The sequence below is a fragment of the Glycine soja genome, chromosome 13, assembly GCF_004193775.1.
Source record: "Glycine soja cultivar W05 chromosome 13, ASM419377v2, whole genome shotgun sequence".
Taxonomy (NCBI): domain Eukaryota; kingdom Viridiplantae; phylum Streptophyta; class Magnoliopsida; order Fabales; family Fabaceae; genus Glycine; species Glycine soja.
In genome coordinates this window covers 20,635,549-20,707,637 of record NC_041014.1, presented here as the reverse complement: position 1 = coordinate 20,707,637, position 72,089 = coordinate 20,635,549, and the positions used below count along the sequence as shown (strand labels likewise).

At 33.3% G+C, this 72,089-nt stretch overlaps 4 protein-coding genes and 2 pseudogenes across 12 annotated transcripts; all 6 read right to left on the bottom strand.

The window, feature by feature from the left end:
* Positions 1–7,608: 7,608 nt before the first annotated feature.
* Positions 7,609–16,160, bottom strand: LOC114380914 (annotated as a pseudogene).
* Positions 16,161–25,045: 8,885 nt separating this feature from the next.
* On the bottom strand, positions 25,046–28,399 carry LOC114382011 (probable alpha,alpha-trehalose-phosphate synthase [UDP-forming] 11). Its single transcript, XM_028341245.1, has 3 exons — positions 26,035–28,399; positions 25,664–25,937; positions 25,046–25,507 (listed from the first exon to the last, which is right to left on the bottom strand). Exons 1-3 carry the CDS (start codon positions 28,020–28,022, stop codon positions 25,202–25,204), a joined length of 2,568 nt encoding a protein of 855 aa, XP_028197046.1. The 5' UTR covers positions 28,023–28,399; the 3' UTR covers positions 25,046–25,201.
* A 12,195-nt stretch (positions 28,400–40,594) lies between these two features.
* Positions 40,595–52,009, bottom strand: LOC114382812. 9 transcript variants are annotated; one of them, XM_028342439.1, is made up of 6 exons: positions 50,970–52,009; positions 49,609–49,681; positions 48,534–48,651; positions 47,361–48,327; positions 46,633–46,898; positions 46,100–46,531 (listed from the first exon to the last, which is right to left on the bottom strand). In XM_028342439.1, the coding sequence occupies exons 1-2, from the start codon at positions 51,878–51,880 to the stop codon at positions 49,669–49,671; spliced, it is 924 nt and encodes a 307-aa protein (XP_028198240.1). In that variant the 5' UTR covers positions 51,881–52,009; the 3' UTR covers positions 46,100–46,531; positions 46,633–46,898; positions 47,361–48,327; positions 48,534–48,651; positions 49,609–49,668. The 9 variants fall into 9 exon arrangements, 8 of the variants coding, with proteins under 8 accessions (XP_028198247.1, XP_028198240.1, XP_028198242.1 ...); XM_028342441.1 differs by having other exon boundaries at positions 46,633–46,911; positions 48,226–48,327; XM_028342440.1 differs by having other exon boundaries at positions 46,633–46,880; positions 48,226–48,327.
* A 2,085-nt stretch (positions 52,010–54,094) lies between these two features.
* On the bottom strand, positions 54,095–57,219 carry LOC114382811 (annotated as a pseudogene).
* Positions 57,220–57,461: 242 nt separating this feature from the next.
* Positions 57,462–58,435, bottom strand: LOC114382814 (RING-H2 finger protein ATL56-like). Its single transcript, XM_028342447.1, has one exon. It carries the CDS (start codon positions 58,310–58,312, stop codon positions 57,704–57,706), a length of 609 nt encoding a protein of 202 aa, XP_028198248.1. The 5' UTR covers positions 58,313–58,435; the 3' UTR covers positions 57,462–57,703.
* Positions 58,436–68,447: 10,012 nt separating this feature from the next.
* LOC114380960 (RING-H2 finger protein ATL13-like) lies at positions 68,448–70,813 on the bottom strand. The gene has a single exon (XM_028340106.1). It carries the CDS (start codon positions 70,328–70,330, stop codon positions 68,768–68,770), a length of 1,563 nt encoding a protein of 520 aa, XP_028195907.1. The 5' UTR covers positions 70,331–70,813; the 3' UTR covers positions 68,448–68,767.
* Positions 70,814–72,089: the final 1,276 nt, after the last annotated feature.

The window sequence follows — 72,089 nt, the reverse complement described above, 5'->3', positions numbered from 1 at the left end:
AAAATTAATTTAGCCAATAATATATATGTATAAAAAATGATATAATATTATAATATTTTTTGTTTTGTTAAAACTTAATATGGATGACAGCATATTTTTTTTAGGAATTATGTTTAACGTTTGGGACCACACGCACTATTATTATTGGCATAAATATCATTATAAGTCAGGAAGAAAATCATTTTGCGATCACAATCACACTAATACACAATTAAATGGATGTATTATTCTATTTAAATAATGTTACTTAATCTTATGGAAAGAATAAAATTAAGTATAACTTAACCATATATTATTGTTTACTACCTTCTTTTCATATCTTTTAATTTAATGTATTACTTTTTTAAATTTTTCCCAAAATATTTGATATTTTAAAATTTCAAAGTTTAATTAATGAATTTTCTCACATATATCTGTATTTAATATCCATTGGTACAAGCTAAGTATGAAACATCAAAGTATTAAATAAAATCATTTTAGTTCAAATATAATAATTTTTAGTTCCATTTTATATTTCTTTATCTGTATCCAATAACCTTAAACATCAAAAGATATGAAAGAGGTAGTAATTAAGAGGAACAAAATTTCTAACAATATATAGGTTTATAGTATTTAAAAATTTAAAAAGAAAAAAAAACCTTGTTGATTTATATAAAAAAAGGTATATAATAAGTCAAAGGTCCAAAAGTGATTTATTTAATTTTAGGGTAATACACGCTTCATTGAATTGGCGTATTATTAGATAATTTATTGTTAACAGATTGACAAGTGTATAAATTTTATCACAAATAGTAAAGATTAAAACGAAAAATTGAGTGTCGAGTTCATATGAACTTTGTTTGTACTTGTGTTGGTAAATACTCAATTTATAAGCAAGAGAAGAGGGAATATAATAGAAATAAGGAGAAGGAAATAAATTGAATTTAAAAAGGCAAAATAAAACAAACAAGAAATTAAACCAGATGAGTGCAAAAGATGACTTCAGAATAAAATTATGTTAGGACTTAATATGCCTAACTACCCTTGATGCAATATTAATATTTTTCTCTATTAACCGTTTTTCCAATTTCCACTCACATATACTAATATGTTCAACCCTGATCCCTCATGACAAAGAGCCTAATTTATGTATTTTGTCTCCCAAATCCCTTTACAAATATTAGTATTAAGTATGAAGATGTATGCAGAGGCACAACAAAATCACTCTATCCCTAATAATGCAATATTGAGATGTTTTTTTCCAGTTCTTTAAACATTATCATTTCTTACTGTATAACCTTTAAAAAAGATACATGGATGGTCAAACCACACAATAGAGATGAAGGGCAGAAAAGAGACAGTAGAAATTGAAATTGCATTAATAGACAAGAGTAGTTACCTTACAAGGGCATTGACTTCTAGGCTCCAAGAGAGGGGATTTAACCTCTCATAGTCAAGAGAGACTTTACACTTCAGAGGCTACTAGAAGAAAGGGCTGGATGACTAATACAAAGAAAGGGGGGAATGACAAAGAAAGAGAATTTCCCCTAAGGGATAGACTCAGGCTTTAAATAGTTCTAAGACTCGGTGTGTATTTCCCTTCTGCTTCCTTCTCCTTATATAGGCTTCAAGTAGCTTAATTTTCACGCTGACTTCATGCTTAAAGCGAGTTCTTGCACTAAGTGTGCCTTTGGACTTTGTTGTGGGCTTTTCCGCGCGCTAAGCTTGAGCTGCGCGCTAAGCGGGCTGTCAACTTCTTTCATTTTTTCTTCAAAGCTTTTTCTTCCAATTTTTGCATCAATTTTCCATCAAAGTACTTAAATTCTTTTTCTCTTAACTTCTGTTAATAAAAAATATCAAAGATGTTAATTTTTTCATTATTTCATTAAAAAAAATAATAAAGTGAAGAAATTACACTCATTTATTAACTAAAATTGATCATCAAATTAACTCATGTTTTATAGTTATCACTTATTCTTTTATGATCTTTGGGTTAATTGTAAGTTCCGTAGTAGTGTACACACAAAGTTCTAATTCATTTTTATTTTTTATAATTTGACTCGTGTAAAACTTTACATGTTAGAATACATCCTGAAATATTGAAGTGATTGTTTAATTAATTGAATAACGTGTCTAAATTATTATAAATCTTTTCTTATTTATGTCCTATTTCTAATGATAAAAAAATAGCTTGCGGCCTTGTTAATAAATTTTGTTTTGCCAAAAATAAAAATCTGGGATAGGAGAACTCTCTAAGATTAATTGAGTATAAATGTAATATAGGTCTCCTAGCCCTTTTTACTCCTAACGGCGATATAATTTATCCATGAGAATCGTATTATGACTTTAAAAATGAAAGAGAAAGATCTAATCCCTCAAAAATATCACTAATATGACCGATGCATAATACATTTGCAAAATTGTGTAATTATATATTGCGATATATATAATGTCTAGAATCATACATCACATCTGAATTAATTCTTATATTAATATTTCTCTTTTGCCCCTAGACTATTGATTGGCATATCATTGCTCTTAATTAACTTTTTATATATCCTTGTTTAAAAGCAAGCAAATTACAGCAATACACGTTCTTTGATATGGTATGAATATAGATCCATCCAATTGCTTGATTGGTGGGGAATTAGTTCTATTTATGTGAAGCTTAATGCATTATCGTTCTTCTAAACAGAGTGCTGTGCCTTTCTTGTGTATGAAGGAAAATAGTCAAAACTACAGCCTAAATTGGAAGAGCTGAGTGGACCGGACGGGGTGGTGTTTTCTTTCAAGCAAGGGAGTTGAAAGAAAAAACCAATACGGGTCTCAACAGCTCATCTTAGGCTCTCATTGCAAATATGAAGACAAGAAAATGCTATGCTCTTGTAGGAAATTAAAACAGCTCTAATGATTATATCTAATAATTCGTACATCAAAAGGTTTGGACGGTTGATCTTCTATCAGAAAGTGTGTCACGTTAGGATAACTTCAAATCAAACATATTACTTATAGTGTGTTCGGTAAGACGTTTACAGCACTCAAACGTGGATCAAGTAGAAACTATAAAGAGTAACCTCTACATCTTTTACTTCTTTTTTATGCCAAAAAGTGCTTAATTGTGTATTGACAACATCAGCTCAAACACGTACTTATTCGATCGAGAATTTAGTGGTACTATTTTTTATGTGAAAATTCCTGATTAATTAGGTAATGAATAATATTAAAATGGCATTTTTAATGAGCATGGTTGAGACATTGTAGTATCATACTTCTTATTAAATATTTTGAATATATATTTAATTTGTAAATTGGTTAATTCTTACTCTAACACTTTAAGGATATATCGATAGTCGTCGTTCTCGTTACAGTAAGTTTTGGTTAAAAAAAACAAGATCGACGGAAAAAAGTTACTATAATTGTTATACAGTTTCTTGTTGATCCTGAACATGAAGTTTTAAAAGCAATAATGGTGCTAAACATGAAGTGCAGTGTTGGTGAAAAAATTGAAGTTTAAAACCTTTTTTGCTCCTGGGTGTGATTATTGATTGATTTGACTCGTCATCTACCTTTATTCTTTTGTCTTTCTTCTTGTTGAGGTTTTAGGAATCCGAATACTTCTCCCTGCTTCCCTCATCTCATTTCTCTTTACTTATTTAAACTTTTTAAAAAGTTGGTTGGCCCAAAAGGCCGGTGCATAACTTTATTTTGAATGAATTTTTCATGCCCTGAATGAATGAATGGTCCTTGAAAGAAAGATGAAAAAGGCTTACTAGAAGGATTTATGACAAACAAGACGAGTGAGCCATGCTGACCAAGACCTCAGGGTAACACATATGAACCCTTTTTGCTTCACCTAATTTGTCCCTCGTGAATGCATTGTTTGTGACTTTGTGGGGCTAATATGGTAATTTAAAAGCAAAGAAATAAGAAAGTGATTAGCTGTGAAATATTATTGTCAACATGAAGCTCTTTCACGAGATATTTTATGAGTGATGGTATAGTTTCTTAGCTTATGAAACATTCAAGTGTGTGCTCTCTCACACACGCTTCGTGTCTGTTGGAGGTCCCCAGCATAAATGAGTTTTGTCAAAAGTTACGTTGAAATCTGTGTTGAGATCATTGAATCATCGATCGACCATTTGAGGAGTCAATCAGTTTAAATTTTCCAATTAAAGCAGCTATGCTTCACAGAGATTTACCAAGAATTCTAATTTATGGCCTAGCTTTTCCTAGATTCTAATTAATAACGAAAAGGATTATGGCGTAAATTCTACATTTATATAGATCATTTCAAGGTATTATTTTCTACTAGGATTATTTTGAAAATTAAGTTAAAAGATAGTAGTACTACATTATACATCCTAATTTTTAAAGTACTTTTAGATTACATAAATACGATAAAAAATTAGTAAGACTTGTAGTAACAACTTATATGTTTTAATAAAGTTGTTTAGGTTTGAATCCTCATTCGTCATTACACATGTAATAAATTGTGTTAAGAAGGAAATATCTTATATGTATTCACAGTTTTCGACAAAGATTAATCATTACTTTCAATGAAAATTATCCGTACCAATATCATGATCTATATATATATATATATATATATATATAAATGTAATCTCATTCAAATTATCTAAACCTCTTATCTCTAAATCGACCTTAATAAGTTTAAGACTTATAACTTTTATTTATCAAAAAATATTAATTATTGATTTTTTTAGTTTTTGTTAGTAAGGGATGGAGCATGTAACTTTTTTTTCATTTTTTAAACCACTCAATCAACCTTATATCTCCTCAAGTTATAACCTAGTTCACATTAAATAAACTAAGGTGTTGTTTTAAAAAATATAAAACAAAAAACTCTAACTTTTAGGATAAAAGGAAGATTTTATAAACTTGGTAAGGTGATTTTTTTATTATTAAATATACCCATAATATGCCATTGTTGTTGTAAATTTGTTGATTTATTTGAAGGTCTTGTTTTTTATTAGCTCTTTAGATAGATTTTTAAATTTAAAAATTATCATGCAAATATATCAAGAATATAATTTGAATGTACTTTAGTATAAATTTTTTTATATTATTGTCCAATATTAAATTATACTATGCATAGTAAGATTGTTAATTTATGTAATAGTGAATTATTTTAAAAATCATATATGAAATATTTTTAATTGATTAATAATGTAAAAATCCTTACATTAATTAATCGTGTTTAAAAATTTACCTTATATATATATCATATTTAAACCTTATATTTAGAAAAAAAGGAACATAATATTCATTAAGAGAAGATTTATCCTAGTAAAAAATTGCTAGTAACACACTCTTTGTTGAAATTTACGTATTAGAAAACACAATTTTTTTATGGTTTTCACTTTATATTTAATTACTTGTTTTGGAATGGGTTGGTGAGTTTTTATCTTGATTTTATCATTTTTGTAGTTTTTAATAAAATTTAAACTAATATATGATAAAGTATGTTTAAAAAAACAGTGCTGTCAACTCTCCTCTTTCCCTTATTTAACTCATCTTTATCCTATAATTAAGGAGCCCTGTTGAATTTAAGTTGCAATTTGGAAAAAGGTGTGGACAAGACGAACTCTCCACATAACTCATCAATTAAAGTCGTCAATGACTAAGAAAAATGTTAATAGGCTACGAGACTGAGCCATTAAAGATAATCAGTCAAACAAGTATTGGATAGACATGAAAAGTATTTTTCACTTTTCAATAACCCCAGCCTACTCTGTTCAATAGAAAAGAATAGTACCAACGGGGGCTTTAAAGGATTTTTATGAAATTTACTTGGACTCATCTCCCATCATATAAATACTTAAGAAATATATAATGTCTGGACTTATGAAAATGATATATGATGTTTTTGTAATTTTTTTACAATTTCTTAAAACTTTTTTAAAAAATTGCATCGACGCTTATGATGTAAATGTTCATATTAAATAAATGCTTAATTATTTTTTATTTCTTTTGAAAACTAATTATTTTTTATTTCTAAAATTCTAAGTGTAACTCACATGTACTTTTACATATATATTTTTATGTCAGCATTTATTTCAATTAATATTTTTTATTTTAAAAGTATGTACATTGATTATTTTATTTTTTATTAGCATAAATAGTGCTAGTATATTCAAGAATGATCGATCATAATGAATATAGATTGTAACTTATTTTTTTATATAGGTTTTTATCGGTACCTTCGTTTATAAATATTTTTATTTGAGATATAAACTGACATTAAATATAAATACTCCTCAATAAAAATTCAAACTTTAATTCATTATATAGTAGAAACTAATATCTTTTATTAGATCTAATCTCTGTTAATATTGTAAGTTCTAACCTTAATTTTACTTAAAATGTTAAAAGATTAGGAATTTAAACTTTATAATTTGAAAAGACTTTATCTTATTACTATTTTTTATAAGAGAAATTAGTCTTGCAGGTGATGCTTTTAGTTTCTGACCGTTATTCCAGAAAAATAGTTGCGAGATGTAAGTTTCTATATAAAAAAAGCGTCAAGTTGTTACAATAATAAATAATAAATGCATGTATTTTTTTTATAAATATAACAAGTAATAAAATGAATGGAAGATGAGGGTAAATAGAGATGGGTCAGTCCGATTTATTTAAGATCCGACCCATAAAACTTATATTTTAAGTCGACTGTTTAGATTTCTTTCGTGAAATAAATGAATTTTTTGTAGATTTATATCCTGTCCAACAAGCCTGCAAATAAACGGATTAGTCCATGGTTCAATAATAATTTTTAAAAAATATATTTTTAGTTGTTTGGTACAATCTCAAGTAAGAGAGAGGCGTGACACGGTGGGAGGCACGACATGCAAGAGTAAGGTGTGACGCATAGAGAGGGGCAACGGATGCGAGTCAAGGAGGAGAAAGTGACTTCCTCGCGCAATGTTTGACCTCCCGCAATGCGAGTCACGGATGCGAGTCAGCCGGGGTAGGAAGGTTGCACGCAAGCCAGAGAAGAGAAAGTGATGTCGTGGGCCTTGCGGTGAAGTGAGGGTCAGGGAAGGAGACGCCAGCTAGAGTGAGAGCTGGGAAAGAGAAGGCATGCGACAGAGTGAGGATTTAAAAGCAGAGGCTCTTAAATTTGAAGTTTTAACTCTCAACTCAAATATTCAATTTATATAATTTTTATTTTAAAATTAATTGTCTTGTGCGAGCTACCCATGAGCCTGTTGATAAAATATGTTAAATCTATCAACTTAACTCATCAAACTCAAATATTGCTTATAATTATATGAATTTGTAAAAAAAAAAAAAGAAATTCCACCCAATCTGCGACTTAATGAATCGGTCCGTTGACCTGAACCGATATACCCATCCCAAAGTGTAAATACTTTTAAAAGGTAGGATTTCGGAAGAAACTCCTTATATGTGGACAAATTATTGGAAAGTATCAGAGCATACAACACAAGACAAGACAAAAGAATGCAGAAAAAGATGGAGCGCCCTTAGTATTAGTTAAGCATATGCTTTTAACCTGCTTCAATTATGCTAAGCTTTTGTAATCTTCTATAAAGTAGAAGATCAAAGTCCATATATACTAAAACCTCGAATGCACCAACCAACCCATATATATCCAATTAAGCATGATAAAGCCCCTCTCACACTCCTCCAATGATGTGCACCTCTCTATCTTTTCATTCTTTACCTAAACCCCTAAAAAGGCAAAGGATTGTCTTGGAAGGAATACCGAATGAATCAACTTTTTTCTGTTACCTTTTAAAAGCAGATGCTGACATCTGAAGCTTTGCTTATTAGTATTTTATTTTGGAAGATAAAAAGTTAGCAAGTCAGGGTTGTCAAATATTCCTCTCTCCTCATTAATCAACCCATATGATCTGAATCCCGTTCTGTTTCTATCTATTTATGCATGCTGTAGTACTATATAATATAAATATATAATATAGGTGATAGAATAATTGCTCGGGTAAGATAGATATTTAAATTGACATAAATAAATAAATACTAGTATAATGTAAGATAGGAGTTAAGAGCTATGGATGATGGAACAAGTAGCCGACGCAGCAAAAACATGACTTTTTCTATTGCTCATCCTTTGGTAGATATGCAGGCTTTTAGAGCACCATGCTTACCTGTTCCCTGGTCACTATGCTTAGAATAGCATTTTAATCAACTTTTTCATTTGCCTTTTCCTCATAGTTGATGAATGGGTGGGGTCCTATTCGAAGTGAGTCACTTGAGCACCATCACGTTTGCAATTAGATTATGGCAGCACCCTTTTCTCTCATCTCATCTTAATTAAAACTTTCATAATTGACCATCCAAGGACTATAAAAGTAAACAAACAAATTTGAGTTGGTGGGTATCTAATGCTTATTATTTGCATATGCATGAGCCCATTATATCTTAATCAGCGCTTTAATTATCTTCTGGTAGAAAATCATGCAACCAACCACCAATAGGCTAGCATGTGAATGACATGGGGGCACCATGGTAAAGTACCGTCATCCTCTAGGTTGCTTCTATTTGACATAATATATAGGAGAGCATATCCAAGATGAGATGAAATGAAATGAAACCGCTACCTATATTTTATCATCCTAAAAAGGTGCAAGGATAATGTGTGCACCTAATTGAATATAAAGTACATCTATTTTATAAAAGAGGAAATATCCACCATATCTTATTCAATTTTGACATTAATGTCGGATTTGAAACAGGGGACAAGAGGAGCTGGAACGAACTTCCTTGCATCAGAGCTTCCAGATCTTTTCTCAAATTGATATTCGAGATGGATGTGAATTAAATTTGGAAAAGTCACAACAACCACCTCCTCCAACATACTTTATTCTTAATTTTATATACTACACATGTTTCCTAAAACCATATAATTATCTCCTTTTTAACTTTAAATTTTATTATTGAAAATTATATTTATTATATATACATTATGATATTACTTACAACACACATGCAACAAAAAAAAATAAACTTCTGCATCACACTCTAAATTGATTTAAAAAACAATCATAATGGTTAAATCTTAACGAAAAGATAATTAAATAAATAAGTTAACACGTCTGATGGCATAATTAACAAGTTTGTGTAATATAACATTCAATCATGAAAAGCCAAGTTTAACTTCTAAAACAGAATACTTTTTCAACTATATATACTTTAGAAATTGCAATGTAATTAATTAAAAACTAGAGTGTATTTAAATGAAAGAAATTAGAATCCCTTTAACATATTGTTCAACACATATCATTACAGGTTCGATACAAAATTCATGTATACATTTAGAAAATATATATATATATATATATCTCAGGAATGGCCACTTTACCATCAGATATTAATATTTAACCTATTGAAAGAATACTTTATGGGGAAAATAAGGTGCAATTATTAAATATATATATATATATATATATATATATATATAAAATCAGGACAAGACGTGCCCATAACCACACTGGGATAGTCACAATCTAATACTTTAAATCTTGCATAATGATGCTTTGTCAGTGTCCATGGGTCTGGAACAAGCTGGCAATTTTGATCTCATTATGTCCACTGGTAATCTACAAAGATTTTGTTACCAGTTAAATTAATATTTGGTCCAAGACTAGTATTGTTAATGTGTTCCATTTATGGTTTTCATGACTTGTATTATTAGTATGATGTTCTAATCAACTGAATTAATAGATTAATTATATTATAAAATAATTAATGTCGTTATATATAACAATAAATTTTTTAATATATATTTAATGTATATGTAAATTTAGATAATAAATTTTGATCTAATAATTAATTTGTTTACATATATAAATTGTAAATAAAAATCATAGGTTTCATAAAAATTTATATATGTAAACAAATTAATTATTAGATCACAATTGATTATCAAAAAATTTATTATTTAAATTTACATGTGCATTAAATATACATTAGAAATTTTATTGTTATATATAACAACATTAATTATTTTATAACATAATTGGTCTATTAATTTAGTTGGTTAGAGTGTTGTACTAATAATGTGAAAATCATAGATTCGATTCTTATTAGCCAATCTGCATGAGACTTATAGATTGGCAATCCGTATTGGACTTATAGATTCGTCAATCCGTATTAGCTTTACTGAAGGGTGAAAATGAAATTTTGCTATTTTACTGAATGTACCAGCAATTGTGTTGGGTACGCGTAGCAACAGCTTCCATTTATAGATACTTGAGCCCATCTGTGTGCTTCACCGAGCCTATTGTGTTTCCTTTCCCATGCCTACTAAGGGAGTTGCTACGTGCACCCAGCATTATTGCTGGGGCACCCAGCAAACAGTGAAGTGGCGAAACTGCCCTTCAGCAATTATTCTTCCGGAAGAAGGTTCTTCCGGAAAGTTTCCGGAAATAATTTTTCCGGAAAGTTTCCGGAAGAACCTTCTTCCGGAAGAATAATTTGTGTCTTCCGGAAATACTCACAGACAATTTCCGGAAGAACGTCATCCGGAATGTTTCCGGAAGAAGCTTCTTCCGGAAGAATTCCAGTGTCTTCCGGAAGAAGCTTCTTCCGGAAGTTAGTTTTTTTTTTTTAATACGTATGTAATGACGATTTTGCCCTTGTGTAAATTTCTTTAAATTAACTTCTTCAGGCTGTGTTTTACTGCGCTTTCTTTCTTTCTTCTTCAGGTCGTGTTTTACTGCGCTTTCTTTCTTTCTTCTTCCGTTTGCTTTGTTTCTTCTTCCGTTTGCTTTGTTTCTTCTTCCGTTTGCTGTTGTTTCGGTGGTGGTCCCTTCAGCAGTCTGTTGGTGGTCCTGTGAAGTGAAGTATTTGAAGATTTGGTGGTCCCGTGTTCCGTATTTGAAGTTTTATTAGTGGCTGTTGTTCCTATTTTGTCGGAGGTACGCGTTTATTTCGTTTTCCCGTTAGCTTTTAGAGAAGAAAAACAGTAAAAAATGTATCCGGAAGAAATTTTAGGCACAGAAGGAGGAAGGTCCGGAATGACCACTTCCGGAAGACCTTCTTCCGGAATGTTAAATTATTACTAATTTATTAATTTCTGTTTTATAATTTTTTTAATTTCTGTTTTATATATATTTCTGTTAGTTAATAATGAATTATTGGTTTAATTAGGTATAATGATATATATTGTGGATTATAATTTTTTTTGTTTTATAATGGTATATATATTTCTGTTTTATAATTTTTTTTTATTTCTGGTTTATATATGTTGTGGATTATTGATTTAATTAGGTATAATGGTATAATATTAAATGATTTAGGTAACTTAAATGTATAATGGTACAAAAATGTTTTATTAGTTGTTTATTATAGTGATAAGTTTAGTTTAAGTAAATAATGTAGTTATAAATTTAGAATATAGTGATAATTTTAATATAGTCGTGTATGATGCATATGTCCTATTAATATGTTTGTTATTTAAGGTGTAGTAAATTTTTGGATGTGGTTATATGATAATTTGAATGTACTTGTGTATGATGCATATGTCCTTAAGATGGACGAAGATCAATGGAGGTATGACTTTGCGATGTCACAAGAAGTTCATATGGATTATGATTATGATAATCAAGAAGAATGTGGAGTGAATGAACGACATGTCGATTGTTCAAATGCTTTTAATACATCTCAGGTAATCATAGATAATTTGAGTCATTGGTTGAATTGATGGTTTGTACGAAAATTAATGTGTTAGGGTTGCGTTGTAGGTATTCGCTACTCGAGATGATGTTTTGCAATGGGCTCGAACAGTTGCCCATGAAAATGGATTTGTTGCAGTGATTATGAGATCTGACACAGAGACCGGTAGCAGAGGAAGAAGTTCATTTGTGTTAATTGGGTGTGAAAGGAGTGGTACGTACAAGTGTAGAAATAAAGAATTCGTTAGAAAAGACACCGGGAGTAGGAAATGTGGTTGTCCCTTCAGGCTTCGTGGGAAACCAGTGCGTGGAGGGGAAGGTTGGATGGTGAAGTTGATCTGTGGGATTCATAATCATGAATTGGCGAAGTCCTTAGTTGGACATCCATACGCCGGGCGATTGACTAAGGAAGAAAAGAAAATTATTGCTGATATGACAAAGTCGATGGTGAAACCGAAAAACATCTTGCTAACGTTGAAGGAACACAATGCCGACAGTTACACCACGATAAAGCAAATTTACAATGCAAGAAGTGCATATCGTTCTTCAATAAGAGGAGCTGATACCGAAATGCAGCATCTGATGAAGCTTCTCGAACGTGATCAATACATTCATTGGCATAGATTGAAGGATGAAGTTGTGGTGCGTGATCTGTTTTGGTGTCACCCAGATGCAGTAAAGTTATGCAATGCATGTCATCTAGTGTTTTTTATAGACAGTACCTACAAAACAAACAGGTACAGACTCCCACTACTTGACTTTGTTGGAGTGACACCAACGGCGATGACATTCTCTGCTGGGTTTGCATATCTGGAGGCTGAGCGTGTTAATAATATTGTATGGGCTTTGGAACGATTTCGAGGCCTATTTTTAAGACACGATCGCCTCCCTCTTGTTATTGTCACTGACAGAGACCTAGCACTGATGAATGCAGTGAAAACTGTATTTGATGCTTTTCATTCTGTTCAAAGCAGCAACTCTCCAGTGAAACGAAGTGCATCATGTTCTCAACCGCGTCAGCCAACAAGGATCATCCCGATGTTGGATCAATTTGCGTCATTCTTTCAAGGTTTCATTCGTGACGTTGTGGATGTGAAAGCGGACGGTAACTGTGGATATCGGTCCATTGGCGCTTTATTAGGTATGGGGGAAGATTCGTGGCCGTTAGTGCGTAATGAATTGCTTAAAGAACTTGGCAGGTGGTCGCATGAGTACATGAACCTCTTCGGTGGCACAGAGAGATTTGAACAATTAAAGTTGTCCCTACTTGTTGATGGATTTTCAAAGGTATGTTTTTAGGTTAATTTTTTTTAATAACAATGTTTAAATTACTTACATGTGTATGTTTGGTTCATTCAGGTTAGTGTGGACAAGTGGATGGATATAACAGACATGGGATATGTGATTGCTTCACGGTATAACGTAATCCTTGTATCGTTGTCCCAACAACAAAGCATGACATTTTTCCCTCTTAGAAGTCAACCACCACCTGACTCTTCTGGCCACCGCATCATATGTGTCGGTCACGTGTTTGGAAATCATTTTGTTCAGGTACATTGAATATAGTTAGTGTAACAATTATGCAATGACTTCGCTTGTTCGTTTGGCACGGTCAGCGCATGATATAATGTTTGTTCATGTACAACAGGTTTATTTGAAAGACCATTGTCCGTTGCCGCCCCCAGCGCTGTTGTGGTCAACCAATTGTTATTCTCAGGCAAAGCAATGGGCAATTCCATATATTAGTAGAATGCAGGAATACACAAGCTTGATGTCATTCAAAACACACTATGTAGACCTAAATGAAGACTAAACATTCATTGTTTATTTATTTGTATTCATTATGCGATATAATTCGTTGTAACCCGTCACTAACCAATTAATATTATCAACTACTCGTTTGGTTAAGCAAGGAAATTGTTGGTCCAACAAAAATCATTTACGCGTACAGCATACATCATTGTCATAATTGACAACACATAATGACATGCATGCGTGTTACAGTTTGAGCGTGACAACACATTGGTTGACTTCAGTACACATTTTGAAACTAGCAGTCGCTCAACAACACATTGGTTGACTTGACTACACATTAGCGACAACACATTGGCTGACTTGACTACACGTAAAATCATTTCCTATTTCATCATGGCATCAAGATATAGAACAGAAGTTTCATAGTTTACCTGTAAGAAAATTGGCACGTAAATGGAAATGGTTCTTCATCTATTTCGTAGAAAGAGCTCCAACCCATAAGTGGCTGAGACTCCATGATCATGCTCCAGACACGAAGATATATAAAGACGTTGAAGTATTGAAGAAGGATTATAAGTCCCTTCCTTGCTGAAACAGTAGTAGAACGTGGGGAATATGAAAGGAAGTTGGCAATTTATATGAATACGAAATAGGAATATACGATGATGAGAGTGAATCATATGTAACTTAAGGTGGCTATTAATTGCTTGGAGAATGTGCGCGCCGCCTTCTATGCGTGAATGCGTTTTAATGGTGACGATGAGTATGCTTGCGAGAGTTACAAGAATACAAGGGGAATAAGAATATTCCAAGTTTGAACTTTAATGAACTCTCTTGCTTCTTTAATGAATAGGTTTTGAAGATTGTGATCGTGGAGCTTCTGTGCATTTGGAAAAAAAAATCCCAAACATGGGTACTTGAACATGGAAAAAGGGTTCATTTCCTATTTTTTTCGATTTTGAGGCTTTGTTTTGATGTGTTAGTTGACGGAACTGGGGAACGGGACTATTTTTTTTGGATTCTTTGACGTCCAAACATGAGAAATGGCCGCCCTCCATTGTCTCAGGGCACAGGCACACCCACGCAAAAAAATCCCAAACATGGGTACTTGAACATGGAAAAAGGGTTCATTTCCTATTTTTTTCGATTTTGAGGCTTTGTTTTGACGTGTTAGTTGACGGAACTGGGGAACGGGACTATTTTTTTTGGATTCTTTGACGTCCAAACATGAGAACTGGGGAACGGGACTATTTCCTGATTTATTAATTATTTTAAAAACTTTTATTTTTTTATGTAATTCTTACAAACAAAACTCATGATTCTAGGTTCCCTTTTTTTAAAAATAAATTTAAAACAACCGTAAACTTTGCTTAAGGACCACAAACAATCGGAATAACAAACTATATTATAAAATAATAAACTGTGCAAAACACGCCAACTATATTAAACAAAAACTGTAATAATTACAAATATTCATGTCAACTACAACACAACAATATAAATACAATGATCAATGGTCCGTGCGGCGTCTCTGACGAGCCCTGACCGTCCCATCAGCACTGGGTCCCCCTCTCGCGATCGTCAGGCAGTCCTGCATAATGTCATATAACTCTGTGCCTGCAGTGACTATCCTAAGGTTGAGCACACGCTCCAACCTCTGTGCAATCGCCTCATATCCCTCGTAATCATCCTGTCAAAGTCAGTAAAAACATTTATTATGAAATTCAAAATAAACAACAACTCATAAAACATTAAACGCGCAAATAATCTTACCACATATGGAGGGGGGTCAAATGCCACTGGAACCTGGGGGCTGGGCGGCTGTATGTAGTCCTCAGGGTCTGCAGCTGGTGCATCCCTCTGCTGGTCAGCTGCCTGGGTCGGTGTCATGAAAGGGTGAGATATGCGGAAAAACCACTCAATGTAATCCGCAGATACCTGCCCAGGCACTAAACAAGGCTGACCCGCAGGTAGTAAGTGATCCGCAAACTCCATCCACCTGTCATCTATCTGCTCCTGTGACAATCGTGCACTAACAGGCGGCGGAGGGATGCTCTGGATGTAACCGAACTGGCGTACCACCCTCTCCGGTCGAACTGCGACGATTATAGGACCCCATCTGAGCTGACCCTGGAACGATGAAATCTCCTGAAACGCCCTAACACCCCGATGCTCCGTGTACGGCAACCAGGACACATCTGTGACGGTCAAACCATCACAACGTGCCCTGTAGGGTGCTCCTGTGATGCCCTTCATGTGCGCCTTCGACGTCAACCACCGGGAAGCACGTGGGGACGTCTCCTGGTATGTGTCGTCAGTCACGCACTGATGCACACTAGGGAAGTGCTCATAGATCCAGCACTACACAATAATTGAGGTTAACATAACATAAAAACATGTTTAAATCATAATCGAACCTAACATATTAATAAACACAAAATTTACCTGAAATAGCGTCAAGTACCCCGCAAGCTGTCTGGTGGTGGTCCTACAAGCCTCATCTAACTGGTCGTACATATGAACCAGCGCGGCAACCCCCCAAGCGTAACCACCACTATGAGCGAGGTCCCGGAAAGCGTCAAGATGGACCACATGCACGTATGTTGCACTCTTATTAGCAAAAAGAGTGCAACCGACAAGGTGCAGCAAATAAGCGCGAGCTGCGACAATCCACCGCCGGGCCTGACATCTGGTCTCATAAATGTCACGAACCCATCCTAATCGTACATATGCTCCACGTGTGAGCGCTGTCTCGGCTCTGGCCTCCTCCGCAGACACTTCCAGCAACTCCGTGAGCAAGAATCTGGCCTCCTCCGTAGAAAGAGCGTGGAAACTGTGCAAGGCGCCAGTGATGGGCAAATGTAGAATGGACGACACATCATCCAATGTGATCGTCAGCTCTCCTACTGGAAGGTGGAAGGTGCTAGTCTCACTGTGCCACCTCTCCACAAATGCGGATATAAGTCCAGGATCGCCAGTAATAACTGAACAATCTATCAGTGGACTTAATCCTGTGGCAGCCACCAGGCCTTCAATCTCAGGCACTGGCCTCCCAATCAGTGTCAGCTTCCTCCCATGTGACACTAACTTCAAATCAGGACGTTCCTGATTTGAAGTACAAATTATACAATTATTAAAAAAAAATTAATCATAAACAAATAAATAAACAATGACAAATAATTAACAAATTAAAATACCTGTCCACTCCACACGGCATGTGCAACATGCTCGGCAAATGATGTGAGCACTGACGGGTCACGTGGACCACCAGGGAATCCCTCTGCAGCATCATCACCATCTGACCCCTCACCACTATCAGCACCCTGTGCGTCCGCACGCATCTCAGGTGCCTCCGTAGGCTGCTCAGGGACATCATCAGTCATGTCAGCGACGTCCTCAGCCATATCACGTCCCTCCGTAGTCATCTGATGAACGCGTAGCCTACGGGCTGAGGCAGTAGGCCTACGCCTCTCGGGAACATCGCCAGCATCCTCGTCAGCAGCTCTATCTCTGCCTACAAATCTACCTATGGCACGACCTAAACCTCGTGTTCTGGCCATGATCTGTAAATCATGTCGAACACGTTTTTTTTTCGGTCAAAATATACACAATTTTCTTTATAAAAAATCAACTTTATTTATAAACAAATAAGACTAACTTAAATCAAATCATTTTCACACATACACGACCTAATTTTAAAAAAAAAATTAAACAACTTCATTTATATAAAAAAAACAACTAATGTAAAATAAAATTATTAATAAACATGCACAACTTAATTTTTTTTTAAAAAAATTAAACAACTTCATTTATATAAAAAAAACAACTAATGTAAAATAAAATTATTAATAAACATGCACAACTTAATTTTTTTAAAAAAAAATTAAACAACTTCATTTATAAAAAAAAAAAAACACAACTAATATAAAAAAAATTAATTAGTAAACATCCACAACTTAATTTTTTTAAAAAAATAAACAACTTCATTTATAAAAAAAAACACAACTAAATTACTTAGTAAACATCAACAAGTTAATTTTTTTTTAAAAAAAATAAACAACTTCATTTATAAAAACAAAACACAACTAATATAAAAATAATTCATTACTAAACATCCACAACTTAATTTTTAAAAAAAATTAAACAACTAATGTAAAAAAAAAATTATTTAGTAAACATCCACAATTTTTTTAGTAAATAAAATACTTCATTTATAATAAAATAAACTAATTAATTATAAAAAATTAGTATTTTTATAAAACTTCCAAAACACACCACTTTAATTATAAAAATAGACAACTTCATTTTTAAAGAAAAAACACTAATTTAAAAAAAAACAATAAACAAAAACAAACACAACTACTTTTATAAAAAAAAATTAATTTACAAATTAATATTTAGTAAAAATACACAATTTTAATTATAAAAAAAATATGACATCAAACACCCAAACTTCATTTTTCATAAAATCTAAAAAACAAAATAACCAAAATAAATAAAATAATTCATTTAAAAAAAAACAAAACAATTTCTGTTTAAAAAAAATTTAAAAAAAAAACACAAAAAAAAAAAAAACCACTTCCGGAAGAAGTGGTTCTTCCGGAAACACTCCGGAAGAAGGGTTCTTCCGGAAAGGTCTTCCGGAAGTTTGAAACTTCTTCCGGAAGTGGGCGTCTTCCGGAATTCTTCCGGATGAACCACTTCTTCCGGAAAGTTCCCGGAAGACGTTTTCCGGAAGTCTTCCGGAAGAAGTGTTCTTCCGGAAGACGTTTGGTTACTTCCGGAAGAACACTTCTTCCGGAAACTTTCCGGAAAACGTTCTTCCGGAACTTCCGGAAGAACCCCTAACGGGTCTTCCGGAAGACTCCGTCGTCAGCCATTTCCCCATTTTTTCCGGCGTCTCCTGCTCTCGTCTTCTACCCTACGGTTCCGCTAACCTAAGGTTCTTCTAACCTACCCTAAATGCTACAACTACAGTGCATAATAAAAGCAAAGGGAAGATTAGGGACACCTACCTCGAACGGAAATGGCGTCCAACCGAAGCAGCAGCTGGGCTCGCGGTGAAGGAGAAGGCTCGCGGAAGAGGTATGCAAAGGAAGAAGGAGAAGGCTCGCGGAAGAAGGCTCGCGGAAGGAAGAAAAGCAGAAGCAAGAAGAAGGCTTAGTGATTCCGGGAGAGGAGAAGAAAACTATTTCAATATTTTAAACTTTTTTAATGAAGGGTAAAATGGTAGTTTCAATAAATTGCTGGGTGCACCAGCAATATTGCTGGGTGCACCTAGCATATCCCGCCTACTAATTTGAAGTGGGCCAACAATTGTTACAGTAATTGGTACTCTGGTTACTGACATGTCAATATTGCAATATGCCCTTCATAGGTCAAGGCCCAATATGGTTTCCATAGGAGCCCATTTGGTGGGGCATTTGTTTGGATATAAAACACGTTCGAAATAGTTCGATTCATTCAACATAAATATTCCTAAGAATATGAATTGGGCGTATGATATTGAGACCCTTTATTGATCTTCCTAAACCCCCCACTTGTTTTTAAATGTTTTGACAAAAATAGTCTTGAAGGAAGTTAATTTTCGTTTGTGTTTCACGACAAAAAAGAAAAGTAGGCAGAAGGCAAGGGAGAAAACAATGAAAGATAAAGAAGAGTAATACTTGTAGAAAAGAAACTGAGATATTTGAAGAAGATTAACAGGTGGGGGTGGAGAGTAGGGAGAAGGCAAGGGAGAGGAGTAGGCTGAAAAGATCTAACAGGGGAAAGTGAATATCAATTTTTATAAAGTGATCTAATATTGATAACCTATAGTGTATATAATTTTTTTATGTTAGTATTGATAATATATAGTATGGTAAAAATATTAATGTTTATAATAATTATCTTTATTTATTTTTACCTCAATAGTTATTTATAATTATCATTTTTGTTATTTGTTAAAACAACTATTTATAATATCTACTGACAATAATTATTTTAACCCGATATAAATACTTATTAATTTAAATATATAAATATAATTTTTTATGTTAATATCGATAATACAGCAATGATAATTATCTCTGTTATTGTTTTAGTTAATTTCGGTTTGGTGTGTTAAAATTTTTGTTCCGAAACCCATACCAGAGCAGCCTAAGAGCTTTCATAGTGGCCCAAACCGCAACAGCTAGGAGGTTTTTGTTGGGAACCCAAAAATGGACCAAAAACACAAAGTGTGGCCCGAAACAAAGTTCTGAAAATAAATGTTAATATTGATAAGTATGGTAAACTTATTAATTTAGGCTTAATTAATGTTTTAGCCCCTCAATTTGGATTGTAATTTTTTTAGTGCCTGAAATTCTAATTTTTTTTTTAGTTCTTAAATTTTGAAAGTTTGCTTTTTTAGTCCTGACATAATAAATTGGCGCTGTGGTGATTTTTAAACACTTTATGACAGTTTTTTTAGTACTTTGTAATAGTTTTTAAATGTAAATTCAAGTGCCTAAAAAATTAAAATTAATTTAAGACGGCTAAAAACTGTCAATTTATTATGTTAGTGATTATAAAAAATACAATTTTCAAAATTTAGAAACTAAAAAAGCATTTTTAAACTTCAGGAATAAAAAAAAACAATAAAAAAACTAATTAAGCTATTAATTTATAACAATGATATTTATTATTATTTTAACTTCACAATAGTTACTTATAATTATAATTTCATTACTTACTATTATAATTATTTATAATATCTATTTACAATACTTTTTGCTTTAACCTTATAATAAATATTTGCTGATATAAATATATAAATGTAAATTTTATGTTTTTTATGGAGTGATTTTTATATTAATATTTATAATACTGCGATAATTATTATCTATATTATTATGTTAGTTAATTTTTGTTTTGTGGGTTATTAATTTTCTCCTCCGTAGAGCCAGACCAGAATCAGAACAGCCCAAATGCTTCCACAACAAGGAGCTTTTTGTTTGAGAGCCGAAAAACGGACCAAACAAATAAAATGTAGCTGAAAACCAAGTTTTGTATTTATTTTGCTGAAACACCCTTGTTGTGCACGATGTGGATGATATAATAAATAAATTTTTTTAAAAAAATTCCCTATCGTTCACGATGTGGGTAAAATGATAAATAAATATTTTTTTTAAATCACGATCGCGCATGATGTTGGCAAAATGATAAATAAATATTTTCTAAGATCATGCTATTGTGCACAATGTAGGTAATATAAAAAATGCTTTTAATAAACTATTTTTTTTTACAGAAAAATAAATTAATTGTTAAATATTAACCTTTTAATTTATTATAAATATTTTTTAATTCAATGCTGTTTTCATCTGACTACTGATATTACGCAGTATAGTAAAATTTAACCTTATAATATGATTATTTCCATTATTTATAATAATAATTATGTATAATAAATAAAAACGTTGTGTTTAATAATCAGTTGATCCTTGTGCAAAAGTGCATCAATTTCAATATTGACAATATATAGTATATAAAAGTGTAAATTATTTTTATATTAATATTGTTCATAAATATTATCAAATACTATTTACAACCCTAATTTGTTACATTTTTATTATTAATTTTACTGAATATTTATTATTTATTATTTAATAAGGTAGCTCATAAACTTTTAACTTTCAACTATACTTTTAGATAGTTTTGATAAACATAGACTTAACCAATGTAGCATATGAAACATAATACGAAATTGATTTTGTTTAGATATTCAGTCAAACTTTCTTCTTTTTTCATATTAATTGCTATACTCCATTTTTATTGGCTTTTCTTTTATCCAAATTTTGCATGGAACGTTTCACTAGCATCCACGGCTTGTACAACGGTTCATGCAGAACTAAAGTTTTTGTTTGTTAATTTTCAAAATCATCTTTCCCACTAACCATGTTTCTTGGATTGACGAGGAAGGCCTCACTTTGCTAAAAAAAAATATAATCTTTCCCACACCCTGTTGTTATGGATTTTTTAAAGGTTTGATCATGCATGGCTTTGGTTAAAAAATTGATAATTTCATTTTTTTTATTATCTAATCAGTGTTTTTAAAAATTAAAATATAAGTTATGTTGAACAAAAATAACTAAAAAGCAAACTAATAACTAAAAGCTGGAAAAATAATTTATTAAATTATAAATTAATTATTAAAATAACTAAAATCATAATTAATTAAAAAGAATAATCAGACTCCTAAAAACATTAGTATATGTCACGAGTATCAACTTGACTTCCCCATCTGAAGCCTCTTGGGGATGTTCATTGGGCAAAAAAAATCTGATCCCTCAAAGTCTTTCTTACTTTGGAGGCTTCTTCTCATAAGATGCCAACTGATGATAAGCTTAAGCGTCCTGGGTTGTGAAAAGTGTGAGGAAAGCTCAACTCACCTCTTTCTTAACTGTGACTTTGTTTCAAGGCTGCAACAGAAGTTGTACTGCCCTGTAGATTTCTCCTCTTGATTTTCGGTCCTTAATGTTCTAAACAGAAAGTGGAGAGGCCAAGCCCACCATGTCATTCTTGCTCTCATTATCAATACCTTTGGTGCCATTTGGTATTGCCGAAATCAGGTAAATTTTCATAACAAGCATATTAATTTGCATAGTGCTACTCTCTCTATTTCTGCAACTACCTCTCTTGTTGGAACGCTCTCTAAGTGCCACTTGGGACACTCTATTCTGGAATTCACCCTATTGAAGTCCTTTGCTGTGAATGTCCATCCTCCTAAGCCTTCCCTCATCAAGCGGGTTGATTGGGTCCTCCGTGGCATGGAACCATCAAATGCAATACTGATGGACTAACTAGGGGCCACCTGGTCATTCGGGGAGTGGCGGTATTTTTCGTGATCACTTGGGCGTTTTGTTGGGGTGTTTCTCTTCCTATATTGGGATTCAATCCTCTCTATATCTTGAACTTTTTGTAGTCATTCTTGCTCTTGAAATTGCTTTCAGTAAGAATTGGAAGAAAATCTGGCTAGAGTCTAACTCTATGTTGTTGGTTTAAGCGCTAAGCAGCTCGTCCGTTATTCCTTGGTTCGTCTGCCAATGTTGGAAAAGTTGCTTATTTTTTTGTAAACAGAACCATATAGTTTTGTTTTCCTCTTGTATTTACAGAGAAGAAAACTTTGGTACATATGCTTTAGTTAATGATGTGGCCTCTTCCCAGGCTAGATTTACTTGGTGGGATTTCGTCCCTCTTTTTGCTAAGAACGCATTCCTTCATAATTGAAATGCTCTTCCCAGTTATAGGTTTCTGTAATTTTTCAAATGGGTCTTGGCATAAACCTCCCATTTTGTTTATTTTGCTTTGATATCTTTTTTATGATATTTGGGATGGTCTGCTTTAGATTCTCATAAGAATATCAGCAGCGTAGTTGGAATGTTTATGTTTTTTCATCCGCGGTCACTCTTATTTTATAAAAATAATAATATACAAACATTTTAAAATCTGAGTCAAACACATTTAATCAGTTTAAACCACAAATTTCCACACTAGTAATATGCAATGCTAGATAATCCTACATGGATTAATGATGGGTATCACATGAAGGACAGGATGACTCACCGTTCTAATCTTATGTGTGGAAAATTTGAAGCCTTCTCGCAAACGGTTCATTTACACTTGTCATTGTTTGAACCGGTGCTATCCTTGGCACGTTGCCCACTTACCCCTTTGCCATATGTAACGTTGATGAGGACTACACCAAGGGCTAGATTGATTGATCACATTCCAAATTTATGAAATGGAACGGAAGCATAATAATTAGTCCATTCAAGAACGAATAGAGAAGAAAAGTTGCCGCACACGTTTCAGTGACTTTGACCTCATTTTTGTACTGGATTGGGATATCCAAAGGAACCATCATCCGTGGTTGTATTTTTTCAGATCTACCATAACTTTTATAACTTTTTCAAATCTAAGATACTAGTTTGTTTTCACTGTCCATCAGCTCCCTCTGAAGAAACAAATGATACCCGATAATGGGTCACATGACATGGATAAGATCATTCCATCACGTTGTTCCTAGCCAAGTGTCAATGTAACAGAAGCTGCTTAAGATATATACTAGCTTTTTTATGTGATTGAACCATTTCATGATACTTTGGCACATGAATTGAATGTGCTAGCTATGTCTTTGTCTCCGTGGCTCAAAGTGTTAGTTTACCTGGACAAATGTTATTGATTCAAGATAACTCATGTACTACTGAACTATCAAGTCAATCAAAAAATCTGGTTTTTGGTGGGATAATCTGCTTTTAGTTAATGACGAAGTCAGAGGAAAATGGGTATTGTAGTGGGAGCCAGCCAAAGAAAAATAATTCCTTTACTTGGAAAAGTTTTAAGCAGGTGGTTGGATACTGCATCTGAAACTTCTGCCGACCCGCTGAAATTTCAAAAGCAAAAAATATCATCATGTAGTTGTATTCAAGCTGTTCCAAAATAAGTGATTCTCCCAACGGAAGAAGGACTTGCAAAATAAAGTAAAACAAAAATACATTATGACAAGTTTTAGGTGTAGAGAACAAGAACATACTTCGTTAGCACATCTTCAGATATTTCTAAGAAAAATGGGTATAAGTAGTGAGCTATCTCGCTCCTAACTAACGATTGTTACAGTTATTCATATAATTCTTATACTATTTTGGTATCTTTATTCATTTGCACAAGAGTTTAATAAATAAAAAAATAGTTTATATTTAGATATTAGTTGAGAGAACTTGTTACAAGTCTTTTAACTCCCACAACAATAAATTCTTCTTTCTTTATTTTGTCTTCAAATTGGAAATATTCATTAGAATTTTGAAAAGCACATTCTTAACTTTATCCGAATATAATTTTTTTTAGGAATTATCCAAATATAGTCTTCAAAGTGTAGAAGCACCTAAAAAGGTTAGTAATTGAAACGAATCCATGTGGGGGACGGGACATGTACAGCCTAAAAAAACTGGCTAGACAAGATAAGGCAGAGATGTTTGAACATCTGGTGATTTGCATTGATTGATAAACGGTAATTTTCATTTTCAAAATGTACTGTGAGGACGGTACCCCAAGTTAAAATTGATTCCTGGTTGTTATTACTTGTTTTGTACATTGGTAAAAAAAATAAAAATAAAAAGTTTATGTTCTTAAAAGACACGAGTTCTGGTGAATGTAGACAATTTAAGTGATTAACTCTCTCACCCACACTGTAGCATCTGTCACAAGTTCTTTGCAAGGAAAAACAAGTTTGCCAGCCTGTTACGATTTTGCAGCTTTTTCCATACACCAACGGCGTGCTTTGAGCCTCATCATATGAAACTCGTGCCTAAATTTAATTAAACTCCAAAGAGTACTTTTTCCCTACAATTTGCAACATCAACGACTACGGTCCAACGATTAAAAAAATAAGTGTTGCAAGTTTCATTCAGAAACCAAGGAAACTTCCGCTGGCAGTCAACGAAAATAATAGAGTAATGGTAGTTTTAATTCATAAAATTGTCAGACACTGCCCAAGACCTAATCCACCTACCATCATTTATCAACAAACTTAGTTGTCTCCTCCTCAAACCTTATTTTATTGTTGAAAGATTGCTGTTAGGCGTGTTTTCATTGAACGGTGCAGAAAGTCATAATCCTTGTCATACAAAAAAGAAATTTTTTACTGCAAGTTATGTGAAAAACATGAATAAGCTAATCTGTAAATTTCTAAGTATTGACCTTTTAAAATCCACCTATGAAAGTATATCATTCTGTACAAGATTGTTTTTCTGTATCAGTTTCTATAATGTTCCTCACAAATCCTGATAAATTATGGACGCAGAAGGTCCTGCTGCAGTTGCAAGTCCTTCAAGTAACTTGATTACTTCGCTAGTATCATCCAAATAGTATTCGGCCATACTTGGTTTTTGTCCAACAGTGCATGCAAACACTTTTGATATTATGGTGGAAAGAGCTGGATTAGATACTGAAAGAGCAATGCTTTCAAACATATCTTCATCTGAGCGATCATCTCCTATGCACAGTAGAAAATCTGGTGACTTCCCCTTACTTCGCATGATTGAGATAAGGTCTTCCACCACTTTACCCTTGCTCACACCCTGCAACTCATACAACAAACAATTCAACCAATCACCTTATCATCCCAATTAAAATGAATACTCTTTCTGTCTGTCTCTTCGAAACAAAACAAACCATTTTCTAAGCAAGCAATACACATTGTAAGTTCCATTGTTTAGGCCTAAATTTAAGTATACCTGAGGTTTAACTTCAACTATATGTTGTCCCCTTATAACCCCTACTGGCTCATTGGCAAGCACACTCTCCAGGTGATCAAGAAGCTCTTTTGCTTGGCATGATCCAAAATAAGGATCTGCTTCTTGATGGTGCCAAACCATTGCACTTTCTTTATGTTCAATGAAGGAACCATCAGTTGCTTCAGTATAAAGCGCCATCACAGGTTCTGCAATCATTTTCCATTCAAAATCGGTCGTCAATCCGCAAGTCTCCCAAGGAGAATCCTTGGTCCACCTGCCAACAAGCAAAGAACAAAAAGACTATCATCAACAACAAAAAACACCAAAGCCCAAAATTTACAAATTTTCCATAAAATGGAAATCCAATGTACCTAGTGAAGTAACCGTGCTCAGCAGAGAGACCCAATTTCTCACATGGAGAAAACCACTTGCTCAAGCAATCCTTATCCCTGCCGCTCACAATGAACACCATGTTTTCAGGATCACTGCATAAATAATTCAAGACAGTAATAACTTCCTTGCTCGGAGTCTTGATTGTCGCCTGCGGCATCATGGTGCCATCGTAGTCCAAAAGGATCAATCGACTGTGTGTATCTCTATATGCAGAGGCAATGTGATCCACAGAGAGCTTCCTAAAGGTAGGATCCAAAGCAACAATTCTGAACCCCAAGCCCAATCCAACACCCCAATACCTCTTAGAGTAATGCTCCCTACAAGCTCTATCTAAATCCTGATCAAAACTCCTTGCCCAGTAAGCCACATCATGAGAGCTTATGTACTTGTAATGCTTCTCGTGGCGCAAATGCTTCTCTGCCTCCGACATTGTGACAGCCGAATTCATGGCCTCAGCGACTTCATCAATGTTCCACGGATTCACCCTGATGGCTCCACTGAGCGAAGGGGAACACCCTATGAACTCAGACACGATGATAACGCTCTGCTTAAGGGTTTTCTTATCCTCACCTTCAACGCCAAGCGCCTTGTCCAAAGCAAAACTCCCCTGCCTGCAAACAGTGTACTCATAAGGCACCAAATTCATCCCATCCCTCACCGCATTCACAACGCAGCACTCAGAAACAGCGTAATACGCAGCCTTCTCCTGCGTGGAGATTGGTCCATTGATGTAAACAATAGGCTGGTACCCCGGTTGTGAATATTTCTCATTGATCTCTCTGGCAATGGCCTCGCTCTCGTTCTTCACGTCCTGAATGTCCTTCCCTCTGCTCCTCGCCGCGTTCAGAATCTGAACCAACACCACACGACCCCTTAAGCTTTCATCCACTTCCAGAAGCTTCCCCAAAGCTAAGAACTTTAAACTAATACCTTTGAACAAGTCCATGTCATCCACTCCCAATATCACAACCTTTCCTTCATACTCCTTCTTCAATTCCTTCACCCTTAACGCCGTCTGCGGCAAAGACAACACCGACTCCAAGAGCCCCATGTGAATCCCCGCGGGGAGGATCTTAACCGTCACGGTGCGACCGTAGTAATCCAACCCAATGTAACCCCTCTTGGACTCGTAATCCAGCCCCAGCATCCTGCTACAACACGACAAAAAATGTCGCGCGTAGTCGAAGGTGTGGAACCCGATCAGGTCGCAGTTCAGAAACGCGCGGAGGATGTCCTCGCGAACGGGTAGAGTCCGGTATATCTCCGACGACGGAAACGTGTTGTGCAAGAAGAAGCCCAGCTTCACACGGTGGAACCGCTTCCGGAGGAACGTGGGTAGTATCATGAGGTGGTAATCGTGAACCCAGACATAATCCTCGTCCGGGTTGATAATCTCGGTGACCTTTTCTGCGAAGATCCTGTTCGCGAGCACATACGCCTTCCACTGCTCGCGGTCGAAACGCGCGCCTTGGCTCGGCGACATGGGTAGCATGTAGTGAAAAAGTGGCCACAGGTAATGCTTGCAAAAACCATGGTAGAATTTGTTGTGAATTTCTGAAGGTATAAACGTTGGGACGCAGCGGAACTTTTCGAGGAGTAACTGAGCGACTTCTTCTTGTTTGCAGCCTTCGATCTCTGCTTTCAGGGAACCGACGTACAACACTTCCACGTCGGAAGGAAATCCGTCTTTGAGCTGAAGGACGAGGCTGTCTCTGTCCCACTCGAACCTCCATTTCCTCCCCTCGCGAAACGCGCGTATCGGTAACTGATTCGCGACCACGATCCTCCGCTCGCGCCGCGCCGGCGAAACGGCGTCGTCCGATCCCGGATTCTCCATGCCGTCGATATACAACTCCGGCACGTCTCCGGCCGCCGTCGTCACCAGCCGCGGAACGCGACCACCCAGCGTTTGGTAATCATCCACCGATACCAAATTCAATAGCCCCAAGCAAGATCTTGATAGCATTGTCCAGAAACAAGAATAAAAAATAAAAAATAAAAAAAATATGGGGAATGGACTTTTTTTTTATTCTTTTTGAGTTTGGGGTGATGGTGGTGGTGGTATTAGAGGAAGATAAATCTATGAGTGATGAAAATCCCATATACTGATGCACCTTCCATAATGGAAGAGCGTGGGGTGGCGTTTTTGTCTGCGAGAAAACTATGACAGTGGCGTGGATAAGAACGAATAGAAGAAAAACCCAACCCAGCCGGTTTTTTATGTGAATGCTTTCATCCGACGGTTCACACGTTTCTTGTTCTCACACATCAGTTTTTTCTACTACGCCACTTTTCTCTCTACTCGCTGCTAACTGTAGTCGACTACTCTCTCTCACCCCTGACTGCGTTATCCTTAATTTATCGTAGCTTACCGGGTATAGCCGGTTGAAATGGATAAGGATGTGGGTGTGTTAAAGGATGAGAAAAGGGAAATATCAATTCATAGGATCACGTGGTCTTTACGGCAACGTAAGAGAAATAACATTTCAATTCTTTTCAGCCATATAGAGATAATTATGTAATTGAGTTACTATTTTATTTATGTACAGTACATTAATATATTTTTTTATTCTTGTGAATTTAATTGTCGACAGCACGTTGCTGGAAAGTTAAATTATATAAAATGGATCATCAAATTCGAATGCTACTGAAGCTAATTTCATGATTGAAAGGCGAGAATTTTATTAAAAATATCAGTTAAATTCTTTAATAAATATTAGTCATCAAGATAATAAATATTATGTATCAACAAAATGATTATATAGAACCGGTGTGAGAATTAGAAATAAAGACTTAAACAGAATATAAATCTGTATCGGTATTGAGCGGTGTGAGTAATATGAGACACAATGCAGAAAATTATCATTAGAATATTCCATTCCAAAAAATAGAGAACGGAGACGGATATAGTTAAAAGTCAAGAGGATAACGTTATTTACGACAATAACTATTTACCTACTAGCTACGTGCAGCTTTCAGTTAAAATTTGTTCCCTAAATTGTATAGACAAAAAGTGTATCTTTCTTATTCATTATTTTTCTAGATAAAAAATGTATAATTTATTTATTAAATATAAATAAATATTGTCTTAAATATTTTTTTCCTGTAAATTAACATTTTTTTATCTTTAGTTTATGTAAGTTTATTTTTCTAATTTTTTTATAAAATAATTTTTGTTTTTTATTTTTATAAATTCATATTTTTTTAATTTCAGCGTATGTAAACACGAAGTTATGAAAATTATAAATAAAATTTTTAAATTTTAAAGATACTAAAGTTTTAAGAAATATACATTTTTGTGATCAAAATTAAAATAAAAAAACTAACATAACAAGATTAAAATTAAAAAAAAAACTTATAGAAATTAAAAATAAAATAATGTTTATTTACATTGTTGAAAAATGTATTTAAGCGATAAATATTTTTGAAATAATTATAGATAAGTGTGGTTGAATGGTGGATAGAGAGGTGGGAAAATAGAAACGTTTAAAAGAGAGAAATGGGTGGGCAAGAAGATCCGAAGCCATGTTCACATGGATGGAGCAAGCTTCCTGTTTCTGGTAATGACTTTTGTTTCTCTCTCTGCTCTGAAGAAGATTTAGTTGGAAGTTTTTTTGTGATATCGATACTGATATGAAAAAGGTAAAATGAGTTCGTAGAAGTGGCCACGTGGATCTCTGCCTAAGGAACGTGGCGTGTGGGTGTCGTCTTACACTCATGGACAACTTTTGACTGCTGAATTGGCACCCACGCCTCTTATGTTGGGACTAATCTTGTTATGCCACATTACCCCTGCAATCTCTCTTCATCCCAATTCTTCCACGTTGCTTTTTAATGATACCAATGTGTCAGAAATATGAATAACATATTTCTTTATAAGTAGAGTAAGAACATTTCTCAATACCAACAAAAAGTAAGAACGTTTTCTTTTCATTTTAAATTACAATTTTGAGAAAAAATATAAGAAATCAATAAAAAATAATAATACAGTACAATAGTAAGTGTAATATTAATTATTTAAATTGACATATATAATAGGATCTTCTTACTCAAAATTGAAAGTCAAGTCTACTAATTAAATTGAATATATTTAAGATAAAAAATGATGTTCCAAAAAAACATAAAATATAATGTAAGTATTAAATGCATTTTTATCATTACTTCCTCCATCACATTTAAATTGTCGTGTTTGTTTGTCTTATATAGATAAAAAAAATAATAATAAATTGATGAAAGAAAACATTCATTCTATTCTATTATGAGTATGGTGTAAAAAAAATATTTAAAATAATTATCATTTTAATTTTTTATGTAATATTAATTATTTTTTTACTTATATTATTAATAATAATGACGGACAACAAAATTTATAAATTAATTAATAATGATATAAAAATAATTTTATAAAATTATTATTGTCTTTTATTTATTTATTGTTTTTTTTTCTTACGGTTTGTAATAAATAAAAATTAAAAGCTTACCGCTTTTTAGTCATTGGATTTTTCTTTCATTGTAGCTATTGACAGCGAGTAATAGTATATTACTTGCTTTGGTTAATTACTCTATGTTATGTTTGACAGAAGTGAAAGAAAATGGCAAGAAGATAAACAATTGTAAAATTTAAATTGGAGTAAAAGAAAAAAAAATATTTTTTTCACATTTTTTTCAACTGAACAAAGAAAAAACATCCTTATACATGTTTTCTTTATTCTCAATTCTCTTTCCTTTGAAACAAACCCTTAAGGATTGGTTGCAAGATACCTTTCAGCTGAGAAAATAAAATGGAAGGAAATCCAAACAAATAAAAAAGCTCTATTGTACCTATCGAGAACTCAAATGGGGGTAACCAAAAATTAGTTTAATAACTAAGTGATGGAACATAAATAATTAATATATTAAAATTAAAATTAAATTTTTTAAATAATATTTGAGTTTAATTTTTGGTAAAAATAATTATTGATCTGATTTATCTTTTGATTAAATTTTGAATTAGTCAGAATTTTTTTTTATGAACTGTTGGATTAAGAAAAATAAATTAAATTAATTTTCTTATTAGAAGTTTAATTACTTCTACAAATAGCATAATATGTGACACAAAATTAATGGTCCCAGATTTTATTCTTTTTCTTACGCTAATCATATATAATAAAAAGTTTAAAATGATTTTTAGAGTAATTTGACAGTTTTGAAATGTAATCCATCCCAGTAAGACTGTAAGTATAACCTGTAATCCATGGTGAATTTTATGAAAAAGTCATCCAATATAAAACACTCACCGTATGTTTAAATGGGAAGAAAAAAAAATGAATCTAAAGAATTCTTACTTGATTAACAAAAGAAATACATTTTTTTAAAACATTATTTTTAATTTATTTATTTTATTTTATTTTTCCCACATCCTTTCCTCTGATCCAATCAAAAGCGTCAACGTCGTGAGATTATTTTTAACCTAGACGGATATAATTCCAAATAAATAATACAGGAAAAAATTATAACGAGAATAAGGCAACTCTTTCTTCAATTCTACCAAAGAACAAATGATATTGTACAAAGATAGTAGTACCTTAGATATGTACCTGTGCTGTAAATGTTTACTAATAAATTAACATTTGCATCCACTTTGTTATTTTGTTACCACAAAGGCAACTACTTTGTTATTTTGTATCAGTTGACTTGGGGCATGTGGAAAAACTTATCCAAAGACGGTGAAGTGAACAGAGTCACTCCTCACTAATGAACACGACCCGCATAGGTTAAAAAATGACTCACGTGGTGAAAAAGGGGTGTGACATGCATTGGGGATTTATAAATTTTTTCAGTGGGAACAAAATATAATTTTAAATATTTTTATAAAAATAAAATATCACAATATATTATAAAATATATAATATTATGATAAAAAAATAAAATTTCAGAAATAAAATAAGTTAAATTTCGAAAATCAATCTTTTGATTTCTAATCTCAAGTCTCACCGTATAACAATACAAATAAAATAGAGCATCTTTTGATATAGTATATTTCAAATTTTGAAAACTAATAATTCAATCTTTTGATTTCCAATAGAATCTCAAATTTTTATTTTGGAAAATCATGTTTTTTGGTTGACAAGGTCCATTTTGTAAATAAATTCTTCGAATGTTATCTTTATCATTAAGACATAATATAATATTTGTTTTCTCTCTTTCGGATCAACGATAAAATTTTATAAATCAATTTCTAAGAATTTTTTTCGCATATGACTCAAATGATGTTGTGGAATTCCTTTTTATTTATTTTTAACATACTACAAAAAAAATAAAGCTAATTAAGGTGGGGAAAAAAAGAACAACATAAAGCTAATATTCCTATTGCTTACAAATAAAAATCATACAGTATGTTAAGTCTCATTAATAATTCATATCAAAAATTAAAAAGTATAAAACTGTTTTTTTTAAACCACAACTCCGCAAAAGATCACAATACTACTAATGCACACAACACACATGTTTATAAGTGAAACCATCATAATAATTCTATAAGTGTGAATAACTGAATAGGTTTAGGAATTAAATCTAATTAGATTTATAAAAAAATAAATAAGAAAGCGTGAATGACAAAGTAATTTAGGAAACGATAAATTATTTATATTGTAATTAAATATGTATAATAAATTATTAATTTAGCGTATAAAATATTGTGTTCTATATAGTGTGTAGTGTGTTTTTTTGTTATTGTGATAATAATAAGAATTGAGTTAAATAATTTGGATTTGAGGATGTAATTTTTGTATTAAATGTTTTTTGTTTATTTGAATTTTGGGTTAAAAAATTGGATGAGAGTAATATATAAAATTTTATGGGATGACTTTTTTATATATATTAATTAATAAAAAAAATCTGGTGGTGACATCCGCCACTGGTGACACGTGTCATAACAGGGGCGTTACTGTTGATAATTTCCTCGGCGAATATGTCAGTCATCCTCAAAGGCTTTTTCCAACAAATATCGGTACCTGCGCCTGCGCATGTGACTCATGAGAATTAAGAAGATAGAGATAGAACTTTGAAGAAAATATGGATAGAGTGGGACCCATGCTGTTGGGGTCCATCACATGTTACATGGATCTGCGGACCCCACTTTATCTACAAAGTTATTATTATTATTATAAAATATAAAATATAATAGATAGCCATTCACGTGGCCGGCATCTTGTTTTGTATGGCTGGGAACTTGGGACCCACCAATTTCTCTGCCTCCTTTACTTTTTTTCATGTTCACATATTCACGTCATTATTATATCTTATTATTTTCACTTTTTAAAATGTTTATTATTATTTGATTTTTCAAATATCTTTTTGTTAGGTATAGATTCTCGTGCTTCACACTGTTCCACGCGTATAAATTTAGTCTTGCAATATAGTCTTTTTATGAATTTAATTAGACTATACAAGATTTAATTATTTATAGTAAAAAAATATATTTTTGGATCATATTTTCATTTGCTTTAGTACATATTTAAATAAAATTGATTTTGGATCATATTTTCATTTGCTTTATAGGTTAAATGAGCAGAGTTCAATTAACGTCAGTAACAATAAGTTGGAAGTCCAGTGAAGGTCTAGACGTACAAACCGTTCATATAGTTGGTGATGTCAACCATAATCGTAATCTAAGAACTTGGATGGTAACAAATTTAATTTTGAAAAACAATAAAACAAAATTCTAATGGCGTAAGAACTGTTGTATGGACTATTGATGCTAGGGAAACATCTCATGCAAAAATTGGGTAAAGGGAAAGCCAATCAACCAGGATTTTTAGCTATTGGCGTAAGAATTTGTTCTATGACCTTATTCTATTGGTCAAAGCTAACATGCCAGTGACAAAGATTATCCAAAATTATCTAAACCTTTTGTGCATAAGTTTAGGTTAAAATCTCAAATTTACAAAGACACTACTAAAATTTATTGATTTAAGGTTAACATCAATTTTCAACAAAAACAAACTAATGAAGCATTGAGATTTCAAATAACTAAAGACATTGTAAGATATTTGGGGTTTCCTCTTCACCATAAAAAGGTTAGCACAAATTATTGTAACTACATTCTTGATTAGGTTGACCAATGACATAGCTCTTGGAAGGCTCATTCTCTTTTTATTAGGGGGCAAGTTTTAAGATAATTATTATTGAACCGCTGAAAAGTATATACTATCGAGATTAAATGAATCTATCAAACATCAACTTCATAATCATCAAGGAGTCAAATTTGACCATAACCTACTTGGAATCACAATTACGAATCAGGATGAGCTAGTGAAATATTGTCCAAAGTCTAGCTTCAAGAACGTACTGAACACAATCTTGAGTTCCTGAAGTATACTACTATTAATGTGTTATTATTTTCACGAATTATGCCACTACAAAAATGCAGGAATTTAATTATATATATATATTCTTATATTTGTGTTATGCTCTTTATTGATAAGCATTTTTGGATTATGATTTTTCATGAGTTCTGATTTTTCTTCGGACATTTAGTCCTTTATTAATACATGAAATTAAAAAGTATTTAAAATATAATTTAATTATTAAAATAATTAAACTCTAACTTAATACATAAATAAATTATAGAATCATTCTCATTAAAGCATGTATTAGCACATTAAATCATTAAGACAAAAATGAATGTTACAAGCCGCATTTAGAAGATGATGTTAGCTACTTATCTACTATGTGAGTTTAAATATACCATTTAGTTATGTATTATAACTTGTTCATAAAGTATTGGCTCTTTGAAGTTATGGTGTAAAAATTAATTTATTATAATTAATGACATTATGAACTTCCTCTTCTTGAATGTTATTAATTATAAATATATGTACTCATATTTATTACTACTATAAGAATAGGATTTTTTTTCTGCAATATATTTATCGAAATCTGTACTATGCCGAGAAAGAGAAATTAATTGAAGCAACCTAGCTACCATTTCGTAAAAGCATCTTCAATAAGATTTTTTCGGAGGATTATTTTAAATAAAAAAATTATTTTTTTAAATAAAAAAATTATTTTTTGTATTTTTTTATTAGAATAAATCTATATGACAGAGTTTCTTAAAATAAGATCTGTATCTTTTAAAAAAACAATTTTTTACTAATAAAAAATAATATTAACCTAACTATTTTTTCTTCAATGTCATTGTGTTTAATTATTTAATAATTTAAAAAATATAAAAATGTGAATTTTTTATTATTAAAATAAAATTATATATGAATTTTTCACGACTAACATAACATTATGGGAACTAAAAAAATAACTTAAAAAACTTTCATAAAAGATGTTCTAAGTAAACTAATATGATTTATAAAAATCATAAAAATTCATAATGCATAAGATTTATTTTAAAAGAAGAAGGAAAAAAATAATCTTATTATAAGTATAGAGTATTCACTAATGGTCGTTGGATAATTTTTTTTAAATAACTCTTTGTCATTTTTAATAATGCCTTTTTTATTAGGGACTTTTTTTGTTCTTTATTATTAGAAAAAAAATGAATCTCACCTTAATTAAAGATAAGATAGAGATAGAGTATATAAGTGAAACCAATTTTTATTTTATAAACCAGTTTTATAAAATTGAGTTAGGTTTCAACTTACAATTCTAAGACGATACTAGAATTTATTTTGGATTCATTATAAAGGATTATCTACTATATTATTTACGGACCAAATTCCAAAGTTTTAAATATTAAAAGAGGTACTAGAAAAAATTCAAATCTCATATTGACTAGAGATCATAAGATCAAAATAGAATATATAAATGTGAGTAATCATCATCTTATAATTTAATTTTGTAAGAATGAATTAAGCCTAAGTCTAGATTCTAAAATTCATCTACAAAACTCAAATTGAAACTTTATTTAATATATTCAAGTCTATTTTCACTTAGACCAACCAAGTGTTGCTTGATAATAGAATTTAATAATTATATATTATCAATGTAAAAAATTCTCACTCTTAATCAATCAAAAATCAATATTAATATATCTTTTAAGATTATTATATTAAAAGTTAATAAAGTCATCATACGAAGATATATGATTCGACAACCTTATAAAACTACATTACGCTTTCATGCATAACATATTTCCTCATAATAATATATAAATTCTAAAAACATTAAGTTATCCGTTAATTTAATGTGTTTTTATAAAACTACGTTGTCAATTAATAAAATAAAAAAATGATTTGGCAATAATGATCCATCTCTATATAAATTAGGATAACTATATCGAATAAAGTTATTTAAAGAGTTTTTCTTCAATAAAATATTTTTTAAGGACTATTCTTGATAATCTTTTATATGTTTCAATCTATTCTTTTAATATTTTAAAAAATTAAGTTTTAATATTTTTTAAAGGAATTTATCAATAGTTAAAAATAGCTTTATATCACAATATAAATATTTTTTCATAATCTAAAATATAATTTATATGTTCAAAAATATTTATTTATTACTAATTTTAATAGTATAAAATAAATATTTATTATGTATAGTGGCCAGGTTAAAATATTAGTACACAATATTTTCTTTTATTTTTTGTTTTACGATACAACATTAGCATGTTCTATATAAAAATGCAGTGGATTGTCAAGAAATCTAAAGGTTATCCTTCAAGTCTTAATTTTACTTTTAATATGGCTTTTGACTTTTTTAATAAGATGATTCTAACATTTGAACAACGAAGCCCTAAGAAATACTACATCCTTAATATTCGTGAACAAAATATACGAGCTCATTATTCGGTTAAAATTTCATGACAGAAAAGAGATTTTGATTATATATATAAAAAAAAGTATACGGGTCACAGCTAATTCAGTTGCAATATCAATGCTATTGAAGTTATTAATTGAACGAAGGGTTCTGTATAGAACCCCCGGCTTGATTGACTCATTAAATTAATCCAACCTAACATAGGTTGTTGGAGGCTGCTAATGTGATAAATAATTAATGTTAAGTTTATCACATTGCCATTTGCTGATAATATCTGATTATGCACTCTAAACTAGTTATTTATGAAACTAATTGGTAAGTTGATACGTGTATGAAATATTATTAGGTGGACCAGCTAAGCTGAGAAATGATATATATAATTTTTTTACTTTAATTTTTGACAATTGGCACGCTGTAAGTGCGCTTTTTGTTTTTATTGAATTATTAGTTGGGATTAATTTCTCCACCAGCAGCCCCAAGTCTACTGCTAGGTCATACTCATACATGTTTGTTTGCGTGTGCAGGAAATTATGTGATACGTTGAAATAATGTTGGTTAAAATCGTTCACGTTTAGGGGGCTGGTAAAAGTTGAAAGTAGAAGAGATAGTCAAATTTTAAAAACCAAACCAAATTTTGGGCCTAACCATTTTTAGTATGTTTGTAATAACTATGCCTTACTAATAATATCAGTTAATTATATACCCGATAAACATAACATAAATAACCAAAATAAGAACATGGTGATAAAAACCTATTTTTCAAATCACATTTTTTCATGTAGCCTACAAAACAAACTAATTTTAAATATGATAGCCAGCCAACTTTTTCAATATGGCCAAATAAAAAATTCCGCCACATTGGTTTCTTAGAGTAGGCCAGCCAATGAAGGTCTCTTTCCAATTTATGCAGAAAAGTTCACGATCTAGTACTAACAAATTCCGGGTTTAATTAATTGAATGCATAGATAATTGAGACAAATTAACTTTTTGAATATTAGGAAGACTGGAATATTCAAAGTATAAGGCCTTCTATCCAGCTCTTTCCCCTCTTTTCTTATGGTTTTATGCCAAAGAATATTATTACTAACTAATCTATGGGCTTTTGGACGTAATATATATTTAGTCCTCTTTGTCTTTTAGGCCTTCGTGTTCCCCTTGGACAGGCTCGATTTTGGCCATTGAAAAAGAAAAAGAAATATCATGCGCTTGGAATTTGGGAGATAAGCCAACTCTGACAAAGACTTTGATATATGTTCAAAATCTTGTTTCCACGCTACACAAGCCTTATCCAGAGGAAACAATTTCAAAAGCCCCAGACACAAATTGACAAACTTCATCATTTGTAGTTATCGTTAAGTTGAACAAAGAATTAAAATAAGCAGAGTGATGAAGTGCAACATATGATCTGCTCCGCTTTATATTTGAAAGGTTAAAATATGTTTTTTTTATTATTATAAATATTGAAATATTTGAAATTTGTTTTTATAAAATTTTGAATATATATTTTATTATCGTAAAACATAAATGTGTGATATTTTAATTCAGAATTAGACTCAAAAGATCCGATTTTATATATTAATGTCAGGTCATTATCGCATGTTAATTAGAACTTGACATGTTGATCCACTAACATTGACACCTAGGATTAGATCTCTTGAATTCAACTCTGAGTTAAAATATCACATATTTATATTTTGTAAAAAAAAATATATATATATATTCAAAACTCTGGAGGAACATATTTTAAATATTTTGATATTTATAAGAATATAAAAAGATATTTTAACCTATTGAAATATACGGCGCATGGATAACTAATAGTATTCTATAACATATTCTAATTAACTTTTCTTCGTACTGTCCTTGCATGCCGAACACAAATAAAAAAATAAAATATATCACAACCATTTTACAAAGTGCATTCCACTAGTGGAAGAATGGTAGGAATTTGTATGTCTTCTGTTTTTCCTTGTTCATATCCGTAGTGGTCAATTAAGTATTTTCTTCTAAACATTATGCTTTCCTACAACTCCAACAACCTAATCTATGATAAGTTTATTGCCTTGTCCCTTCCAGAAAAGAGGAAATTTTTGCAGTAAAATATGATATAAGTGGATCATATACTATTTGGGTTTGAGTACGTATTTGGTTTTAGGTGAAAATTGTTCCTTTAACAGGCCAACCTAGAAGTAGAAGTTTTCAGCCTCGGCAAATTGGAATGGGTAGGACTTGAATTTTAGGTTGGTTGGTTACGTTGTTTTTAAAAATTATATAATGCTTTAACAATATGCTAAAAGATGAGATAAAAAGGAAAGGAAAGAGAAAAAGAAAAAGATGAAATACATCATAGCGTTGTGCGAAGAAAGTTCGAACCAATTAGAACTTAAACGCAAGGAAAGCATATTCGAGATTGGTTCAAACAAGAAGAGGAGCACTGTGTCTAAGTTTCTTCTTATCCCTTAATTCCATTCTCACTTTTTGTGCTAATTTCCATGTAACTCTCCTAGCAATTAAACATTGCTTTGGGTGGTTGCTAATTGGCTTATGTTGTCTGAATACGATTATAATTTAAGGTGACGTAAATGACAAGCTCAGGTTTAATATAAGGATTGTTTCTCTCGTAAATTGTTATTGCAAGTAGTAGCTAATCATAGAAAATGGAGTGGTGACTTTTGTAAATACTCCAGCCCTCAAGTTGGATATGGTTTTAATAGTGTAACAGAATATGGACAAATATACCTTACTGTAAGAGAAATTCTAGTATTTAGCAGAAAAAGAGAAATTCTAGTAAGGACAGATAATGAGATGATGGTTGTTATAACCTACATAAGTACATATACGGATGTTAAATTAGCAATACATGTGATATGAAATGCGAGTTAAGAGTTTGGATGTTCCAGGTCTATCTAGGATCAACGTATTATTTTAACTAATAAAAATTAAGTTAAATTGGATCTTAGAAACTCATTAGAATTAAAGGATGTCTTTACACCATTACGGTCATCAATAAGATTCAATAGTGTTTAGTAAAAAAAGAAGATTCAATTAATTGCGAAACATTTTTCATAGCAACTTAAGTCTGTATAAGCTTAGAAATTGATCTAAACAGTAAGAGTACAAATTAAAAAAGAAAAATCAAAATGTTACATGGAACTATGATAATAATGTCACTTAGCAAGCTGGCTTCACCTCCCTAACACCAAACTTTATTTGTTCCCTAAAGATTCATACTTTAGAGAGAGATACTGTTACTAATATCATAACCAAGGGGCCTAGGATTCGTGGTCTAGGTAGCCTCCAAGAGAGGGAGAAAGAAAGAACTTGTATTACTTGTCTAGACATGTCAATGGGGCGGGACGGGGACGGTTATTATCTTTTCAATCTCTGATCCCGACTTTTCAACATGTTCCCATACCCGTATTTGATACCCGATGAGTTTAAAATTTTTATTTCATTTCCGTACCCGTCGGGTATCCCCAACCCCGATCCGTACTCAATTCTAATTAAATTTTTTAAAAAAATATTAAAAATTTAATTTTAAAAAAAATAAATTGATTGTTAAACATTTATTTTCAACTACTTATACATCATTAAATTTATTATAGCGTATGTGTCTACAAAATTCGTTAAGAAATGAATATTGTAAAAATTCTAAAATAAAATTAACTAGTAATAAATACAATAAAGACTAACACATTTGTCTAGAGTGATTCCATAATTTTTTAAGGTAAATAAAATACGTCAAATATGAAACAACACAATTCAAATGTTCATTAGTTCAAATTACACCAAATTAGAAATAACTAGAAAATGAAAACAATGTCCATCATCAAAATAACCACCAACTTCATCAAAGATGTCATCAACATTTCTTCTTCAATGCTCAACCTGGTATTTATAAAATCAAACATCATATTTTAGATGTTTCAAATATTAAAATCATACATCACATTAGTAAATAAGTATAGTTATTACTTTACCGATCAACAATAGTGTCTACTAATCTTGAAAACATTGAGTAATGCTACTGACCAAAGATCCACTTATATTTTAAAAAATTTGAAAAATTAGATATGTATAAAGATATTAAAATAAAATTAGAACAACTAAAAGTGAATATACCTTCATCATCGGATTCAATCTCATCAGTAAAAGTTGATTCTTCAATTGATCTATAACCTATAAATAATAATTATAAAATAATAAATAACAAGTTATAAGTTTTAAAAATATAAGTAATTCATAAAGTATCACATAAGCATTCAAAATTTTACCTGCATTCTCTGGATTCCATAACCAACTTTTAGAACACATCAAAACTTCTAAAGTAGTATAATAAAGTCGGCTACGATGAGGAGTTAATATCTGACCTCCAATACTAAATGTCAATTCAGAAGCTATAGTGAAGATCAAAATAACTAATACATCCCTTGCAATTGCTTGTAGTGCTGGATACTTTCACTCATTCAATTTCCATCACATTAAGATATCAAAATCTGAACTTATTGGTAAAACTTCCTCCTCTAAGTAATGATCTAACTCCGCTTTCATAGTTGAGGTTCTTGCCTTTTTCTTTCTTTGAATGTATCTATCATAATCACACAATTTACTCTTTTCATCACTAACCACATCTGGTGATTCAAAAGAACTAATAGAATCTTGATGCTTTTTGGCTTGATATTTCGAAACCAAATCATAACACAAGTTTCGGATCCTATTAACTTGTGAAAAAAATCAATGGGATAAATTGATTCAAAGTAAAACTCAAGCAACTCCATTTTGTATCTTGGATCTAAAAAGTAGCAACTCCCATGATCACATGAATAACACTCCAATAAGAATCAAATTTTTGTAACATTTTTTTTGCCATTTTTTTTAATCACTTCATTAGGGGAATTGACCCATTTAGATAAAGCCATTTTGATCTCACAAATTTGAGGAAAATAAATGTTAGCAGTTGGATATTTTGTACCAGAAATCATTTCTTTAAATAATTAATTTAATTAATCACATTAAAATTTATGTTTTTTTAAATAATTAATTTAATCAATCACATTAAATATATCAATTATTTGTATTATTATACCAAAATTATCTTTTTCATATCTCTTTATACACTTAATTATTTTTTATTAATATTTGAAGAGAAAATTATCAAATAAAAGTATGTAGAGAATAAAATAATTAAAGTATCTAGAAATTAGAAAAAGTCTTATAAAAATAAACAAACAAATTTCTAAAAAAAATCTTATAATTAGAGATGAAAGAAATACTCTAAAAATTTCGTTGGAGATGCAATTAACCACGTTTAAGGGTTGTTAGTTGTGCACAAGATGAAGTTTGAAAAAACTAAAAAGAATTACTAACAAATAATTTTAGGAAAATTTAAAAAAAAAATATTTATGATGAATATTATAGGTGAACGTAAAAAAAGTTATGACAAACATAATTTTATGTATCATAATAATTTTTCTTTATTCTTTTAATTCTTAACCAACCAATATTACAAAGACACTAGTTAGCATTTGTGAAAAATAATTTTTTAAAAAAAAACATGTTTTGGTTTCATAAGGTTGAGGACCGAGTCATTTGCTTGCAACCACTTTTCCACCTTATTGGTTTTAATTTAGCAATGCCTCTTTCCTAGGAAGCTGCTTCTTTTGTACCACTTTTCCACCTTATTGGTTTTACTTAATGTTTGTCATTTTTCAACTATATTCTTCACGTATCTAGCCTGAGAAAATTCTCGCTTATTCCCATCATTATGAACTTAAGATTACACAATGTGTATAGTCTTTTCTCTTCTAAAAAAATAGGATCCATGCTAATTTGTGTCATGATCGTGAACTTTAGAAAAGTATAATCAAGTGTTGAGTGACACCATATATGTATATTTTCCATTTTTAAAAAAATTTAATGAAATTTAAATACAAAATTTTAAATTAGAATAACCAATACTTGTAAACTATTGGCATTTGTTCTACTGAAAAAAAAGAATACCAATGGTCCTCTTAGGCCTTATATTGGACCAGGGACTAGACTAGAGTAATCAGTGATGAGCTAATAAGTTAATTTCCCTGTTTTTGGAACACTGAAATTGACATACAGTACACGTACAATGTCAAATGCTACACAATATTGGCGAGATGGAAGGAAAATGAAGATAGGTCTGCAATCTAAGAGTTGTTTCAAGGCTCAATTTGACATTTAATAATGTTATTCAAATATCATTTTCTTTGTATTATTATCAGACCACTAAATCAAGAAATGCAATTTTATATTCATTCCTTTATCTTAATTTTCTTTAATAAAAATATTAAAATAGGAAAAATACTAATGTACAAATAAAAAAAAGTTTTTCTGAATTAAGAACCGATTAGTATTAAGGGAATGCAAGGTACCACTGTCGTGCAGCTAAAATCCATAGGAAAGGCGATTGGTGTCATATTGTAAACCTAGAAAGAGTTCAATTTTTATACCATTTGTATGCAACGCTCAATTGGGGTTGCTTGTCCAAATCCAAATAAGATACAAAACACTATATTCATGGCCAATTCGAAAAGGACCCATAGTGGGCTTTCAATTTATATTCATTCTACAATTCTACTTCACGTGTCTCGTCATGTTAAAGCTAGTTGGTGGGCTCGTGTTGTTCTATTTCCATGAAAATACAAAAAAAATAAAAAAATTAAAACTTAATTCACTACTAGTTGTTATGTTTTGGGATATATCTGCTACACTTTTAGTACAAGTCAATAACTTAAAACCCATCACAGTCCTTTATTTTTCCAAAGAGTATTTTCATCCGCTAAATGACAAATTAATGTTTTAATTAAAATATAATGATGAAAATGCTTCACAATGATATATATGATTCTGGGTAGTTTGCTAAACACAATCTAATAGAACATTGCTTAATATTATGCTTTGAGAACTTAAAAATGCGTTGACTACTTTGACTATCTTTCTAGAGCAAAACTAGCAAGTGTAGCAACTTTCTATGGGATTGGTGGACATTTTCCTCGTTATTTCCGGTTCCGAGAACAAACTTAATAAACATACGGTGTCAGATTATTATGATGACATTGCATTATTATCTAAGACGCGGATTTTTGTCTGAAAGGGACCCAAATGTTTAAAATTTAAAACTAAATAATTGATCTTAGTGGAGGAAATCTTTCGAGGTTTGGAACAAAACAAACAAGAAGGAACAAAATCTTGAATTCTTCGTGATTTCTTCTTCTTTCAAAAGCAGCATTGTTTGGTATAACTTTTTGCAATAAAGTTGTTATGCATTACTAGTATAATATTCAATTATGAATAAATTTCACCAAAAACTCTTTTTATATTATTTAGAATTATTTTTTTTTAACAATGATTGACATGCTAATAGCCTAGTAGTCAGTAGTCCAACGTCTAAAACCGTGTATTAAAGTACCAACAGCAAACTGGATGGGCTTCTTTGTGTTTGAAGTATTGAAATTTGGATAGCTCTAGGCCCATTGCGTGTTGAAAAAAAAAAAAGCATAACTGTACTACCGCGCTATATTATATAGTTTCGGATAATTTCATTTTAACTCAAAGCATAATTTTGGTTTTTTAAAGGGTTAAATCCAATATCCAATAGAAACACTTACAAAATTGTGTTATTCAGTAATTAATTCAGAAAACCAGCGGCAAGAGTTTAGCTTATTAGCTTAGAATCGTGTGTGTCTAATTGTCATTTTTGTATGTTGTGTACTTAAAAAATTGTGTTATTCAGCATGATCTTTCGTTAGTTTCTTATGCTTTTACAAGTGTCGTTGGACATACAAGCTACTCCCTCCTCCTTCCCAAAATAAATTTCATTCTAGGTTTTTTTACATAAATAAAAAAACTATTAAATAGATGAAAGAGAATAATAATTTTATAAAATTAATCTTATTAAATAAATAAAAAATAATATTAATATTAGATTTAAAAACTAAAGAGACATTTATTAAGGATATGGATGAAAAAGAGCAATTAATGGTACATTAAAAAAATTAAATACAACATTTATTTTTGAAAAAAAAATGCGACACTTCTTAGTTCTTACTTTGAGACCGAGGAAATAGTTTCATTAAATGATATTTTAACAAAAGAAAAAAAAATGTAATTAATTCAGAAATTTATTTTGAAGACAGCTTTAAATTTTGAAGACAGCATAAGTGAACTGATGTCAACTTTTGCGAGTTGGAATGAATTGATTGGTCAGAGTACAATCTTACAATTTCTATGATGAAATATAAAACTCACATTTACCTTCCACTAATCATTACTGAATAGTGATTGTGAATAAAAATAATTTGAGTCTGTGACTCGCTGAGAGATACAATACAAGAACTCAAGATAGTCTTAAACCAGTTAATACCTAAAAAAACTCTCACACACAACACAAGTGTTACTGCAGCAAAATTTATCAGTTCTTTCGGATAGATTTACCTGTGTCTTTTGAATGTCGGTTTTTGGGGGCTCCAGTTTAAATTTAATGTTAATGCTTATATGTAGTGGTTCAGATTTAGAGTTTTGAAATACCATCTTGTTAAGTGACAGATCCACGCACGCGCACGCATATTAGTATTTTTAGTTTACGCATTATACATGATATGCAGTGGTCAGATTTAGAGTTTTGAAGTTCAATTTAGAGATGAAGATTAAAAAAAAAACGACAAATTGAAAGTGATATACAAGAAAGTTCTAGTATTCATATAGATATAAGGGAAAGGTAGCTGGAAATGGTTGAGAAATAAATCTTTTAGCTAATTGTAGGCATTAGTGGTATTTGAGGAATTAAGTAATAATGTTTCAACCTCCTCAAAATTGATAGTTAATAGTTTTATTTATAATCTTTTAATACTAGTAATTGTTTTCATATAATTCCTCCGCAACTGTGTCAATTGGTACTTCATGGTCGACAAATACATTGCTCCTCAAAGCTTTCAATCTGGTGTGTTTGAATGAAATCATCGAAATTATCAATTCCAATCGAAATAACTCTCTTCGATTATACAATTAACTTTCTTGAATTTTTGACCATATTTTAATCGCTTTTGAAGGAATTCTTCTACTCATCTCAAGAAAATATATCGAAATAGAATTTTTTTAACTTAATCAAGTTTTACATAATAGAGGTAATAGATTTTTGGAGACCATACTCGTTATGAATTGACTTTTTTAGCTATACTTTAAATTATAAGAAAAAAAATTCTAATTATATATGTATATTATATTATAAAAAAGGTAAAGATAAAATAAATTTTTGGGATAGGCTTTTTTTTTTAATAAATTTGTGGGACAGCTGCCCTCACACCCACTAATGTGAATCCGTCAATTTCCAAATATTTGGGCCCTAATATACACCCTTTGTACAATGAACACCGCAAAATAGACTACTAAATTCAGTTGCTTCTGCACAGAATTTTTCTCCTACAAACCTCACAAAACTGGATCATAAATATTTCCCTCTCCCCCTTTTTAATGCATCACTTCAATGGGAGCTAACGTGTATACTTTTTGCGCATCCAAAGATTTTCAAATCTAAAAGCCATTGAACTAATATTCTAAAGTCTTTCTGAAAACAGTATAGTATGTTTATGCCCCGATGTATAACTGGCAATTCATTGAAAAATCCTCGTTCACGCTTGCTCAAAGAATAGCATATTGTCTTTCATCGTAAAAGTTGAAGAGAAAAACTCTGCAGTGCTGCAATAGCATATTATGGTAAATCATATCCTAGCTCAATAGAAAATCTTACATATAGATAGACAATCATATGGCATAAAAGAAAATATCCTTTGCAATACCTTGTTTCAAAATTGAGAATTCAAAACATCACACGCACCATTCTATAGCCTTTTTGTGCAGCAGGAAGAATAAGGGTTGATCCTAATATCTTGATGATAGTCAGTTTCTCATATAAACCAAAAGGCACTCATGGAGTTCTGGTAGTTATGGGGTCACCATCTGACATAACTAGAACTGGAAGCAGTTGACTTTATTTTATTTTGTTTTGACACCATACAAGGGAGTTGTGTCCGTGATATCACCAAGACTAGCAAACATTTATGAACTAAATTAGTCTCCTGAGTAAGGAAAGGAAGTGTGTCACGAATTTAACAATAAATGCTAGCAGACCAGGGAAAAACAATCAGTACACAAACATCCGCATCATACAACATAAATTGGCTTGCAGCTCAATTATTTATGTTACATATGTAGCATCACCAGGTAACGACGAAAATTGAGAAGTGAAAATTGTATGGCTTGGTATGTGAATAAAAACCTCGTTGGTATACTTTTAACAAATATACAAGTACAAAGAATGTGAGAAAGAATCTGGAGCCCTTAATATCCATCCATGGACCTTTTGGAAGAATTCTATCGCACAAAAAAACTAACAATTGCACCCAAGTAGTCTTGCAGCTCGGGAAAAAAAGAAATTTTACACATCAAAATAGCAAACAGGAATTGTTCAGCCAAATGAATGTAATTAAATCCATATATCAAATATCTTCCATCTGAAAAAGGATACAACTTCAATCCAGCTTCTTATATCCTTGGCCTCAAGTTCACAAGGTGTTTCACTGTAGGCCTTTGGATAATTTTCTCCAGCACTACTCCTCAGCAACTTCAAAGGTTTCTAACACAAGAAGGACAATGTGGTGGATAGCAGCTACAGTTTCAATTTGGAGGCTCAGAAATGATATCATTTTTCAGAATCAAACTTTTGATATCAATAGGCTGACAGATAGCACTCTGTTCCTTTTATGGACCTGGTTGAGGGGTTGGGAAAGGAACTTCCAGATTCCTTATTATAGCTGGTCTTCGAATATGTCTATAGCTTTTAGTTAAAGTTTATGTTAGTAGGGTTTTCATTTGTGCAGGGTGTTGTATCTCCAGAATTGTCAGGACCCCTTTTCTGTATTTTGTAGTACCTCTGGTACTCGTTATTCTATAATATATTATATCTTTGCCTTCCAAAAAAAAACAAATGAAACATTGACACATGGGCATTTTTCTAAAATTCTTAAACAATTTGTTAAATGGAAGCTATTTAATGTTGCAAAAAATGTCCACATGTTATTGTTTGATTTGAGAAATTAATGATGAAGATGTGGGATTTTTATCCAAGTTTTGTCTTTTGGGAAGTAAAGGTGCATCCACCCTTGAATTTTTGTAGGCTAAATAAAATCATGATGCACTTAAACTGAATCGGGTACGGATATACCCTTACTTGCTCATATTAGAGACAAACTCAAGTTTAGAAGAGCCTTATACTTTCCATTAGGTGTACGTATTTTAGAATGCCCTCATGTATGAGCATTTGTTTATTTGAGCTCATGTAGTTTCATCTGTATGACACAAGCACATGTAAATAGAAGCATTTCCAATTTCACCTGAGTCAGAATACTTTTTCCAGTTTGGCCTTCAGTAACTAGGCCAGCCGTGAGACCAATCATTGCCCATGCTCCGTTAATTGCCTCAATTTGACGTCTTCTCTGTAGTCACAACATTAAGTTGGCCGAATTTTTAGTGAATTGAGGAACAAGATTTCATTAGAGTATGCTCAGTTTTCTTCTGTCTTGACTGACAATTACAGGGATTCAGGGAAGAAAAATAACTTTCAAACTTCTTGTATAATTCTATAATAAAAGACAATAACCCCAAATATGTGATTCAAATTCAAACATAAGACTGCTTTCACCTTGAATTTCTCTTTTGCTTTAATTCTTTCCATTTGTTTGGCAGCCAATCGCTTGGCTTCCACAGGATCAAACCATGACCACATCATCTTTTGAACCTTCCTTTCCTGAAGAAGCTACCTGTATAATTTTTAACATAAATTATAAAAGTTGTAGACCTCATTAAATGGATAAAAACTGAAATGTCAAATAGAGAAGGTATAATTTTAGACTCTAGGAGCAAAAAAGAAATGTCACCCAGGAAAAAAAATGAAAAACGTGATTTATTAACATAAGCTAAATATTCAAAAGAAACAATGTTTTAGCAAGAGAGTATTGAAATTCATCAAATATTATGTCACAATAAGATACCATCCCTTATTTCTCATAGAAAGCCAGAAGGCAGCAATGAAGCCAGATTTCAATTATATACATGCAACTGGTAATGATTATCGTTTTTATAAAACAACATTGAGACATCAGATATTGTCACAACTCACAAGAAGTAATTACCATATTAAGATTTAGGAATGTTTTCAACATGAGAATAAGGTTTTAATTTCAATTTCTCTACACGAAGTAATTATCTTTAGCATACATCAGGTAATCAGGATTCAGGTATACTAAGAAGTCATAATTCATTCACTATACTGGGTTCAGCTAATGTAGACTATTTTGCATATGCAATGTAGGTTTTGCTTCACTATATTTACTCTTTCTCAATTCTTTTTATAGCTATAACTCCCACGGATTTCACAAGGATGACATTCCTCACAGTGATAAGACTTTCTACCTTTTCCATACCCTGCTATCGTGGTTGAATTTTCAATTTACTACCTCTGTTTGTATTTTTATGTCACTACATGTGTAGACCATAAGATAGAACCATAGAAGATAGTATATGTACGAAATGCATGAAAGCAACACAAACTGATGACCATTAGAGGAGATCGTTCCTATAACTTGAAAGTTCCCATCATAAATTCAAAATAAAAAAGAAGCATCCCATCTGAATAGTTTTATAAGTTATTTTAAACCGATAACGAACAACACACTTGGAACAAGGAAATCTTCACTTGATGCATAATTAGGATTTACCAAGACTTGAAATGCTTGACCTCGGGTTCTATTGGCAACTATGCTTGCATCCTGCCCTTTTCACCATCCCCACCTAAAACAAGGAGTATAATCTCATTAAACAGCAATGGCAAAACAAAGTTCTCATCCCACAGGTTTGTTGGGCAGATTCTCCTTCAAGCATGGAGAAAATCCAACAAGTAATTAGAATATGTAAATAGACTGAAAGCACTCATGCTATGTTACTCATTAAGATAATGAAATCTCCAAGACAGTTAGCAGTTGCAATCCTCCAAATCCTTGACAGTATTCTTAAAACCTCAAAATAAGAGTTTAATTTCATTAAAAAGCATAGCAATTCCTAACAGTTTTGATTGGGTTAAACAAATTTTCTCATAACCTAATTTGGAAGCAAGTAAGATAGTTGTAGGAGAAGCTCCCGTTCCCAAACACAAAGTCAACGCATAAATTAGAATTTGAAAAGTTCGATTCGATATAAGAATGAATTTGAGGTAGAGTGAAAGAACTTATACGAAGGGGGAGAGAGAGAAAGATGAAATCTGTTTTGGAGGAAAACATAAACAATGAAAAGAGGAAAAGAAGTGAAGTTACTTTGCGAGAGTGGGAGAGGAAGAGCGGTGATGAGCGTTGAAGGAAACCAAGTGAGCGTTGGTTGGCGGTAGAATTGCTACACGTCTTTATCCACCATTTCTTTTCTAACTTTCCAACTTTAATTAATACATTACATTTTTCTATCGAATTACAAAATCAAATTTTACTATTACAAGCTACTGCTACATCATTTTTGTATCCACTTTCACTTTTTATTAATATTTGATTTTACAAAAATATTTTTTCATCATAGAAATTTTTTATTGATAGTTTATATTTCAAATTTTTTTATTTTATTTCATAGTGTAATAAGATATCAATTAATTTTAATTTGCGTAAAAATTTATAAACTTATTTAGTTTATTAAAAAAATTCAATTCAATAGTTAAATGAATTGATTTTATATTTTATGGAGATATACCGGACAGATATAATTTTAACTACTTGACCCTTTAATAATAGATTGATTTAGTATAGCTTCTAGTGTTTTATTTTTATCTATTTCAAGATATCACGGAAGTTAGAATGTCCGTTAATTTCGAAGTATTGGACTTAGATTTCGACTTATAAACTGATTTTGTATTTAATTATTTATGTTCAATAGTTTAATTCAAAAAAAATATTTATCTTAAGATTTATTTAAAAAAATAAAATATACAAAAAATTTAGTTAAGAATAAATCCCTAAAGAGTTCCATGAAAACTTAAAGAATGAAGAATAAAGAAGCAAACGAAGTTGAGAGGTGATGAGGTTGAATTAGATTAGATTACATTAGAGATAGTTGTTGTTGTGGAAGGTCATCATCATCTGCTTGGTGTTCCCTAATTGGATGCCGTTTTCTACAGTCACAGTAAAACACAGTGATAACAACATAACTCCACAGCACTAATAATCCGTACGAAACTATCAGACTCGCTTTATCCTTAACCGCGATCGAATCCTGACCGTCCATCAAGTGTTCCAACTTCGACCCGATCAGGCTCGAGCCCAACACGAACAAGCCCGACAGGACCCACCCGCAGATCCGGCCTCCCTCCATCAGAGCGAATCCGACCCGAATGGCGTCCCAGCCGAACCTCTCTTCGGCGACGGAGACGACGAGGGCGACGCTCATCACGGCCATGAGGTAGACCTCGAGGGCGGAGGCGGAGGCGAGTAGGAGGAGCCTGGCGGTGGCGGAGGTGGCGAGGAAGGCGAGGACGCGCGGGAGGGGGGAGAAGGCGAAGAGGATGGCGTAGACGAAGATGGTGGTGGCGAGAAGGCGCGCGGAGTGGTGGCGGAGGGAAGCGGCGGCGGTGGTGGTGGCGGTGGCGTGGAGAGCGAGGAGGGTGGAGTGGACGGAGGATAGGGCGGCGGCGAGGGAGAGGAGGTAGGAGGGGAGGGAGAAGAGGGCCTTGATGCGGAGGAGGGAGAGGGCTTCGTGGCGGGATTCTTGGCAGACGTGGCGGGCCTCGAAACGTGTGGAGGTGAAGTGTGCGAGGGCCTCCAGGTGCTGGATTTGGGAGGTGAGGGAGTGGGTGGAGATGGATTGGGAAATTACCAGGGTCGATAGAGGAAGGGTGGTGAGGAGCATGATGGATGCGAACACCACTTTGTTGCAGCTCATAATCCTTAGCGACTCCACTATCATCTTCAATGGGGAACAACACCACCACACACCCCCTGATCCTGATTCCTCCATTTTCTCACTTTCACTCCAATCCTCTCATGTGTAAAATACCAAACCCTAATCTCTACCTCTTTTCCTTCCTAATTTAATTTTCTCCTCTCCTCCTGCTTAGCGACTAAATAATTAAAAATCGACAAATTATTATGATTGAAAGTACTTTACCCTCAAAATTAATGTAGTCTAATTTACTATTGGCTTGTGTTTGGCTAAATGATTTAATTTATATTTCTTATTACACACAAATTTATGTCGTTAATTTAATTATAAATTTTATTAAAATAAACTTATTTTAATAAATCGTATAAAAATTTATTAAAATAAAGTAAAAAGAATTTAAAAATCCATAGATTATTTTGTAAGTTTAAATAACAACACTATAACAAACTTTTCAATAAATATTTATATAAAACATAAAATGAAGTAAATTTCTTTTAGAAATTTATGAATTATTTTAGAAAATATATTAAATACAAAAGTTGATCTTGAATAGAATTTTCAATAGTTTAAAATTAAATAAGTTTTTAACTCTTCACTTATTTAAAAAATAAGCTTATAGCTTTTTTTATTCCTAAGTTTTATTCCTTGGTCTCCATCGATTGGTTCAGTTGCAAGCTAAATAGGAGTCAATGAACCTAAGCACACGACATAGATCTTGTTGTTTGATGCATATCGATAACAAGGGAGTGACGCGTTTTAGTTGACTTCAAAAATTTGAAAGAATAAAACCACATGGTCTAAAATAAAAGAATTTAAAAGCACGATCAAACCAGTAGAAAAAACAACATTCATCTGCCACTCTTATCATTCATTTTAGTATTTATTTTATCTCTTTTGTTTATAAGAATAAATGGTGCACCTAACTGTGAGGCCTGTACAAGTAATGTTTGTGTTCAAAAACAAGGAAAGCGCCGTAGCAACTACCTCAACGCAAAGAATAACTTCACATGTAAGGTTTTTACGTTTTACTATGTGAATGCCTGTTCTCGGTTTTATATAAGATGAAAAACCTACGCCGTAGTCCTGTTTTACCATGAAACATACTAACAAAAACAATTAGGAAGAAGTTCCATGGAATGGATACCGACCACCAAAAACACAAGTTTGTTTTGTCTTTTGTTAATTTTTATTTTTTTTGGGGGGGAGCGGGGATGGTAAATTAGTTGTTTTGCAATTCAACGACTAGTAACAAATAAACCTTACGGAACGGAGCGGAACCAACCATCTACAAATTGATGTGCGAGTTCTCTCTGGTGTTGCATGTTGACCTCTTAGCAACTTCTCGTGACTGTGTCCAAGGCCAAATTACAGCAGGACTTGCTCCATCATAATAATAATCCAACGAAAAAAGTTTTACCTAAACTGTAGAAAATAAAGTAAAACCTATTCACACACACACAATCGCCAACCAACCAAAAATAATGAACCAAGAAAGAAGACCTAGAATCACCTCCTCAAGCCAATTAATCAAGCAATATATGCCTGCCATCTTCCAATGGGTCACATCCAGAGATCAAAGGATGATTCTCAGCTGCGCATCATGCCGTACCAATAATTGCATTGTTGTGGTCGCTCAGCAATAAAGTTTCAATTGTCACCAAAATCACCATTCCATCACATGCCCCATCCATTCGGCATAAAAATTCTAGAGAAAATTACACCTATATCCCCTATAGTTTAATAAAATTTCGCACGATACTCCTTTTTAAGGCCTACAATAACTTTCTTAATTGTTTAAAGCACATTACAAATTTCACCAAGGGTCCTATAAGAGGAATTAGTGCTGACTTTAAAAAAAGATGTCATTAATTTGGCCAAAATTTTAAGCACGTACAAATTCACTCATTGACTTGAGTTGGATGAAGGCATGAGAACGAGGCGGAGACATGTTTAGTCTCCATGCCCTAGGCCCCAGCTTTCCAGGACCTCCCCGCCTCCACTCCCGCCCTCAATCCTATCTTCTTCTTTTTTATTCATAAAAAATAAAAATAAAACAAGACAATTTTTTTTTGTAATTGGACTCAATTTATTACAATATGCTAAGTTAAAATTTCAAGTAAAAATTATTTGATCTCATTTATTTTTGAATAGTTTAAAGAAATAGTGATCACGATATCTTATTTACCAAGGTTGAAATTCCAAATGCTTAACAGCAAATTAAGTAAAAATTATTTACGTTCATTTATTTTAGAGCTCAACATGAAATTAAGTAAAAATTATACACAATTATAAGAAAAACAATAATTTTGTTATGAACTGAAACAATTAATCCTTAGTTTCGAGGACTAAGGGCCTCCAAAATTAGAAGGGAGAAGGGACAAAAGATTGATAATTCCTTCATATCATCACAAGCTTCAATTACATACCTATATATAGTATTCCCAGGTCCTAAAGATAAGAATCAAGCAGCAGCAATTAACGAACCTACCCCACTACAGACAACACTAGTTATGACAGAATTGTTAATTTGTTGGCAGACAACATTACTATTGTTATAACAGAATTGCTATAACAAACTATTCCATATTTAATTGTAATTCCTTTAATACCCTTACAGTAACTAATTTACTTAGGCTAGGTTCCTAACAATTCCACCCCTCTTCACAAACACCTTGTCCTCAAGGTGTAGTTATGGTCAACACTTCAGCCTTTGGAAATTCCAAATTACACCAGTCCATTTCCTTCATTTCACCTGTGTGAATTGAAACAATCTGAGCCTCAAATGGCTTCTGCCTGTATCTCAACCACTCTTTAGGCATTCCATTCTCTTTTTTTGGCATAACTAATAGTCGGCGTTCATCAATGCTCTCATGGTTTCTCAAATTAAGGGCCAGGTCTCTCAGTTCATCATGTTGAGTAACTGAGATCTCAAAGCAACTACTATACGTGCCTGCAGCACGAGCCTCTTTCAATAAGGTGAGGAAATTTTTTGTTGGAGAGCTCAATCACAATGGCATAAGCTTCTGTTTCAGGAATACCATGGATTTCCACCCACATATTGATGAGAACATCCAGAGGGATTTTCTTATCCTTAGGAAAACAGCACAGGTCTAAGTAGCACTCCTTGATCTTCTCTGGAAGGTAATTGATACTAATTGCCATTCTGTCAATCAGATTGATTTCATGGGATTCCCCAATACTTTGTCCCTGAGATAGCCTATTTTTAACACTCAACCAAAACATCTCAGTTTGATCTCGCAAAGAAGCTCCAATCACCTTAAGAGCCAAGGGAAGCCTTCCACATTCAGTCACAACCTGCTTGACCGAATTCTCATTAGCAGCTAAAGGAATTGATTTCTGTCCAAAAGCATGGTGACAGAACAAAGACAGGGCATCCTCTTCAATCAGCAATTCCATTTCATAACTCAACACCGTTTGGAATTTAGGCCTTGACACCACAAGAAACTTGCAACCTGGTATTCTACACATAAGCTGATCCACCACGGAGAGTGTCCACACATCATCAAAACAATTAGAGTTCGAGCTTCACTTCTGCACTTAAATTGTGGCATCCATTGGGGAACCACGTAATTCGCATCCAACCTCTCATTGCCCATAATATACCCCCAAATATCCGTCCTTAGTTGCTCCATATTCGGTGACTGCAATACAGTCAGGAACAAAATCCTATCCCTGAAATAACCTGGAGTGCTAATACCGGAATTGATAGCAAGGCAAACAACTCTCCTCCAGGCAGATTGGTGATCAATTATTTCCTTTCTTCTTTCCAAGCCCTTTAAGTAGCCTCCAAGGTAAAATGTGTCAATACCAAGGAAATGCCCCAGACCTTGTGGCATAAAAATAACACCCAAGTGTGCGGCCATCAAGACATCAACATTACCCAATAAAATGTGTCTGAATTGCAAGTGACCTTTGTCGAACTTTCTAAAGAGCCGAAGCGCTTCTCTGTCGTACACCCAAAAGGGGTTCTCCTTCATGACTTCAAATGAAACAACATTAGCATCCTCTGAGTCTGAATGGTCGAGTTCGAAGGGCACGTGGCAACAAGACACTGTGCAGTCGTGGTTGCCGAATCCGCAACCTCGTCCAAACACTGGTTTTTCATTGCTTCCCAATGCGAATTTGGAACCATCTTCACCATGAGCTTCTACCTTCATGGTTTGATTTTCTGCAACCCTCCCTTGACCAAAAACCGAGTTCAGCGACTCTTCCATGAAGCTCTGCACCTTTTTTTCTAAGCAAACGGAGCTCGGTTCAAACTTCGTGACTCTGTCTTCAGTATTCGACTGAGGAACCATGCCGGCGGCGGGTTTCTTAGATGAGGGGGTTGAAGAAGGCTGGAGCACATTGGAAAACTGATAGCGGATTTCAAGAAGGGTCAACCTCTGAAGAATTTCGTCCAGTTTGGTGGACATGGTGTTTTGAGTAGCAATGAAGTGGAATTGATCGGAGGTGAGTTCCGCAGTGGCGGCTTCGATGCAGTCCATAGTGGACATGGAAGAAGCGAAGGCAACCATTGATGCTCTCAATGAAAGCACCAAATGTTATGAACTGAAACAATTAATCCTTAGTTGCAAGGACTAAGGGCCTCCAGAATTAGAAGAGAGAAGGGACAGAAAACTGATAATTCTTTCATATCATCACAAGCTGCAATTACATACCTATATATAGTATTCTTAGGTCCTAAAGATAAGAATCAAGCAGCAGCAATTAACGAACCTATGCCACAACAGACAACACTAGCTATGATAGAATTGCTAATTTGTTGGCAGACAGCATTACTATTGCTATAACAGAGTTGCTATAATAAACTATTCCATAATTCCTTTAATACCCTTACAGTAACTAATTTACTTAGGCTAGGTTCCTAACAAATTTCATGCATAAAACAAACAATAATCCATTAAAATTGTAAGGCTATAATAGTAATTTAAAATATTTATTATATTAGAGAAGTAATGAGGCGGGGACGAGGACTAACATACCTGACCCCATCCTCGAACTTGACTTTCTCAATCAGGAAAAATCCAAACCCAACCCTGGTCAACTTGATTTTTTCCCGTCAAAGTCGGAGTGGGAGACGAGCACACTTGCCATGTCTAGTTGGATGATAGAGTTGAACATCCCTCAACACTAAAGATTAGCAGAAAAGAAGCAACAAGAGGAAATAGTGTGTACAATTGCGGGCAGATGCAGCTAATCTCCCAATGAAGTTGCAAAAAACCTCCAAAACTTTTTACAAATTGCAATTTCAACCTCGATAACATGTAAACAGTCTAAACACCTACTATCATACACTCCACTAAAACATTATTTCTCTCTATCACATTATAATATCATTTATTCCTACAATTATCCCTCTTTTACCCTGTAAGTAGTTTGTTACACTCGGCTAGCAATTGCATCATGCAAGGACAAGATATATTATTGAATGAGGATGACGTTATTGTTTTCTCCTTTCCCATTCAAACCTATCTTTCCACCCTTCATGAACTAAACAATTTACTACCCCAAGTTTTTATAGCCAATTACCCTGGCCATAATTACATCCGCGAGTTCGAGTAAACAACAGATACGATCAACTATCAAATTCTAAATATATGAACACTAAACTAAGCTTGAGAAGGTACTCATCAATAACAACGGTGAAACTTTCCATGAAAACAAAAACACTGGGCAATTAAACAACCACAGGCAAGTGGCACGAAGGTGAGGGTGATCAGAAGAACAGAGTTAGATTTTAAGGCATTCTCCTATTCTTAGAAGTAAAAAAAATACCAAAACATTTGTGAGAAAAAAGTATTGCTACAATTCATATACATAGATTAAAAAAAAGCTTACATGGTTTGGAAAAGGCTTAAAACTAAAACTTACAAGCTATAAAAGGGTGGTGAGAGCAGTGCAGTCAGTTCCGCAGGTATGAAATTGGTCAGAACGCTGAGGCGGGTCATGAACCGTAGTTCCGGCATTAAATCGCACGGGTGTACGGCACGTGGGGCATGCGGCGACCTTGAGGAGCCACGTGTCGACACACGTGCGGTGAAACACGTGGCCGCAAGCGGCGAGCTTTCGGCACCACTGGGCGTTGCGGAAGGCGTCCAAGCAGACGACGCAATGGGAGTCGGGTCGGTTTGCGGATCCTTTGGCGAGCAGAAAGCGGGGGAGGTTGTTGATATCACGAGGGGGGAGGCCGATGGAGGAGGCGGGGGCGGAGGTAACGGAGGGGCGGAAGCGAAGGCGGTGGAAGGCGCCACCGAGGAGGAAGAGGTTGAGGAGGAGGAAGGCGGCGAAGCCGAGGAAGAGGAAGAAGAGGGAGGTGAGAAGGAGCATGATGATGGGCTTGAGGAAGAGGGAAAGGAGGTTGGGGTTAGGTTTTGGTTGGGATTGTGATTGATCTGCAGAAGGAGAAGGCATGGTGATTGAGTGGTGGGAGACGACGGCGTGCAAGTCCAAAATTCTATAATCTGTGGGCAGTGGGTTATTCATTCGGTTCTGGATTCTGGACCTTGACCGTCGCTGCCTCTGTATCCGTTCCAAATTTCTTTCTTCGTTACTCTCCCTCTATATATCATCACTTGCCAACCATTCCTTTAGTCATATAATAATAAATCATATATTTATTTTCTTTTGATTATAATATTATTAAAAATCATTCGGATGCTTTTTTTAACATCGCTTTACCTTTTAATTTTACTTTAATATTAAAAATTCAGTTCTTAATTAAATTTTACTGTCTGCTAGTCAATAAAAGGACAAATGACGAAAACTAAAATTCAAAAGCATTTTAAAATAAATTGTGTTATCTTAATTTGTTGGAGGTAACAAAAATTCGAAAAATAAAATGTTGATCTAGAAACTGTAATTAAACCTATGTAAAAATATTTTTATTACAAAAAGGTTATAGTTTAACCTACTTAAATATGCCTTAGAAAACCTATTTAAATAAATATAAACCAATTATGGCCCGTTTTGTTTAACTCAAGCCCCAAACCTGTTAGCTTAACAAGCGTTACGCATAGTTATACCCAATTCTCTCATTAACGCTGAAAGTCCAAAATCCAAGGTCATTCTTATTCACTATCGTAGACCCATTACTGGATTTGGACCTGAAAAGTGAAAAGCCCAGAATCCACTCTTCCCACTTTTCATACTCCACAATATCTATCCTCTGGCCCGTAAAACATCAAGTTTAAAATATACATTTTTTTCTCTCCAGAAAATAAGCTATTCTCATACCCAAAACTCAAAAGTCAAAAGGATCACTCAAATAAATTTTGTCTCTTTTAATAAAATCTTTCTTATATGCACAATTAGAAAACTGTTAATATACTTAAAGAATTCAGTTATCTAACATATATGTTAGGCATTATCGGTTACAATTTTTCCTTGTAGGTTTTCAGTTAAATAATTCACTTTAAATTTAGTCATGAAATTATTGTCATTATAGTCTTTACCGTCTAGATTTAGTGAAATGTAAAAAAAAAAAAAAATCTATGAAACTATAATTCATTTCATGTAAATATATGTTAATGTTATCATTTAAATCACATGTTCCATGTTATTTTGAGTTTTGAACTAAAATATATGTTAATATTATCATTTAAATCATATGTTGCATGTCATTTTTAGTGACTAAAATGACAACTAATTACAATTTCAAGAACTAAATTATTCATTTAATCTATTGTTTAGTTGTATTTAATGCTATTTCATAATATATTAACATATTAATCTTTTAAGTTGTAAATTGATTTTTTATTTATAAGCAACCATTCCATTTACAAGTAACAAACACTTAAATTTAAGCAAGCTAAATTCTACTCTGCCAGCTTGATTTTAATAAGTAGAAGAAAAAAAGTAACATTTTCTTAGTTTAACCCACCCACTTAAATAATTCCATTGAACCTGTTATGTTTGGTTTGGTTTATTTAAACATGATTAATTAATTTTACCAGTGTACGTTTTAAGAAATTATTTAAAAGAATATAAATTGAAATTAAATTAAGCATGCTATCTGTAACCAAATGTATTCATACAAGGAGGAAGGATTCAGCCATTCAGCCCAAACCAGTTATTATTTTCATGACTTTTTATGTTATTATAATTTAGTGCCCAGACACTATACTTAAGACAAGTTCACAGGTCACAGCCATATCTATTATGGTGGACCAGACGACTCTGAGATTGGACCACGTTTCATTATATAGAAGACAAATTGCAAACTACAAGTTAGCCACCCATGGAAATGGAGAAGCAACATAGCTTTCAGTTAAATACCACTGTTTGCTAGCTTGGCTCACTTCCCAGAATACACTGATAAAGACTTTATAAGTTTATTTATTTCAGTTATTGGAAAATTTTAATATGAGATACAATATTCATGTAGCAATTAATATAACATTATTTTTTATTTATCTTTCTCCACCACTTTATCACTTATTACATTTCAAATTTAAATTTATGTATTTAATTTATTGTACAAGTATCATTTTTCTTTTAAATATTTATAGTTTTATACATTTTCAGAAGCTCATAATATAATTTTTTGAAAGAAGGATTGCTCAAAGGAAGCAACAATTGGCGCCGTCACAGATTCCTAAAGGCGAAAATTTCTCAATTTTGGAAAAATAACAAAAATGCCAAGATTGCTAAAGAAACATGGGACATGTTTTAAGTTTTAACTTTTAAGTATGCTGTGGATTTAAAGTTTAATAAATGATGACCAGTTTTTACAGTAGGAAAAATTGAAGAGAATTATTATGACATCGAGAGAAATTTAAAGGTTTTGATAATTATTTTTCAGATCAAATATATAGTTGAATGAGTAATATGTTTAAAATACTAAATGAGAGAGAGAAGAGAGAGCCTTCTCAATGACAGTACTAAAAGCATTTACTAAAAATTGAAGCAAATAAACTTTATTTCAAGATTAGAACTTTATCCTAAATATCAAGAAGATATTAGGACTTTAAATTTTTACAAAATAATTTTGTGTTACATTTTTTCAAATTATAAAGTAATATTTTCAACTTTGAAAGATACTGTAAGAACTTAATTTTTAGTATTATATATATTTTTATAAATTTCATAAAATCATATAATTTTGTTGAATAAAAAGGTAATTTTTCTTATAAAAAAACTTAAACAAATTAACAATCCCTGAACGTATGACACGGATCACATATGTCATAATCTCATCATAGATTTCTAGATCTCACAACAATGTTTGGTTGGGAAAACAACCAACCAGATTTTTTTTTCATTTTGAAATTATATGTTTTTCCTGGCCACGATTTTATATGTCTCGAACGAGAAAGGACAAAATTATCATTATGCCTAGACACCACCATTTGTGACTTAGCAATTGCAAGTCCAATCCAACTTATTGCCACTATCTGCTTGTGCTCCCTCCTTTCAACGTATGTGGTTGCGGATAATGCTATTGAAGTTTCGTATGTATTAGAATATAAAATATTCCTTGTCTATTATATTTTTAGTAATAGCTTTATGTGAATTAAATAGCATTGATTCTGTTATTATATTTTTAGTAATAGCTTTATGTGAATTAAATAGCATTGATTCTGTAGAATCAAATTGATTCAAAACTATTGTATATATACACACTTGAGACTATGAAATAGGCAAGCCAAATATTCTCTATTATTGTTATTCAATATGGTATCAGTAAGTTTGGTACTGATCTCTCATTCCCAACCTAATCTCTAGCGCCGCCCTCATTCTCGTTACTGAATCCCAAAAACTCTTGAATCTAATTCAACTTTCCTCATCCATGGCTGGCTCGAATCCTCCCTCTCCACCATCTTCTGTTACACATCCTGCACTCACAGTCCCCAACATTACCAATTTTATCAAAGTTAAGTTAGATATAGAAAAGAGTCAGTACAACACTTGGTCAGAATTGTTCAAAATCCATGCAAGAGCCTACCAAGTTATTGATCACATTATTCCCTCCTCTGTTGATGATACACGTGATATATCTCTCAAACAAACAGACCCCAAGCTTTGGTCACGCCTTGATGCTGTTGTTCTCCAATGGATCTACGGAACTATTTCCGATGATTTGCTGAACACAATCATTGAACGTGACACGACGGCAGAAATGGCGTGGAACCGCTTGTTTGAAATCTTCTTTGATAATAAGCATTCCAGAGCACTCTATCTCGAACAAGAATTTTCGCGAGTGCAGATGGAACAATTCACTAATGCTTCATCATACTGTCAACATTTGAAAACACTATCTGATCAATTGTCAAATGTTGGTGCGCCAGTATCAAATGAAAGATTGGTGTTGCAACTTATTTCTGGACTAACAGATGCCTATGCCGCCGTCGGATCACAGATTCGACATGGAGAAACTCTCCCGCCCTTCTACAAAGCCCGTTCAATGATTGTTTTAGAGGAAACAGCAAAGGCGCAAAAGGCTGCAACCGTTACAGACAATTCTGCGTTTCTCGCTTCTCAAGATGTCAGCACTGTTAATAATTCTTCTCAACAGAATTATAACAATACACCAAACAACACCAATCATGGAGGTCGTGGCAGCGACAATACAGCCTCTAACCGCGGTCGTGGTAGCAACCGTGGTGGCCGTGGTAATCGTGGTAGGGGTCGCAACGGAGGTCGCAATAATCGGTCACAATATTACCAATATCCGCAACAACAACAGTGGGCTGTTCCACCTTGGGCTGCACCGTGGCAACCATGGGCCACGCCACCATGTCCGTACCCAACTACGCCAAATTGGCAACATCAGTCCACTCCTCGCCAGCAAGGAATTCTTGGACCAAAGCCTCCACAAGCTCATATGGCAGCCACATAAGCAAATAATGCTCAACCATCATATGCATCAACCGACATTCAAGCTGCGATGCATACTCTTTCTATGGCTCCTCCTGATGATCAGTGGTACATGGATACCGGGGCCACCTCTCACATGACTGCAAATGGAGGTAATCTCACTTCTTATTCCAATATGAGCAATAATATTATCGTTGGTAGTGGTCATAATATTCCAGTTATTGGTCGAGGAAATGCATTAATCCCAAATTCTCACCACCCCTTAACCCTACATAATGTCTTACATGCACCTCAGTTAATTAAAAATCTTGTTTCTGTAAGAAAATTTACCATTGACAATGATATTTCTGTTGAATTTGATCCATTTGGTTTTTCTGTGAAGGATTTTCAGACAGGGATTATTTTAATGAGATGTGATAGCTCAGGCGATCTATATCCACTCACCTCAAGACCAACCACTACCTACCCATCCAATTTTGTCGCTTTATCCAAAGAATTATGGCACAATCGTTTAGGACATCCAGGCATTCCAGTTTTTAATTCTCTACAAAGAAACAATTTTATTTTATGTAATAAGCTTCCAAAGCATTATTTTTGTCATTCCTGTCCTCTTGGAAAACACACAAAATTACCTTTTTATGAATCTTCTTCTTATACTATGATGCCTTTTGATATTGTTCACAGTGATATTTGGACGTCCCCTGTGCTCAGCTCAGGTGGACATCGTTATTATGCTTTGTTCCTAGATGACTTCACGAATTTTTTGTGGACTTTTCCAATTGCAAATAAATCTCAAGTCCATTCCATCTTTATTCAGTTCCGTGCTCATATTAAAACACAATTTGAAAGAGAAATCAAATGTTTTCAATGTGATAATGGAAAAGAATATGACAATGCACATTTTCATAAATTTTGTGAACTAAATGGAATGACGTTTCGATTCTCTTGTCCATACACCTCACCCCAAAATGGAAAAGCCGAAAGAAAAATTCGCACCATCAATAATATCATTCGCACCCTCCTGGCCCATGCTTCTCTCCCATCTCATTTTTGGCATCATGCACTACAGATGGCTACTTACCTCCTCAACATACTCCCTAACAAAAAGCTTGCCCTACAAACCCCTACTAAAATTCTCTACCAAAAAGATCCGTCATATTCTCACCTTAAAGTTTTTGGTTGTCTCTGTTACCCTCTTATTCCCTCTGTAACTAGAAATAAATTACAGCCTCGCTCAACTCCATGCGTCTTTTTAGGTTATCCTTCAAATCACCGAGGTTATAAATGTTATGAGTTGTCGAGTCGTAAAATTATTCTTTGTAGGCATGTTACTTTTGATGAAAATACGTTTCCGTTTTCTGCCTTGAATGCTCCTCCAACCTCTAGTTATGATTTTTTGGATACAAGCGACACACCATTTCTTAAAACCGACCCAACCCCTTCACCCCTCATGACACCAACGCCTAACCAACATTCCCCTCATCCAAATACTACCCCATTACCAACACCTATCTCATTACCCAATCGCACTACTACGACCCCCACCTCCCAACATATGCCATCATCAACCTCTGTCCCTTCCTCCACACAAACTACCGAACCAATCAGCTCATCGTCACCATCACCCCCTTCCCCTCAAATGACCACTAGAGCACAACATGGCATTATTAAGCCTCGCAAACTTTTCAATCTCCACGCATCAGCTTCACACTCAATTTCTCCCTTGCCTACCAATCCCATTAATGCATTACAAGATCCTAATTGGAAAATGGCCATGACCGACGAATATAATGCTCTTATTGAAAATAAGACGTGGGACTTAGTGCCCCGTCCAACTGATGCTAATGTTATCCGAAGTTTGTGGATTTTCAGGCATAAAAAGAAAGCTGATGGTTCATTTGAAAGGTACAAGGCTCGGCTAGTAGGTAATGGTTCGAATCAACAGACTGGTGTCGATTGCGGAGAAACCTTTAGTCCCGTAGTTAAACCAGCAACTATTCGAACGGTTCTCAGTATTGCTCTTTCCAAATCATGGGGTCTTCATCAGTTGGATGTCAAAAATGCTTTCCTACATGGTAATCTCAATGAAACCGTGTACATGTACCAACCTGCTGGCTTCCGCGATCCGCAATACCCTGATTATGTATGCTTGTTGAAGAAGTCTCTCTATGGTCTTAAACAAGCACCTCGTGCTTGGTACCAACGCTTCACTGATTTTGTTGCTACCTTGGGCTTTTCTCATAGTATATGTGATAACTCATTATTCACCTACCACAATGGCAATGACACGGCCTACATCCTTCTTTATGTAGATGATATCATTCTCACTGCATCCTCTGACACTCTACGCCAATCTATCATGTCTAAACTGAGTTCCGAATTTGCTATGAAAGATTTGGGTCCTCTTAGTTATTTTCTAGGTATCTCAGTTACCCGGCATTCCAGTGGTATGTTTCTCTCTCAACATAAATATGCTGAAGAAATCATTGAGAGAGCTTCCATGTCCTCCTGCAAACCGGTTTCAACTCCAGTGGATACAAAAGCAAAACTCAGTGGAACCTCTGGCAACCCATATCATGATCCATCTGAATATAGAAGTCTTGCTGGTGCTTTGCAATACCTTACTTTCACAAGACCTGATATTTCTTATGCCGTTCAGCAAGTATGTCTTTTCATGCATGATCCAAGAACACAACACATGAATGCCTTGAAGCGAATCATTCGATACATCAAAGGCACCATCACTCACGGTTTACATCTCTCTCCCTCCTCAGTTGACAAACTCACCACATATACTGATGCTGACTGGGGGGGATGTCCGGACACCCACAGGTCCACGTCCGGTTATTGTGTTTATCTTGGAGATAATTTAGTTTCATGGTCTGCCAAACGTCAACCAACTCTTTCTCGTTCTAGTGCAGAGGCAGAGTATCGTGGTGTTGCTAACGTTGTCTCTGAATCCTGTTGGCTTCGAAATTTACTCTTAGAACTTCAGTGTCCTATTGCGAAAGCCACACTAGTATATTGTGACAATGTTAGTGCTGTCTACTTATCAGGAAATCCCATTCAACACCAACGCACTAAACACATTGAAATGGATATTCATTTTGTGCGTGAAAAGGTTGCTCGTGGCCAGATACGCGTTCTACATGTTCCTTCACGCTACCAAATAGCTGACATTTTCACAAAGGGCCTTCCGCTACAGCTATTCAGTGACTTCAGAGATAGTCTCAACATTCGTCCTCCTCCCGTTTCGACTACGGGGGTGTATTAGAATATAAAATATTCCTTGTCTATTATATTTTTAGTAATAGCTTTATGTGAATTAAATAGCATTGAATAGCATTGATTCTGTTATTATATTTTTAGTAATAGCTTTATGTGAATTAAATAGCATTGATTCTGTAGAATCAAATTGATTCAAAACTATTGTATATATACACACTTGAGACTATGAAATAGGCAAGCCAAATATTCTCTATTATTGTTATTCAATAGTATGATACCACTTTATCAGCTAAAGACTAAAGTTAAACTCAATCATGCAACATTACAGTGCAAACATAATTATTATTTGTCCTTTGATAAGTCTAAACTTGCATCACAATTCAAAGGGAGAGGCAAGTTTATAAATATCTAATAGACGCTTACACTCTCATCAACAATTCTTGTCGCGCTTCTTTTAGACTTAAATATAAATCAATTAATTGAATTTTTAGTTCTTATTTTTTTTTCGAAACTTGATTTTCAGTCCATAAATTTTTGTTTACCTTATCAAGGTTTCTAAACTTGTAAATTTCAAAAAAAAAATTAGGAACTATAAATTTATCCGTGTAAGTTACTTTGATTTGGATTTCGGTATTTTAAAATTCAATATTTAAGTTCAATAATTAAAAAAAAAAAACAATTTTGATCCCTTGTACTAGGATTATAATTTTGTGGGATGAATGTCGATATATTGAAAGGACTGAAACTAAAATAAATTAAAATAGAATAAAGACAAAAAAAAAATCAAATTTTAAAGCATAAATATCAAAATCAGAAATAAAGTAAATTGTAAGAAAAAAAATGTAGAGGTAAGAATGGGAGATCTAATTTGTGTTACAAAACTATTTAACTTGTTTTCTTCATGCATTAGATTAGTTCTTAAAATTAAAAAAGAAGGTAAATTTAATCCTTTTCTTTACAGAAGATAGACTTAATCTTATACTTTAATAATTGTCATTTTTTTTAGTATCTGAGATTAATATAATGGGTTAATCAATTTAGTTATTATTAATTTAATTGTTAAATTTAAAAACTAAAATTATATCTGATTTTCCAATCATTTATATTACGAGCGGGATTAATTTCTAACCTAATTGGGAAACACAGTTGATCTTTAACCCAAAGAAAACTCATTTTTGTGATTTTCCATTTTTATAGGTGTGTTTGTATTCATGTTTGCTTCCGTTGAACATTTAAATACTTTGCAAGAGGGATTTCCATTTAATGTGCATTAAAAAGTAGGAAATCCATCAACTGAACACACTATATTTCACTTCAAACCAAGTTTCAAATAAAAGTGATATTAGAGTAGCTTTTAAAACTTAGATTTCTAAACTGTAGTTCATTCAAACCTATGTCAGTTAACTTTAAGTCAAATATATTCTAAAACTATATTTACTTCATTATTCCAACTCTTTTTCCTGCAAAAATGCTTTTACTTCTTCAAGATGACACAGTTCATAATATATGTATTAAGAAATCTAGTTGAATTGATTGATAAGGTGTAATTATTGTAACCTCTTAACATATGTCCACAATTATACTATGAATAAAATATGAAGTTCATAATATATATGCAAACGCCGTTTCATTTCATAAACTAAGCACACTAATCAATCTTAAGGACCCAGATATAATTGTCGGAACACTAATCAATTTCAATTTTGTATACTGGTTTCTTGCCACTGGCATCTGTGTTGATATTTAAAGAGGATGGTACGTGAAGAGAAGGGTTAGGTGCACAAATTACAGCAGACAGCGGCATCCAACCGTTCCCGTGAGCGTATTAACATCAGCCATCAATGTGTTACTGTTAGACCACTTTGAACACTCCTTCTATTTAATGCAAACCCCTTCATGCATCCACGACTCCCTTGCCTGCTAATTTCCGTTAACATTTCCAAATCAACTCCACCAAGGACCAAAGTGTGGAGAACCATTCCCATTTTGAATTTGAATTTTCATTTCCACCCATTATGAATGCTATATAAATAAGGTCCCAGATATGCATTTAATACAGGACCCAAAACACTGCTCACTGCTAACCTTTTCCATAAAGATACATTCATGGCCTTTATTAAAGTTCACATTATTTCCCCCCCCACGTCATTTTCTTCCCTCTGGGATAAGTGACGCAGAGGTTCCTACTACTTGCTACCAAAATTAAATTCGTTACATTTTCTTGGCCCAACATGTGAAAACATAGACTGGATTTTCGGTAAGTAATTTTGGAATCAACTCTGAAGGAAAAGGACCAAAGCCTTAGAAAATATGTTGAACCAATTTATAGTAGTTTTTTACAGTTGGCATAGTGTACAAAAAAAAAATCCAGTTCTCCGGGGCTTTGATGTTTGACTTTCGGTTGTTCATGTCATGCATCACTAGAAATGGTTAGTGTCCTTACATTAGAATTCAACACCAAACTTAACAAAAAAAAATGAATTCAACACCAAAAGCAATTTTAGTTTGAAGGATTTCTTCACATTATTGCAAGAACGTATCTGCTGGTCATAAGATTTAAGAAAATCGGAGAAAATTTACAAAATATTACAAGATTGCAGTATCAAGTGAAAACTGAAATGTAAATATTTGACTGAGAAATCACCGGTGGGGAAACAAAAGAATCTTTCTTCTACATTTTTTTACCCTCAACGGAGGTGGACTCAGATTCAATGGAACAGCAACAAACTCAAAGCAGAAACACTGTATTCAGATTTCCCAACTCATCTCACTTTTCAATCTCTCTTGCACCTTTCTACCACTAACATTCTATTTTAAACAAATTTAGATTCCAGAATTTTAGATAAAGGAAGCAAAAAATGGTTCCAAAAATAAACAAAGAGGTAAAGAGAGAAACTAGAGGTTGGAAGCAGAGTGAACAACCTTATTCTGTCTTCCTCCTGTGAGCCAAAGCAAAGTCCTTCTAGCAAAAGATGGCGCCCTAGCTTGAGAAGAATCCATACTATAACAACTCTGGTTTTCTTCATCATAATCGAACTCAGTCCCTCTTCCATTCTCCCACTTTCCAATATCCATCTCAGACATAGTACTCCTTGTATCAAACTTGCAATTCTTGCCCTTCAAATCATCATCATCAGCACTACCAGAAGCAGCAGCAACAACACTAGATTTCACCGGGAATCGAAACGAAACAGCCCTTCTAGATGAATCTGCCCCAGCATTTGGCTTATCCTTCTTCCCCCTAAGCCAAATCTTTGATATAGAAAAACTCTCCTTTCTGCTCCTTCCGATGGCAGCAGCACTGTTCCCATTACAAGTTGTGCTTGCAGTTGTAGCCCCAGTACTAGCAGCATCATCCTCAACTATAGTTGTTGCATCAAACCCTGCAAACTTGAAATCCCTTCTGGATTCACAGTCACATTCTGACATTGCAGGCCTGTGCCCTGGTGTCAAAGGCAAACCAGACTTCTTCTTACTTGATTGCTTCTTGATTGGAGTTCTTATAGGTACTTGCAATGAAGAACTCTCATCCATAACATAAGCAAAAGACCCCATAGAAAAACACCTTCTAGCATCCACATTGTTGATACTACTAGTCCCTTCCCCACCTCCATCTCCACCTCCACCTCCACCATCCACACTTCTGAACTTCCCCAGCTTAACAGTAACAACCTTTTCCACACCATTTTGCACTGTTGGATCAGGAATTTCACTAAACAACTCACCTGATTTCAAATCCACACGGGTTGATCCAAATTCACTATCTCCACGGCAACCAAGGCGAGAATTTGCGGTGATAACCGAACTAGTCCTTCCAACAGCAGCAGCAGCAGGCTCTCTTTCAGGAACAATCTCCCTGGAGCTCTCACTACTCCCAGATTCAAGGACAAGAACAATAGGAGAACATGCGTTGCTTGCAGAGAATTCAGGGAGCAAGGTGGCTCTACAAAGAGGACAAGTAGAGTGAGACAAGAGCCAGGTGTCAATACACTCCATGTGAAAAGCGTGGCTACATTTTGGCAGCAACCTGAGCTTGTCCTCAGGCTCAAACTCACACAAACAAACGGCACAGTCAAAGGGGTACTTCTTGAGTCCTATGATGGCCTTGTAGAGGAACACAGGGAGGGTGTCAATGAAGGACTGGTCAACCCCAGCATCATGGAGGTGGAAGAGTTGCTGCAATTGGCCTTGGAGAGCAGTGACATTGTCCAATTCATCAGGCTCTCTAGTTTGGGGTCTCCACAGGAATCTAACCAGAAGGTGCAGCAAACCAGAAATGAAGAAAACAATGGCCAGAATTATGATGATCAGAAGGATGCTTGGACTAACCTTCAAGGCCCTATCGTTGAAACTGAAACTATCAGATCGAACAGTTGGTGGGAAAGGTGGGGTAGGCTCTGAGAGAAAATATGGTGGCTGTTCTGGTGGAGACACAAAAACATCACTCCTAAAACCCATGTTGCTGAGTCAGAGAAAACTCACAACAAAAAGGTTGCAACTTTTTTCAAGTGCAAATAGGATCACACAGTTTTAAGACACCATCTTGTGCCATAGACAAAAGGGGGCAAGTGAGGTGAGACTGTGAGAGTACTATTTTTTTTTTTTCCGGTTGGATGCTAAAGAAAAAAAGTGGCAGGGGAAGGCACCACGTAAGGGCAGTGCTTTTTGATGGAGACAAATGTTTGTTTTGTTTTTTTTGGCTTTAGATTTGAGTCTGGAAGTCAAAAAAGATGAGGTGGGAGTGGGACGATGAGTTCCTTCCTTGGAGCAGGGATTTTAAAAGGGGTGCTCAACGAAGAATATTATAGTGATTTGCAACTTGCAAGTCTTGATGAACAATTTTTGAATGATAATGACACACAAATCTGTCACCGTGTGAAATTTAATGAGATTAGCTTGGACCTTTGAACAAAAAATCACCCTCCGGCATAACTAGCGGTTGCTTCTTGTTGCCCATGATACAGTTACTTTAACATTTTTCAAATTAGTGGATTTGTAATGCAAAAAAATAAAATCTAATAAATATATAGTAACTCATAAATAATTAATAAATGCAAACTACTTTTAAATTATATTATTTCATTTATTGCCTTTTTCGGTGAGTACTAGTTTTATAGTGTAAAAGTTTTTCCATAATCAATCAATTAATAATTATTATTAATATATTTTTAAAATAGTTTTTATAAAAGTCAATGACTTTAAACTAAACTAAAGTATAACAGTTTGTAATTAAATGACTGTCAATAAATCAATGGAATGAATGTTATTTTTTCTAAGTACACTTACAATTTTATTTAAATGGAATGAATGTCAATAAATAAAAATGTTATTAGAAAAGAAATTAATACACCCAGAAACACAGCCACAGCCATTGAACTTTCACCCTTGCCTAACCTGTGAACCAAAAATCTGCAACAGTGAACGCTAGTCCTGCTAGTTGACTTCTATAAGGAGCCTTACCCTGCATCAACCCCAATGCCCAATTAATGTCCCCGAATTAAGATATACTCCTGCTACTACTACTACTTCTAATTAATTAATGGATGTCAGAAGAAAATAATACTCGTAAGTATGCATTTGCTTTTGCGTGGAAATGTGAAACCCGATAATATTGTTTTTCCTCATTTTCCTATAGTTTAACGTTGGGTTATGATTCTGGTTCACATTCTTTTGGGTTCTTCTATTCGGTTTCCAATCTGAAATCCAAGGATCTGGCCCCATGGCTCAAGTGAATAAAAACAAAACAAAGCTTATTGGGAGGGAGAGACACGAGACATAAGGAAATAAAGAATTGAATTAGGAGACATTGGATACGGTAAAGTAAATAAAACAAGTCAATATATAAAGCCTAAAGGGTGAGCTTTCTGGAATCCATAATCTGGGAAAGTGCCCTATTTTTTTATTTTTTGTTTTCAATTTGTCTTTATGGGGATCTCGTACCCAGCTTCCCTGCTGCATAACAGTCAACGCACTATAACGAAATGCATTTGAAGAAGAGAAATGGGTAATGGGTTACATGACATGTAAATGATGTAATTTTCTTTTGATATGTTTTTCAATTTTCTTGCCTTTTTATTTCACTTTACACAATTTTTATATATTAGATATAGAAAATGTCACGTGCATTTGTCAAAGTTTACAGTGAAACTTATAAATAACCTAACAATAAAGGAACGTAAGCAATAAATGGAATCATTAATTACATTTTACTCATAAA

What these genes read in the sequence shown, in the direction of transcription:
- LOC114382011 (XM_028341245.1), bottom strand. Translation starts at nt 28,022, where the DNA reads ATGCTATCAAGATCTTGCTTGGGGCTATTGAATTTGGTATCGGTGGAT. An exon ending in GAGCACGGTTACTTCACTAG is followed by an intron (nt 25,938 to 26,034) that starts GTACATTGGATT and finishes GCTTGTTGGCAG; the next exon opens with GTGGACCAAGGATTCTCCTT. An exon ending in TAGTTGAAGTTAAACCTCAG is followed by an intron (nt 25,508 to 25,663) that starts GTATACTTAAAT and finishes TATGAGTTGCAG; the next exon opens with GGTGTGAGCAAGGGTAAAGT.
- LOC114382812 (XM_028342446.1), bottom strand. Translation starts at nt 51,880, where the DNA reads ATGGAGGAATCAGGATCAGGGGGTGTGTGGTGGTGTTGTTCCCCATTG.
- LOC114382814 (XM_028342447.1), bottom strand. Translation starts at nt 58,312, where the DNA reads ATGAATAACCCACTGCCCACAGATTATAGAATTTTGGACTTGCACGCC.
- LOC114380960 (XM_028340106.1), bottom strand. Translation starts at nt 70,330, where the DNA reads ATGGGTTTTAGGAGTGATGTTTTTGTGTCTCCACCAGAACAGCCACCA.